General features: G+C 33.8%; 3 protein-coding genes, 1 long non-coding RNA gene and 1 pseudogene across 4 annotated transcripts; all 5 read left to right on the forward strand.

The window, feature by feature from the left end:
* Positions 1-24,313: 24,313 nt before the first annotated feature.
* Positions 24,314-24,461, forward strand: LOC132301812 (U2 spliceosomal RNA; annotated as a pseudogene).
* Positions 24,462-35,504: 11,043 nt separating this feature from the next.
* On the forward strand, positions 35,505-49,411 carry LOC132300134 (aspartate--tRNA ligase, chloroplastic/mitochondrial). Its single transcript, XM_059797100.1, has 16 exons — positions 35,505-36,496; positions 36,582-37,348; positions 38,065-38,208; positions 38,573-38,682; positions 39,525-39,636; positions 39,766-39,837; positions 40,601-40,692; positions 42,351-42,471; positions 43,247-43,369; positions 44,436-44,631; positions 44,728-44,915; positions 45,007-45,078; positions 45,866-45,964; positions 46,077-46,157; positions 47,155-47,212; positions 48,240-49,411. Exons 2-16 carry the CDS (start codon positions 36,977-36,979, stop codon positions 48,407-48,409), a joined length of 2,010 nt encoding a protein of 669 aa, XP_059653083.1. The 5' UTR covers positions 35,505-36,496; positions 36,582-36,976; the 3' UTR covers positions 48,410-49,411.
* On the forward strand, positions 35,744-36,629 carry LOC132301376 (uncharacterized). The gene is made up of 2 exons (XM_059798634.1): positions 35,744-36,496; positions 36,582-36,629. The coding sequence occupies exons 1-2, from the start codon at positions 35,744-35,746 to the stop codon at positions 36,627-36,629; spliced, it is 801 nt and encodes a 266-aa protein (XP_059654617.1).
* A 1,613-nt stretch (positions 49,412-51,024) lies between the features above and the next one.
* Positions 51,025-52,071, forward strand: LOC132298723 (agamous-like MADS-box protein AGL62). Its single transcript, XM_059795101.1, has one exon. The coding sequence runs from the start codon at positions 51,231-51,233 to the stop codon at positions 51,969-51,971; it is 741 nt and encodes a 246-aa protein (XP_059651084.1). The 5' UTR covers positions 51,025-51,230; the 3' UTR covers positions 51,972-52,071.
* A 4,753-nt stretch (positions 52,072-56,824) lies between these two features.
* On the forward strand, positions 56,825-59,322 carry LOC132300135 (uncharacterized). Its single transcript, XR_009480292.1, has 2 exons — positions 56,825-57,223; positions 58,375-59,322. It is a non-coding gene; the product is annotated as an uncharacterized LOC132300135 (long non-coding RNA).
* Positions 59,323-72,089: the final 12,767 nt, after the last annotated feature.

Genomic DNA, 72,089 nt, shown 5'->3' on the forward strand with positions numbered 1-72,089 from the left:
TCTCTACTTGTGATTCAGTTTTTGACGCCGTTTCTTTTTTTGTTCATATTTTATCATTTTAGTTCTTTTTCATTCACAGAGTTTTGTCATTTGAGCGCGTCTGCTCAAATTTCACTTTCTCGGACCTGGTGGAGCCCTTTCGGGGCACTTTTAGGGTTAAACTATAAATAGGGGGTTTGAAAATTAAAACATAATTTTCCTCTTCTTCTCCACACATTTTGGACCAGATTCCACAGCCCTTCCATGGCTGCCACCCCTCTTTTCCCAAATTAACCTCCTTCCCTTTGTTAAAAAGTCGTAGTGCCTTTGTGTTTTATGTTTGTCTTGACTACGCACATCTTTCCCCCTTATTAGAACCCGTTTTTGGCCAATTTTTGAGTTCGGGTTTGAGGTCAAGTTAGGATTTTGGTAGGTCCTCTTTGGAATTTAATGTTCACGGCGTTGTCCCCGACAAAACCCCGAAGCATTGTCGAATTCGGAGCGTTTTCGTTTCAGTGGAGATTTATGATTTCATCACAAAATGAGGTAGGAGATGTTTTAGGTTTAAATATGTGTTGTATTGATGGTTTTATAAGCATATACAACTTGTAAGCATGCCTTTGTATTAATTCTAGAATTTAATTTAATTATTTTCTATGTTTAAGATTTAATCCTCATGGTTGTATATAGTTTGGAATTAAACTGTACCATGCTATTAAATTAAGCCTTGATATGCTTGTTAGCATATATTAAATTGGGAGGATTTGAATAAGTATTACAACTTTTAATTAATCTTTCACTTGAATGAAAATTTAATTCACATGGTTGTAACTAGTATGAAATCAACTTGTAATGTGATATTAAATTAGGACTTAGTATGTTCTTTAACATATGTGAATTTGAGGACATTTGGAATTATTTTAAAATCTAAAGAAATTAATTAATTTTACTCTAAGTGTTCTAATCACTTAATTGGATTTTTGATTTGATATTATTGATGAGCTTGGTATGTTCTATCATATATATTAAATTGAGAATATTTGAATGAATTATTTTCATGACATTGATCTTAATTTACCTTGTTGTAACTAAGGTAGAATTGGTTTGTAACTTGAAATTAAATTAGGCCTTGCTATGACCTTTGACATATATTATATTTAGGATTCTTGGAGTTGCCTTGTATTCTTGAGAATTTAATTATTTAATTTAATTAAATTCCATTTATATGCTTTCATTAAGGTAATTAAGTATTGATGTTATATTCTTGCTTAATTTATAATTTGCAACTTGGTGTATGATTACAAGATGATATTTCATGAGTAGAAGTTATGATTTAACTTCTTGTATACACATTATACTTGTATGACATTTAATATGCCATTGTAGCTTAAAGGCCTAGAGCATATCTTGTGTGTATTCCTTGACTTGGTTGTGCATGGCAATTGACACTGTGCATTGTGTATATGTGATATACTTGTTGCACAACTTGATGTTTTGGAAAGCTTGTACGGACATTATAATATGTTAAGGCTAGAGTATATCTCTAGTACGGGGGATGAGAGTTCTCTCTACAACATATAGTGCGCACTAGGTAGTTCATTGCAGGCTAGTAACCCGAGATCACTTGTTTGGTCATTGAGACCATATATCCTTTGTCTTTGCGTCATTGGTTGATTTTGCATTCAATTCCTATTTGTAATTGTGGATTACTTTTAACTTGTGCTTGGATACACGGTACTTCATTTCTTGCTTAGTATACTTGGATTTGCAGGCTTGTACGCCTTATATATCAAAAATGCTTAGTATACTTGGATTTGTATACTTGTATGCCATGCATGTCAACATTGCTTAGTATACTTAGAAATGTATACTTGAATTTATATGTTGCATTTCCATTTCAATATTGCTTAGTGTACTTAGTGTGTACCCTTGTATATTGATGATTTACTTTCTAGATAACTTAGTATACTTCTATCTTCTAAACTTGTCTTAAGTACATTTCAATCTTGATTGTATACTTGCGTACGTGTACTTATATGTTGTATGACTTATTGCGTGTACCGCATGTTCCTATGTTATTTAAATTGCATGAATGATGTGGTTTATGCTAGGAATACTCTAGGTAGCTTAGGATGCTCCCTGAGTCTCACCTTCGACATAGACGCTAGGTGGCATGATTATTTGAGTTAAATTATAGTAACTTAATAGGTTTGTACAACGCTAGGTCCTTGCATACTCATCTCCAACGAGTAGTTTTATGTTACTCACCCACGTAGTGGGGACATTTTTCAGGTATAGGGACCTTCATTTGGGATGCACACTATGCCATGGAAGTTTTGTGGACTTGGAGTTCTCATTTCTTGTAAATGTTGGCTTGAAATGCCATTTATAGTTTTATATGTCAAAATGTGTATATTTGATTCCAATCATGCAATGTGTACATATTTACACTATTTACAATGCATTTAACATGTATGAGATGAGGCTATAGGCCAATGACATCTAATTTGTATCCCATATCACTTTTGACTTCATGAAATATTATGAAAATATTGAAAAATGACAAATCATTGGCTCACCATGTTTGCATCGGGTGTGGGAATTCTATTTTTATTCTTTCATAGGGTCTCATTAATCATGCATGAAGTGTGGGCAAGGGCCAAACGGTAATTTGAAACCAATTTATAATTTTAAGTTTCAAAATTCTCATTTCATGTGCATTTTCGCCTTTTTTGGCTGTCGGGGGGTTGGATTTTGCATCGGCCATTTTTTAGAGCCACGGACCATTTCCGCGCACTTAAAAACACTAAATACACTTGCGTGCATATTCGTTTCAACCTAGAAATGCATTTAGGGTCAAATGAACACTTGGTACAAAAGTTTCATTTTCCTCGTTTTTGGCCTAGACTGATTAGGGGCGTTCCGGACATTTCCCAGTGTATTTTTTTTTTTCATTTTGTTTCACATTTCCGGGTAGAAAACGTGATTTCAGGGGGGGTTTCTTCTTCGTGTTTTTCCAAAAAATGTCGTTAAGGGCTCCGTTTTTGCTCTCAGTTGTGGACTGATCCTGAAAAAATTTCATGTAGCAGCTTTTTGGGCCCTTTTGACCTTCGCTGATCTAGGGCATTTTAGGGATTTTACAGCGTGTTTTTTTTTTGTTTCTTCTGCGTAGCCAGGTAGAAAACGTGATTTTACGCGGGAAGGGGGGGGTTTCTTCTTCGTGTTTTTTCAGAAAATTCCATTTAAGTGTCGTGTTTTTAGCCTCAGTTCTAGAAAGAAAATCAAAAGATGTTTTCTGTCAAAACACTATTCCTGCCCAAATTTCTTACCCAGAAAAAAAATTGATTTTTATGAAAATTTGAGGCTTCATATCTTTTTCGTCCGGACTCCAATTCAAGTGATTTTTGTGTCTAAGTTTATTAATTTTTGCTTGTCTATCAAACGATATGCACGGTTGCATCCAATTCTATTTGAAAAGACCATTTTACCCCTTGCAAAGTAACCTTGCCGCACTGATTTTAAACCCAAAAGTTGATTTTTTTTGAAACTTCGACGTTTCATATCTTCTTAGTCTGGACTCCGAATCAAGTGATTTTTGAGTCTAGATTCATTAATTTTTCCTGGTCTATCTAATGATATGCTCAGTTGCATCTAGTTTTGTCTGAAAAGACCATTTTAACCCTTACAAAGTACCTATGTCGCACTGATTTCAAACCCAAAAGTTTGATTTTATGAAACTTTGGAGTTTCATATCTTCTTCATCCGAACTCCGAATCAAGTGATTCTTGGGTCTAATTTGATTATTTTTTTTACTGTAGTTCTAGTGGTGTGCTCGGTAGCACCCGATTTTATATTTTTAGAAATAACCATTTTGCCCTTGGGGTTAAATTTGTTCGGTTTTCTTTTAATTTATTTCCGCCACTTTCTTTGAGTCCTGTGACTTCATAGGAAGTCACGGATGTGTCTTAGGAATGATGTACATTCCCAAGGACATTGCTTCCATTTGAAAAGACTATTTTGCCCTTGGGGGCCTGTTCGGTCTTTTTCTGATCATTCGTTTCCGCATTGCTCTCGTTAAGATCCATGGTTTCATGGAAGGTTATTCTGGCTTCTTAGAGATGTATTGCATCTCCAGGGTCTTGTTTTCTGTTTTCGCTTCCGCATTTGGATCCGTTATCGGATCAATTTTCAGTTCATCACAGGACACAGCTTAAAAAACCAGGGTCGTCACTCGTATGTAAAACTATAATCTAGTTAAACCATTTCTTGTGGTGACCCAATCCTAATTTAGTTTTGATATTTTTTTTACCTACCATTACTCATTAAATATGACATTACATTTTTCAACAAAGCAGTTGTTGGTTATTGATATTAGATAAGGATAGTCTAATTGTTACCTTAAGTTGAATTTTAGACAGCTTGTGATGTTTCATGTCACTCAATAATTTAAAATATTTGAACCCGCATAATATGAATGAAAAACATAGATATTTTTTGGAAAAAGCCACATGTCAAATTTTTAACAATTCATTTTACAATAATATAGACAAATTCAACTTAGAGGATCTTCGTTCGTTGATGAAAATGGCAAAAATTGTCAATCCAATATTCTCACAAATTACGCCTAGAGCTTGTGGGATTTACCATAAGCTCACTGTTTATTTATTATTTTATTTTTTTCATGTTTAATGTTACTGTAACTTATAGTAAACTGTTTTTTTTTTTTTTAAATTATTTTTTATTAATCTTTTTAGAGTTATAAAATAAAATTGGTATTTATGCTTTCCATATTAATGGGTATTAACCCAGATGGTACGATATTTTCTCTCCACGAGCAAGTAAGGACCTGCATGAGGGCCATATCCTATCAGGCTTTATACATACACCTATAATTTACCAGCTAAGTATGGATAATATGGGTGTGCAAAAAGTCAATGGAATTAGTACAAACTGAACTGTCATCTCAGTGCGGTTCTTCTACGATATGGTTCTGATTCTAAAAACAACTAATCATTAATTTATGCTTTTGTGATAACTCGAATTTTTAAGATTCTAATTTAATTTATTTCATAATTTTTAGTTGTTAAGATTGAGTATTTAATTTTAATTAAAGAGTTACCCAATTGGAGATATTTATTTGGGTTGATAATTGTTGCATTGCATATATATATATCTTATGTGTGCTGTGTAATGGAACTAAAGAGAAAGAGAGATTTAAATAAATGTCAGCCGAAGAAAGAATGAAGTGGTGATTGATATGGTGATGATGTAACTCGCGGGTCCCCCTTGATGATATTTCATGGGTTAAATTGGAGTTGCTTAATTTGTATTATATATATATATATATATATATATATATATATTGCATCTGCCTTGAGATAAAAAGAATGAGTGCTGCCAGTTGAACATTTAGAGAAAAAGAAAGAAAAGAAAAAGGGAAAAAGAAGAAAGAAAGGAAAAAGTAATGATGTGGTGGGGCCCACAAAATTGATTTTGTGGCATAAGTTCTTTGAACTTAGTCCTTCACGTGGGGGTTGTCTGATAAGCTTAAAATGAGTGTATTGAAATTAAGGAATGTGGTGATAAGGTTTTGGCAGACCCACTTTTTGACTGCAGTTATTTTATGCACGTGGGTTTTGTTGGCTGATTTTTATACTGTTTGTGGAATGCATTTGCCTTTATGTTTGAGTATTGTGTGTCACTAAGTTAGTATACAAAGAAACAAAATTAGAGAATAGAGAGAGAGTTTGAGGGCAGAGAGAGACGAGAGTTTCAGAGAGGAGGCTGGGAGCTTGAGGCTTTGATGATCCAGTGAGGATAATTCTTTTTCAGTGTAGGGTTCTCTATACCTTAGATGGCTTGGAGTGGTTTTGCTTCAATGGTTTTTATTAAATGTTTTAATTAAATGCATATGTATTTTGTTTATATATTCATATGAATATTTATATTTTGTGAAGCTGTTTTGTTAAACCTTCATGAAATTCTTGTTATGGTTTTTCCTACTTGGACTTTCTGTCTTACCACCCTCCAATTTCTGGTACCGAAGAAGAACGCGGATTGCTAGATTCAGGCTTAGGTGGAAGAGTCGGCGTTGCAGGATTTATTTATTTATTTGGAGAATTTTTGTGTATATTTGAGGAAATCGATTTTGTATAAAAGAACACATTTTTTATGATCCTGAGTGTATTTTAATGTATTTGGATTTGAATAAATTGAAGATTTTATTAGAATTTTCGGAGCGTGACAAAATGGTATCAGAGCTTGTACCCAGTCGGAAGTGTGAGTGTAGTGACGATGTAGATGGGTGTGAGTAGGCGAGTGTGTAGTACTGGTTAGCTACCACTCGTAGCCGGATGTGTGTGGGCGGATGACGTTCACCGGCAGCTACTGGGATAGTTGGTTAGTGTGATTGGGCAGGTAACCTATGTTTGTTATTATTTTTTTAGTGGACGGGTGACGCATCGACTAACTACCACAACGGTTACGGAGTGCGTGGGCGCGTGACTAGCACTGACAGCTACCACAACGTCCTACATATCACGGTATCTCACATCACCTGGGGTAAGGATTTTTGGATTTTGTTTTGTGGTTATTGGTGTTTTCGAGTATACGAATACTGTTGGATCTAAATTTCGGGAACGAAATTCTTTTTAAGTGATGGAGATTGTGATAACCCGAATTTTTAAGATTCCAATTTAATTTATTCCATGATTTTTAGTTGTTAAGATTGAGTATTTAATTTTAATTAGAGAGTTATCCAAATGGAGATATTTATTTGGGTTGATAGTTGTTGCATTGCATATATATATATATATATATATATATATATATATATATATATATATATATATCTTGTGTGTGCTGTGTAATGGAACTAAAGAGAAAAAGAGATTTAAAGAAATGTCAGCTGAAGAGAGAATGAAGTGGTGATTAAAATGGTGATGATGTAACTCGCGGGTCCCACTTGATGATATTTCATGGGTTAAATTGGAGTTATTTCATTTGTATTATATATATATATACCTTGAGATAAGAAGAATGAGTGCTGCTAGCCAAACATTTAGAGAAAAAGAAAGAAAAGAAAAAGGGAAAAAGAAGAATGAAAGGAAAAAGTAATGATGTGGTGGGGCCACGAAATTGATTTTGTGGCCATAAGTTCTTTGAACTTAGTCTTTCACATGGGGGTTGTCTGATAGGCTTGAAATGAGTGTATTGAAATTAAGGAATGAGGTGATAAGGTTTTGGCAAACCCACTTTTTGACTTCGGCTTTTTTATGCACGTGGGTTTTGTTGGCTGATTTTTGTACTGTCAGTAGAATGCATTTGCCTATATATTTGAGTATTGTGTGTCACTAAGTTAGTATACAGAGAAACAAAATTAGAGAATAGAGAGAGAGTTTGAGGGCAGAGAGAGAGAAGAGTTTTAGAGATAAGGTCGGGAACTTGAGACTTTGATGATCCAGTGAGTATAATTCTTTTTCAGTGTAGGGTTCTCTATACCTTGAATGGCTTGGAGTGATTTTGCTTCAATAGTTTTTATTAAATATTTTAATTAAATACATATGTATTTTGTTTATATATTCATATGAATATGTATATTTTGTAAAGCTGTTTTGTTAAACCTTCATGAAATTCTTGTTATGGTTTTTCCTACTGGTACTTTTTGTCTCATCATCCTCCAATTTCAGGTACCGAAGAAGAATGTGGATTGTTAGATTCGGGCTTAGGTGGAAGAGTCGGCGTTGCAGGATTTATTTATTTATTTAGAGAATTTTTGTGTATATTTAAGAAAATCGATTTTGTATAAAAGAACGCATTATCCTAAGTGTATTTTAATGTATTTGGATTTGAATAAATTGAGGATTTTATTAGAATTTTTTGGGGTGTGACAGCTTTCGTTCCAATTCTAGGTCTATTAGGATCAAATCGAATGAAACTATAAACTAAATATATATAAATATTGTATATATACAAAATTATGAAAAATAAGTGTGAGCCTTTGGGAGACTTTTAATACTCTCATTATGAAAATTTGAACTAATTCAATGTTATATTCTTTAATAATTGGTGTTGTATTAAAATAAAGAATAAAGAATTATAGGTATAGAGAGGGCATACTCTCATAAATGGAAAGAAATAGACTTGAGCATTTTATAATGAGAAAGCCCATTTCCAATACATATAGAAACAAAAACTAAGAGACCTACAAATGAAGATCGGAGATAGTAACATGATGAACATCTAAGACATCGAATAACAATTACTAGTAACAACCCCAAGTGGTATGCAGTCAGCGCCATAGAGTTGAGCATTTCTTTCTTTCCATATACCCCATAAAATAGTAGCAAGCCAACTCCTTGTTAGAGTGTTTCTCAAGTTCATCATAGTGCTTTATTTGAGGTGGTTCAGTTGAGGTGGAGGTATGAAGAGATCCTTATTTGAGGTGGAGTTGTAGAGGAGCGTGTGAAAACCAATTTCGAGCCAATATGGAGATTGTTGGGTTCGTGGCTCAAAATCGTGTGCACAAATTAATTTCTTTTTCCGTTTTGGAATGTTGAAATTTGTAGATGAAATTGTGTCCCATTAAGTTTCTATTTTAGAGTTGAGATTGATATGGTAACTCCTTATATGCAAGTTGGGGAATACTTGTCCAACAAGGAATTGGGTTTTGAAGACTCTATAAATAAAGATGGGTGTGAGGGGTTTAGAGAGAGAAAAAAAAGAGAGAAAAGATGTATGGAGTTTAAGGGTGAGTGTTGTGAGGAGAGAAGTGAATATATGTAATTTCTGAGTGTATACATGTAGCCTCATAAGAGATGACGAATGAGTGAGTGGGTTTTAACATGTGGTTGTATATTCTCTTCCTTGACTCATAATAGTGAAATTTCTCTCTCCCGTAGACGCAACCCTAGAGTAACCATGTAAAATATTGTGTTGTGCGTGGATGTGTGTAATTGTTATCTCTATAAATGCTCGTGTTGATGTGAAGTGATGATACTTTCACTGTGTGTGATGAAGGGGGGATTTAACTCTCAACAACAGCCGACCATTGAATGGGTTGGAGGGAGTTAATTATCCCCAACAACTGGTATTAGAGCCGATGGTGGGTCAGAGCCAGTGATTGGTCCTGAAGATTAGTAGAAAAAAATTGTTACGAAGCTTGTCAGAGCAGAAGATGATGGTGAGGTGCTATGGAAATTTAATCAGAGTTGATGATGACACGAATATTTGAAGAAGGTGATAGTGTAAAGCCTATGAGGAACAAGTGTTGGGACAAGCCAGATGATGCTCGCTAACAAGATGGGGTAAAGGTGATAGAGTTGAAGTCCACGAGGAACAAGTTTTGGGAACAAGCTAAGAATGAGTGCTAGTTCTCAAGACGAGGTAAGGGGTGTGAAGAATGAAGGGGGCTCTAAGCCCGATAAAGAGCAAAAGGGAATATAAAGAGTGAAGATGATAGATTTATTGCTTTGAGCCAAAAAGCAATTGAGGAAAATGAGTAGAATATTGGTGGATTGTCATGCGTGAGTAATTGAACACTAATGGGGTGGATAGAAGAAAAATGAATAATAATGAATTTGAGAAAAATGGGGAGATTGTTAGAGTGTTTTTTAAGTTCATCATAGTGCTTTATTTGAGGTGGAGAAATCTTCAGTTGAGGTGGAGGTATGAAGAGATCCTTATTTGAGGTGGAGCTATGGAGGAGCATGTGAAGACCAATTTCGAGCTAGGGTAGAGATTGTTGGGTTTGTGGCTTAAAATTGTGTGTAGAAATTAATTTCCTTTTCCATTTTGGAATGCTGAAATTTGTAGAGGAAATTGTATCCCATTAAGTTTCTATTTTAGAGTTGAGATTGATATGGTAACTCTTTGTATGCAAATTGGGGAATACTTGTCCAATAAGGAATTGGATTTTGAAGACTCTATAAATAGAGATGGGTGTGAGGGGTTTAGAGAGAGAATAGAGAAAAGATGTAAGGGATTTAAGGATGAGTATTGTGAGGAAAAAATGAGTATATATAATTCCCAAGTGTATACATATAGCCTCATAAGAAATGATGAGTTAGTGAGTGGGATTTTGACATGTGGTTGTATATTCTCTTCCTTGATTCATAATAGTGAAATTCTCTCTCCCATGGACATAACCCTAGAGTTGGGTGAACCATGTAGAATATTGTGTTGTGCGTGGATGTGTGTGATTGTTAGCTCCATATATGCTTGTGCTGATATGATGTGATGATGCTTTCGTTTTTTGTGATGAAGGGGGGATTTAATTCTCAACAACAACCGACTGCTGAGTGGGTTAGAGGGAGTTAATTATCTCTAACACTCTTCAACACTTTGGAAGCTTAATGTATCTGCCAAAACCATGTGAACAAGTCTCCTAACTGATTAGGACCATAAGAGATGACAAATTCCATCCCGTCAAAACAACAACCCAACTCTAAACTACTTGAGCAAAAGGGCATGAAAATAAAACATGGTCTTTAGTGTCCATGTGTACTAAAATCCCATTATTTTAAAGGGCAAATTCTCCAAGCTGTTGACCACCGTAAGTGGCCTCAGGAGTAGAACCAACGCCAAGAAAAGAAAACTCTAGCTGGGTTTCAGTACCAGTTCAGATGCAAAAATCTTCTATTTTGAGAATCCCGCATCATGTTAACAATTAGAACACCTAGTTGCTAATTGAATTTTCCTTCTCCGTAGGTTCACCATTGATGGCAATCTGTCCAATATTACAAAGATGAAATGCATATACCATCTAGGCCTACTCTTGCCCCAACACAAACCAGACCAGTCCACCATTTCATAAGCAGTTCTACATGTTTGCCAAGCTTTTTTGAAAGATAACATACCATCCTCCCAAAGTTGTTTATCATGACCTGTGTAAACAGGGATAATAGTAACAAAATTCCTCAAAGGAACAAATATATCATCTGCCATGTTCTAATTTCCACCATCCAAAAGACATACAAGCTCAGAGTGTTTGGGCAAAGATAACCTTCAAGCCATCTCGTGTCCAAATTTCTTAGCAACGATTTGGCCATTACACTAAGGATCTAAGAACAAATTTATATGTTGCCCATTTCCAACTAGAAATGTAGTCTTCTACAGCACGCATTCTTTGACATTCAACATGGATTTCCAAATTATATAATTTGAGACAGGAATAACATACCAATAGGATGTTGAAGAAGCATACTTGTCCCTAAACCAAGTTATCCATAATCTATCCTTACTAAGAAGGAAGTCCCAAACCAAAGAACATTTTGTAACAACTTGAACATCTGCAATCTTCCCAACACTCAAACCTCCATCTGTTTTGGTTCTGATAATGAGATCTAAACTGAGTAGATGTATATTTCTGGTGTTATCCTTACTGCCCCACAAAAAGTATACACAAATTTTTGAATATGATTAATGACAGAAACTTGGAGGCTAAAAACACTGCACTAATACAAGATGAGTGGGCATATGATAAGCGTTGAATGTTGCATATGTTAATACCTTGGTGATGTTTATTTTATGTTACTTACATAATTTTCTTGGTTGGGTACTTTCAAGTGCGTATCCTTCAAAAGGCGGTCGATTCTACCTTTTTCGGGCCTTTGATGATGTTCCTGAGGATAAAGAAGCAAACTGGCTTGTCAGGAGCCAACATGAGCATAAACAAGGCATAAATGCAATGTTAAGCTTTGGGGGATCGATCCCCCACTTAATTAAAAAGTTGGCAGAAAGTTGTAAAAAAAACACCTTTGGAGGATCAATCCCCAACCCCTGGCAACACTCCTATCTTATATAGGAAATCTATATTTTTGTCTTTTCTAATCGTACTTGGTGCAGACTTCCTCCAAAAGTCAGAGCACGAGTTTAGGGTTTATTATTGACCAATATAGTGTTGGGTTTAAATAATAAATAACATGTAGAAATCAAAATTAATTATAAATTAAAGAGAGGTTTTGATATCATACCTGATTAGAAGATAAAGCTGTAGATACCTTTTGAGAATTTCTTAGTGCCCTTTGAGAGATTTGAAAAAAAAATAGAATGTTTTACCCCCTTCTGAGAGTTGTCGATACGATATGTTTGAATAAGGGTTTTAAAACCATTATATATAACAACAACAAGGGGGGACGGCTTCTCTATAAATAAGCATACCTAAGTCTCCTTTCCTATCATGGAAACTTAGATATCAATGGTTAGAAATAAATCACACCAAATAAGTTAGAAAACCACAATCCAACGGTATAAAACCATATTCCCAATTAGACCACCAAATTGGAAAGTACAACCCAATCCATCAAGTATCAATAATCACATTGCAATCCTACTTTAGAAAATGTAGTGCATAGGATCATAAAATAATTTTTATTATATATATATATATATATATATATTCCAACAATCTCCCACTTGGTCCATGCACTCTAAGTTTTATAAAATGACACTATGGATTACAACACACCTTTATAAAAGTCGGGTGGTCACTCATTTTTTATTTAGAAAACACAATTATCGAAATTGATAGATTGAAACTTTAAAACACTCTCCTCTATAAATTTCCTCAATAGTGGATCATGAATGCGTAAACATGTAATATATTAGTTTAAACAGTTCCATGGTCTCAAAACCGATTCCATCTAGGATTCAAGCAAATATAGTGGTTTTTACTGTATTTCATGAGATGTGCAAACTGCATGTGGTCTAAACGCACACTTCACTATCCGTCTTGCTTCATACCATTGCGGTATGTCACCTGAACATATTACAGCAAACCGCCAACCTTCTGTTTAGTGTGAGGGCTTACTGATATGGAGCCAATCTCATACCTAACCCAAGCTATCCTCGTACAGTGTGGAATACTCCCATAGCCAAACTTTAATATTTATGTTTGGATTTACCGATGTGGTGTCAATCTCACCTCTAGTCCAAATAATCTCATGAATGAAATACCACTCCCAGACAAATATTATTTGGATTTACCGATATGGTGTCAATCTCATATCCAGCCCAAATAACCGTATGAGTGAAATATCAATCCCAGACAACCGTTAATAATTATTTTGAATCTACTGATGTGGGACAAATCCACGTATAACCCAAACAACCTCATGAGTGAAATACCATTCCCAAGCAAACATAATAGCACGTGCATAAACCGTATATATCAAGATAATAATAATGTTGCATCATAACTTTATTTTGGATGCAAATAACTGTCACCATAAGGTGTAAACTGGAGGGAAAAAAACTATCACTACAAGGTATAAAGAAACTAACTGCAATGTAGCATATATAAAAGAAATACCGAACATCATAACATAATGACTCTCAAACACCTAACCGAATCACGTGCTTTATAAATACTTTATTATATTTGGCTGAAGATCTTTAGTGAGAGGATCTGCAACAATCTTTCTGTAACCATATGGGAAAATCTTAATGGCAGTTAAATCTTTACTTTCTCATGCTTGAAAATGTACTTTATGTTAATGGGCTTACTACGCTTGGTCACCCTTAAATTATTTCCATATACTTAATTAATATAAGCCTTTAGAGATAGTTCAAGTATTCCAATAGCGTGATCTCTATGGATCCTAATGCCAAGGACATACTTTGCATACCCATGTCCTTTATGTCAAAAACTTTATATAAAATTCTTAATATCATGTATCACATGAATGTCATTGCTACCTTGCAAAACATCATCAACATATAGGACAAGGAAAACAAAATGATTCCTATTGAACTTGAGGTATATGCATTTATGTATAACATTCTCTTTGAACCTACAATTAGTAACCACTGTATCAAAATTTTGGATACTACTACTGTAAAACTTGTTTAAGCCATAAATGAGTGATAATGAAATAATGACTCTTAAAGAGTCCTTTAATGAAACTGGAGAAAAATCTCAAAGAAATCAACACTTAACTTTTGCTTAAGCACTTGGCCATCAATTTTTGTCTTATATGCACCAGACACCTCAAAATTACCAACTACAGCATACTTCCAAGCTCTAGAAAATCTCCTAAGCTAAACTGGCTTAGGAGCTAGATTGGAAATTGAAAGAAAAGACTGCAAATGAAAAATAACTAAATGAGTGGGAATAGTTGAAAGAGTGAGAATAGAAACTATAAATAAAACCACTAAAGAAAGTGGAATGAAATTTGCAATAAATGGAATAGATATTGAAAGTTGCTCCTCTGTAAAATGAAACTATAATATTCTAAACTCCCACTGGATTCGCCACTCTCATCAAATTTGTATGATATATATCAACAATCTCCATAGGTCTCCTTGATATCTGCATTATATAACTTTGTGTCTATAAGACATCCTTATACTTTCTTTTTTTTGCAACTTTATTCTGTTCAGGAAAACTAGGAGTGGTGTACTGTGGCACAATGCATTGCTATTTTAGTATGTACTGAAAGTACTACGATTTACACCCTCTTTACCATTCTCCCATTAAAACTCACCACCTTAGCCCGATCTTAAAACCATAATCTTTATACCAACTACTTTCAACTTTTGTCTTGTAGATTTTACACACATCAAGTGCTTCGAACTTTTGGTGGATTAAGGTACACAATCATACCTTGAGAACCCATTAATAAAGACAATGAAATACCTTGGCTGCAAACGAGCTACAATAAGAAATGAACCACAAATGTCGGTATAAATATAGTCCAAACGTCCAAATGACCGACTAGCCTAAAAAATTGCGTTTCTTAGCATCTGTCCTTTGACACAACCAACGCATAAAATTTGTGGCCCAATAATCTCATCCTTGACCAAATGTTCAAGTTTCTTTTAAAAGCCATTCCCCAGTATCCTATGCATAGTATAGATGAATCCTCTCTAACCAAAGCACGATTTTATTCGAAAGGTATTAAGTCTATTGAAAACAAGAAGCAGGTAGTATCACATCCAGATCCATCTACCATGTATCTATAGTTTTACCAAGTTTGGCTCAAATATTAATATGGCAATTTTTTCTTTTTTTTTTTTTTTTACCACAATAACCTTTTTTTCTTTTTTCTTTTGATGTCATTTTATTTCTACAGAACTAACATTTATCATTCCATGATCAATGTCTTTTCATGTATTATTCTGCCTTTCTTTATTATTTTTAGCCTTATACACTTTCTTGCCGCCTAGTTTCTTCTTGAAACTATTCTTGATGTCACGGTAAGATGAGCTGACTCGGCTTTTAACACCTTTGGGTCGTTCTCATTCAATCACATAAAATGCTAACAGTCGGCTAATGTCACATTTAACTTCTTATTAATTATAATTTACCTTGAAAAGCTAAAAAACCTAAGTAGAGAATAGAATAGACCACCATGTGGACTAATAACTTATTATCAACAATGGTTCCCTACTATCTCAGATCATTAACCAACTTGCACATCTTATAGATGTACTCCCTCACTGAACCATTACCATCATATCTGACTAATATAAACCATGTCAGATAATAGTATTGTAGTTGCTTCTTAATGCCTATTAACTCTTTCTTGATCAAATCAAGAAGCTCATTGCCAGTATCAAAAACTAGAATACCACCTTGAATTGTATCACCAATAGAAGCATAAATTAACCTACTGGCATGGTAATACCTTTAGTCCACCTAAAAATGCAACAACTTTTCTACCTAAGAAGACTCTGCGGCATATGGGTTTCTTCCTCAAAAAACATAGACTCATGATCTAGAACCCAATTATAATATCAAAACATATCTTCTAGGCAATATAATTTTAACCATTAAATGGTTCAATTCCTATGAGTTATCTTTAAAATTGCGGAAGCGTCTGTAAACTGAATAAATGTTATATTGAATAATACCACATAAACAACATATAAAATAATATGTCATAGCTTTAGGGATGATTACTTTAATTCGTACTTAGGGTTTTAAGCCGAATTTCTCAGGGTGTTTTACTATGTGCAAAAACCATCCACCCTGCGGGAACAAATAAAATGCCATCTAAAAATCACCTTTTGGCAAAATTTTAGATTTTACTTTACCCCCAAACCTGTGATAAAATCGCATATAGACATATTTGATTATACTTGAATTATTACTAAACACTTCCACTACCTTTTGGCAAAAGGGTTATTTAGTTATAATTCAAACAATCTCAAATATTCCACTCACTTATCCCACACTAAAACATTGATCACCTTTTGGCATAACAAATGGCCTCATGTAGGTAAGTGCACTGTGAGGTCTCAATAAGACCAATGTCTTAAAATTTCAAAATTTTAAAATAAATAAATAAATAATAATAATAATAAACCCCGTGAGCGTGTCACCTTTTGGCAGGCATCACCCACTTTGGTTACCACATTTGAAACGATTATTTTACCGATCTTCCTAAACACCAAGGAAGAACCTAAACTGCAAAAGTTTCATTTATTTAATTTTAACAATTTCTTTATAATGCACATATACTAAACTCAAATATTATAGAATACTTTATTTAATTTCACTTTAGTATAAATAACTTTAACACAAATAAAATAAAGCATCCTCATACATCTCAAGAAATTACAGTGAACAATATAATAATAACATGCACATCAATCGAGATTTAAAAAAATCTCAATTCTTTATATACATTAATTAAAAATAAAATAACAAAAACTTTATGCATGTATATTATATATCGGATAAACAATTTAAAGTACTTCAATCTTTAAATCAATTAAGTTAATGTTGCCTGATTATCGCACGCAAGTCCCATGGATTTTTCAACGTAAAATTAACCAAGTCTCATGAATTACTTAACAAAACACTGGGTATAGTGCGTGACTAAACTGCTACGCAGTTTCACATTAAACTAATAAATCACTTCTATATGTATATATTACATGAAATAATTTATCCATGCTAGTTAAACAAATCATTCCATTATGGTTCTATTATGACGCAGATAAATTCTCAATTTCATTATAATTTGATCAGAAGAAAATTCTCAATGTCACTGTACTTTAGTTTCAAAATAAACAACCCTGTTATATATACATTATACCAGCATATCCAAGTATATATAATTCAAAATTAATAAAAACTTTTGAATTTTACAATTGAAATTAATATAATAAAATAAAAAATTTCAATAGTAAAACGCAATTGTAACATATACAATTGCACGCAAGAAGCATTAAATTAGCAAGTTATTAAATAATTTTATAGTGCTTGGTCTTTAAGAAAAGACAAAACCGTGACATGAAATTTACCTCTCAATAGTTTTGTTTTCATGCATGTAATAATAAAATATTATTTTAATATACCAAAAGCTTACTTGAATTGAATGTTTAATATTTAATTAAATATTCAATTACTTCATGAGATCACTTAATCAGGTCAAGCAACAAGATAAGTTTATATGAATCAAACTGTATATTCAAGTCAAGCACGGAATTCGAAAACATAAATCCACCCTTTTTGCCTGTATTTGTTCAAGAATAGCAACTCAAAAGTTGACTCAAAACTTTATGTAAATTGGCAAACGACTCCTATCTAAACTGTAAGAGGACAATCATCTATCCTTCATGATCACAACATATACTAGATACAAAATTAAGGGGCAACGACGACATGAACAGAGTGAATTAAATACATGAAATCGGAGAACAATAATTTCGATCCAAACAAGCAAGACCCACGTACACAATTTGCGATCAAATATATATATATATATATTTATTTATCATGCTTTTAATTGAAAACAATATATAATATGTGTTCAATTCATTGATCTTGTTCCTTGTTCGGCGTGCATAACATATACAACATATACAAATTTGCTTAAAACTTATTGCTTAAAACAAATCTCCTTCGGCGTGTACAATATATACAAATTCGCACTGCTACATTCTTTGTATTACATATTCATGCTTAAAACTTATTGCTTAAAACAAATCTCGTTCGACGTGTATAACATATACAAAAAACAAACTGATACATTCATGTATGACAAATTCATGCTTAAAATAAAGAAAAAAGGTTCTAATTCAACATGCATTAAATATTATATTATTTTCAAACAGAACCTTACTTATATATGAATCAATTACATATCAATATGCCAGTACAAACACACAATTTTTCAGATGATTAATCACCCACAAAAATCCAGGACACTAAGTTAATGATTTCAAATACACCGATTTAAGTATGCTACATCATAAATCAATCTTTACTATTTTGATTTCTACAAACCCTAACTTGGCTCTGGTACCAATTGTTAGGTTTAAATAATAAATAACATGTAGAAATCAAAATTAATCATAAATTAAAGAAATGATTTGATATCATACCTGATTAGAAGATTAAACTTTAGATACCTTATGAGAATTCCTTAGTGCCCTTTAAGAGATCTGAAAAAAAATTAAAACGCTTTACCCCCTTCTGAGAGTTGTCAATACGATAGGTCTGAATAAGGGTTTTAAAACCTTTATATATAACAACAATATAGGGGACGACTTCTCTATAAACAAGCATACCTAAGTCTCCATTCCTATCATGGAAATCAGATATCAATTGTTAGAAATAAATCACACCAAGTAAGTTGGAAAACTACAATCTAACGGTATAAAACCATACTCTCAATTAGACCACCAAATTGGAAAGTACAACCCAATTCTTCAAGTATCAATAATCACATTGCAATCCTACTTTAGAAAATATAGTGCATAGGACCATAAAATAATTTTTATTATATATATATATATATATATATATATATATATATATATATTCCAACATATAGGTCATAATTAATGTATATTGAAGGAAGAGAATACACGGAAGATTATATTGGCGGCTTGGAATATTTTTCTATTGTTGAAGCTTGAAAAAGGTGATCCCGGTCAAAGTCTTGGTTCATGGAGACGGCGTTCAACACATCATTGAAGACTTCTACCTTCTCCATGAGTAGCTAAATCACCTCTTAAGGAATTGACGTAACACTAGCCAAGTAATATGTCTTAATTATTTGTATTTTTGGGTTATATATATATGTGTGTGTGTGTGTGTGTGTGTGTGTGTGTTCATGTGTATTGATTGCATAATTGTGAGAATTACATTAGTTGTAGTAATGTTATTTGATTTTAAGTTTATAATCAATTTCAATGGAATTATTTTCTTGTTATATAATGTGTTTTAATTGAACCCAAATCGTTCTTATTTTCTGTGACTATTTGAATTATAATTATGCAATGGTTTTAATTGATTGCACAAACAAATATTTTGATAGTTCATGCTTAAAGAAGATGGGTTGTACTACACCATAGATTAGAGTAGTTATGTAGACAATTCGTGCTAACCGAAGATGAGCTATACTTAATAATTGATTGTGTGAATCCTCTTGGTGAGATTAATGTGCGCTTGTAGCCACTTGACTCTTAAAATACAAATGATGCCAATGTCTCCAATTTAATGATAATTGGTCATGATTATCAGGGTAACGGTGAAATCAATCCCTTAAGTCTATTTATGTTGGATAACTCTAACCATTTAATTTAGTTTTAATATTAGTTTTGATTTCATTGCAATTTAGAAATATTAAAATCACAAATCATCTTTTCATTGAATTGAATTAGGATTAATTTTATACTTAGTAATTCCAACACTGTACTTGAGGTTCGACACTCTTAACATAGTCTTATCCTACAAGGATTCGTTCTATTACAAGTGATTTTATTATTGAAGAAAACACACATCAATATCACATACTTCAGAAGTTCCACTTTCCCTACAACAAATATGAATTTGTTAGACTGGCTGAATATCTTCTGAGTGACCCTATCAATAAGAGCATTGCACTTAATAGGGGTGGGCAAATAATCGGTAAATCCGCGAATTCGAGCCGATCCGATCCAATATTGCTACATCCATGGATTGGTGGTGGATTCAAAAAAATTGAATATGTAGCTCATAGATCGGATCACGGATTAGACTGTCAAAATCCAATCTGTGATGGGAGTCCGATCCAATCCGCGAGATTTATACATATATATATTCAAATAATGTAATAGTTAATGATTATTTAATAGAATATAAGAATGTATTAACTAATGATCATTTAAATATATTAATTAATGTTAATAAATTAAAATTTTATCTAGTGGGCTATGGTTAAAAAATTAAGAATATTGAACAATTAAAAAAAAAAAAACCCAATTCGTGAATCCGATCTGTCGTTTCACGCATCCGATCCGTTAGGATCGATGGCGGATTAAGATTTATCTAATCCATTAAGAATAGATTAAATTAGGATTGATACTTAATCCGATCCGATCCGTGGCCACCCTAACACTTGACCTTTTAAGTCCATTAGAGGCGTCCCTAAGTACTTAAGAGACAATTGCTCTTTTTCTGCTAAAAGTTATGGAGAAAAGAACACAATTTTTCAGTCTACTTACTTACAGGACTATTATTGCTTCCAAATTATTAAAACCTCCAGTCAAAGTTCTGGCATTGAACACAACTTTTCAAAGTTATACTCCAATATCAGCATTGCTTATAGTATAATCTAATCGTTCACTTTTGTCATTTCTCATTTTACTTCTCCTTCATATTTCTTATCGTTTCCTCTCTGTGTAGAGGTTCTCGACATTGTTCGAGTTTTTCTCTTCTTCTTTCCTTTTTCCTTTTATTTCTTCTTTAACTTCTTCTGTTGATTTCCTTTTCCTTAAGTTTGCTCTCTGTTTCCTAAGCAATTTCTCTAGGTTTTCTTCTGTTCGTGTTTCTGTCCTCCCCTTTTGGTGGTCCGTCTTTCTCTTTCATCGTCTTTTGGTGGATCGGAGTCTTGCTTTACAGTTGGTTCTTGTACGTTTTCCTTACTCTTAGGTCTGTCTTATTTAGGATTTCCTTGCAGTAGTCGAGATTCTGTCTTGTTGTTTTCTGGTCTCCATTGTACGTTGTGAGATCGGATCCTTAGTTTCTAAGATCTGTTCGATTTTCTTTTCCTTTTCTGACATTTGGTTTCTTTTGTTCGATCTTTGGGTGTGCTCATTGGGTATTCCGCTCCAATCTCTTAGTTCTATCTTCCTTTGGGTGTTATTCCAAATTTAGGCTTGCTCTTGGTAAATTTTTAGTTATGTGGAAAATTTGGTGGTGTTCTATTTCACTATTTTGTGTTTTTTTGTTCGATTTGTTCTTTCTCGTGGCTGGTTCGACTGGTCATTTGATTTGGGGTTTATTGTTTTCCTGGCTGCCGGAGGTTGTTGTCTCTGTGCGATGGAGCGCCTTTTGCATAGGATGGGCTATCCACTGGATGATGATCTATTTGTGTCTGTTTTGTGCCATCTCTATTTTCACTTGGAATTGGATTTGGTTTGGCACTCCCGTTTTGGCGCTGTTGTATTGTTGCGCTTGTTGTTGTGACCATCGATAGTTTTACGTCTTTTCTTTGTGGTTTGGGTGTTGCCCCATGATCGACGGTGGGAGGTCTGGCTTGCTTGTCGCTATGTCAGCTTGTAGGGTGGTTTCATCTTTGGTGGGATGACTTTCCGCTGATGTCAGGGATGACGTTGGGCCAGGCTATTCTGGAAGCTTTGTTTGGCTTTCTGTGGGACCTGTTTCGTGACTTTAGTCTTTGGTGGTTTAAGGCGATGCGACCGATGATGTCATGTATGATGTTTGCCCCCGATTGTCGTGCTGATATGTTTAGATTGTTGTGGGGCCTCAATCTTGACTTCGCGCTAATGTTGTTTAAGGTGGTGCAGCAGATGTGTTCTATCGGTTATCAGCTAACATTGCTTGTGGGGGTTACTACTCCTACAGTTACTAACACCTTTTAATCCTTGTTATTGTCAAGACTATGATTTTGGCTTGGGTGTTAGTTTCTAGCTAGCTTTTGACTTTTGTTTTTGCTGTTGTGTGTGGTTCTTGTTTGGATGTTGATGACTATTAATGCTTGATCCTTGCATGTAGATGCTGTGTGGCGTTCTTTTCTTGCCAGGTTAAAAAAAAAAAATAATACAATCTAATCATTTTTATTAAATGTTATGTATTATGATATTTCTATTCTCCTTTTTTTTTTTTTTTATTTGCTTTGCATTAATGTTATATTCTAATAGTATTTTGTTACATTATTTTTTAGGAGTTTCTTTAAATTTCAGAATCATGATTTATTACCGAACTGAACTGGTCTTTTATTGTTCAATTTGGTTCTATGGTCCACGATTTTGGTTCCAATATTTTAAGAATTGTTTGAATTGATTCGATTTTGATTAAGCTTCAAATCGTACCAAATCGTACTTTATGCACTATTAATGAATAACACGTATGCACTATTAACATTACAACAACTACCCCACACGGTCACACCACACTAGGGCTGCAACTTGGGCGGGCTAACCCAGCCCAGCCCAACCCCAACCCATAAATTTTGAAATTTGGACATACAATTCATAAATTGGTTCATGTTCGGGTTGGGTTTTGTCAAAACCCAGACATATTCGGGTTGGGCTTGGGCTCAACCCGAACCCAACCCAAAACCCAAAATAAATAAATAAATTTCTCCTTTCTCTTTCCTCTCTCTTCTTTCTGTTTCTCTCTCTGCCATCGGCGTCGCTCTCCCTCAGCCGCTGCCGTCCTTCCGCCTCTGCTGCCAAATGGTGTATAAATATAAATTAATATATAAACTCACACACACAAACATATATACACACAAGGCAAACTAAAAATTGGGTTTTAAAATAAAAACATGGATTGCTAATCTGTACATGAAGATGTCTCTGTTATCACCAAGATGTTTCTTATAGAGAAAACAGGCTTCTAAGAAATGGGGTTGGTGGTGTTCTTCAAATCTGCCATTAAAGAACCTTCCAGATTTCGGAGAAAAGAAGGAGAGACTTCTCAGAATACTTTTTCTTTTTGAAGAAGCTGTGGTGTGATATATATTTTTAATAATAATATAATCAAATATATAAAATATAATATATATAAATTTTTGAAAAAAAAATTATATAAAAAAAATCAACTCGTCAACCCGTCCGAAAATATTCGGTCCGGATTATGACCACAACCTATGTTGGGTACAATTCGGGCTGACCCAACCTAATCTGATTCGGGTTGAGGTTGGGTTGGGGCTAGGCTGGGTCAACCCAACTTGCAACCCTACACTACACCACTCGACATTAAGCACATCCAGCCCGTTGAAACAAGTGCAGAAGGTTTAATGTTCAAACTTGTTGAGGACAATGCTTATGAACTTGTTTATTTGTTTGAACTTTTGAGAAAAAAAGAAAAGAAAAACTTGCTTTTCATTAATATTCTTTTATGATAAATAAAAACACATTTCTATATTTTTTCCCTCAAATTTAATTTTTTTACTAAGAGGTCTCTACTACCTTGTAAAGGTAAATATTTGTTATTTGTTTTTAGGGATAATTTCACTCACACCCCCTAAAGTTTGGCCAAATATCAGCCTACAACATCTTTCGAAAATAACTATCACTCACGTTACAGACGTTTGTTCCGTTTTTCACTCACATTTCAAAAGTTAATTTACAGGTGTGTCAGATCACTTTTTACATGTAAAAAAATATTTTTACCCTTTGACTTTGGTTTGACCTTGACTTTGGTCTACCCTTATTTTTTTAATTTATTTTTTTACAAAATATTAATATTAAAAGACAATATGGCCCCTTAAAAATTTGTTGATTTACAAATTATATTATATATATAGGCAGACATATATATACTCCTATATACACACACAGAGACATATATATCTATATTATTATTAAATGTACAACGTGTTTCAGTGTTTCAGTATTTCAGTATTTATTTATTAATTGATATAAATTCTATAAAACTCAAAATTACCTAATAAAATTAAAATTAATTCAAATTAACAAAATATAAAAATAGTTTAATTCAAATAATAAAGTCCCACATTGGTTTTAAATAAAAATAATTACATGAAAGCCTCTATAAAACTATAGAGCTAAAAAAATAATAATCACACCTTCTCGACCTTTTGGCTAAGATCAAGTGTAGTACTAAATTTTTTTGAGTCGGCCTTTTGGCTAACTTTTCTTGGTCTTTTGGCTAAGATCAAGTGTATTATTACTTTCTCGGCCTTTGTGCAAAGAGTTTCAGTATTTATTTATTAATTGATATAAATTCTATAAAACTCAAAATTACCTAATAAAATTCAAATTAATTCAAATTAACAAAATATAAAAGAGTTTAAGTCACAATAAAGAGAGCAGTTTAATTCAAATTACAAAGTACCACATTAGTTTTAAGTAAAAAGGATTACATGAAATCTTTTTATAAAACTATAGAACTAGAGAAATAAAAATCACACCTTCTCGGCCTTTTGGCTAAGATCAAGTGTAGTACTAAATTTTATTGGGTTGGCCTTTTGGCTAACCTTTCTTGATCTTTTGGCTAAGATCAAGTGTAGTACTACTTTCTCGGCTTTATTAAATGTGTAAAGTGTTTAAGTGTTTTAGTATTTCAGTACTTATTTATTAACTGATATAAATTCTATAAAACTCAAAATTACCTAATAAAATTCAAATTAATTCAAACTAACAAAATATAAAAAGAGTTTAATTTAAATTACAAAGTCCCACATTGGTTTTAAATAAAAATGATTACATGAAAGCCTCTTATAAAATTATAGAGTTAAAAAAATAATAATCACACCTTCTCGGCCTTTTGACTAAGATCAAGTGTAGTACTAAATTTTTTTGGGTCGGCCTTTTGGCTAACCTTTCTTGGTTTTTTGGCTAAGATCAGATGTATTACTACTTTCTCGGCCTTTGTGCAAAGAGTTTCAGTATTTATTTATTAATTAATATAAATTCTATAAAACTCAAAATTACCTAATAAAATTCAAATTAACAATATATAAAAGAGTTTAATTCACAATAAAGAGAGCAGTTTAATTCAAATTACAAAGTCCCACGTTGGTTTTAAGTAAAAAGGATTACATGAAAGCCTCTTATAAAACTATAGAGCTAAAGAAATAATAATCACACATTCTCGGCCTTTTGGCTAAGATCAAGTGTAATACTAAATTTTATTGGGTAGGCTTTTTGGCTAACCTTTATTGGTCTTTTGGCAAAGATCAAATGTAGTATTACTTTCTCGGCCTTTGTATAAAGAGTTTCAGTATTTATTTATTAATTGATATAAATTCTATAAAACTCAAAATTACCTAATAAAATTCAAATTAATTCAAATTAACAAAATATAAAAGAGTTTAATTCACAATAAAAAAACTCTCATTAATTATTATATCCCACGATATAAATTCTATAAAACTCAAAATTATCTAATAAAATTAAAATTAATTAAAATTAACAAAATTAGTATTTATTTATTAATTGATATAAATTCTATAAAACTCAAAATTACCTAATAAAATTAAAATTAATTCAAATTAACAAAATATAAAAAAACTTTAATTCAAATTACAAAGTCCCACATTGGTTTTAAGTAAAAAGGATTACATGAAAGGCTCTTATAAAAGTTTCAGTATTTATTTATTAAATGATATAAATTCTATAAAACTCAAAATTACCTAATAAAATTAAAATTAATTCAAATTAACAAAGTATAAAAAGAGTTTAATTCAAATTAAAAAGTCCCATATTGGTTTTAAGTAAAAAGGATTACATGAATGCCTCTTATAGAACTATAGAGCTAAAGAAAGAATAATTACACATTCTCGGCCTTTTGGCTAAGATCAAGTGTAGTATTAAATTTTTTTGGGTCGGCCCTTTGGCTAACCTTTCTTGGTCTTTTGGCTAAGATCAAGTGTAGTACTACTTTCTCGGCCTATGTGCAAAGAGTTTCAATATTTATTTATTAATTGATATAAATTCTATAAAACTTAAAATTAATATAAAAGAGTTTAATTCACAATAAAGAGTTCTCATTAGTTCTTATATCCCACAATAAAAATTCTATAAAACTCAAAATTACCTAATAAAATTAAAATTAATTCAAATTAACAAAATATAAAAAGAGTTTAATACAAATTACAAAGTCCCACATTGGTTTTAAGTAAAAAGGATTACATGAAAACCTCTTATAAAACTATAGAGCTAAGGAAATAGTAATCACACCTTCTCAGCCTTTTGGCTAAAATCAAGTGTAGTACTAAATTTTTTTGGGCTGGCCTTTTGGTTAATCTTTCTTGGTCTTTTGGTTAAGATCAAGTGTAGTACTACTTTCTCAGCCTTTGTGCAAAGAGTTTCAATATTTATTTGTTAATTGATATAAATTTTATAAAACTCAAAATTACCTAAAAAATTCAAATTAATTCAAATTAACAAAATATAAAAGAGTTTAATTCAGAAAAAAGAGCTCTCATTAATTATTATATCCCACGATATAAATTTTATAAAACTCAAAATTACTTAATAAAATTCAAATGAATTCAAATTAACAAAATAAGTATTTATTTGTTAATTGATATAAATTTTATAAAACTCAAAATTACCTAATAAAATTAAAATTAATTCAAATTAACAAAATATAAAAAGAGTTTAATTCAAATTACAAAGTCCCACATTGGTTTTAAGTAAAAAAGATTATATGAAAGCCTCTTATAAAACTATAGAGTTAAAGAAATAATAATCACACCTTGTCAGCCTTTTGGCTAAGATCAAGTGTAGTACTAAATTTTTTTGGGTCGGCCTTTTGGCTAACCTTTCTTGGTCTTTTGGCTAAGATCAAGTGTAGTACTACTTTTTCGACCTTTGTGCAAAGAGTTTTTATATTTATTTATTAATTAATATAAATTCTATAAAACTCATAATTAATAACCAACCAAGCAGGAAAAGCAAAATACAACATAACCTCTCCTAATTTGAGAACCCCCAAAGCTCTGAAACTTACCACATGCTTCCACGGTAATAAATTACTAAAGTATAATAACAGTAATTACTTAATAAAATTCTAATTAACAAAATATAAGTAGAGTTTAATTCACAATTCAAATTATACTATATTACTCTCATTAATAAAAACATATTCATAAAAAGAGTTTAATTCATAATAAAGAGTTTATTTATTATATATCTCACAATCAATAAAGAGTTTAATTAAAATTCAAATTATACTAAAATTTAAAACATATAATAATTAATTTTTCTAACATAATATTTATTAATTGATATGTAAAATAAAATAATTTTTCTAAAATTCTACCACAAATTAGCTTTTATTATGAGTTTCTTAATAAAATTAAATCTAATTACACAAGGTGTGACGACCCTGGTTTTTTAGGCCAGCGTGTTCTGTGATGAACCGAAGCTTAACCCAATAGCGGATCCAGATGAGGAAGCAAGAAACAAGTCAACGGTCTCCCAAGGCACAACACACCTCTAAGACACTTTGATGACCTTCCATGAGATCGTGAAACTCAATGAGAACTGACACGGAAGCAAAATATCAGAAAAATAACAATCAAGCCCCCAGGGGCAAAATAGTCATTTTACATGGAATGACGTCCCTAGAATGTATATCATTCCCAAAACACATCCGCAACTTCCCACGAAGTCACGGAACTCAAAAGAAAGTAGCGGAAGCGAATTACAAGAAAACCGGATAAAAATAGCCCCAAGGGCAAAATGGTCATTTCTGAAAATATAAAATCGGGTGCTACCGAGCACACCACTGGGAAGATAGTTAAAATTAATCAAGTTAGACTCAAGAATCACTTGATTCGGAGTCCGGATAGAAGAGAAAATGCAAAACAAAGTTTTGACGTCGCCGAGGCCGTGAATAGTAACCTGGGCAAAAATGCTGAAGTGCTATTTTGAGGTACTAAACGACGTTTTCTGGAAAAACACAAAGAAAAAACCCCCCTTAAAATGATTTTTCTAGGCTGACTATGTTAAAAGAAAATTTTATTTTTGACGTGAAATCCCCAAAATGCCCCTACAACAGACTTGTTCAAATAGTGCAAATGCGCACAGGAAATCAGATTTTGGCACGGGGTTTTCAGGTCCGAGATGACATTTTTCTGGAAAAATGTTGTGAAGAAACCTCCCATAAAATCATGTTTTCTATGTGAACATATCAAGACCGGAATTTATTTTTCAAAAGAAATTCCCGAAATGCCCCTAAATCAGAACTAGACAAGAGGGCAAAAGTTGCTACAGTGAATGTCCTGATCTGATAGCGGAAACGGGCTAGAAGATGAATTTTTCTGGAAAAATATGAAAAAGAAACCCCTCATGAAATCGAGTTTTCTACATGAATTGCGAGAGAATTAAAAAAAAACTCACTGTAAAATGCACAAAATGCCCCTCCATGAAATCTGGTCATTGAAGGCCAAAAAGCTGCTAAATGCAAAATTGAATGCTGAACTTTGCGATGGATTTCCGATGCCAAGACGACATTTTATGGAAAAACACAAAAAAGAAACCCCTTCTAAAATTGCATTTTCTGAACGAGCATGTTGAAAGAAGAAAATAAAACTGATATAAAAGGTCTAAAATGCTCCTAGATCAGATTATGCAACAAAAGTGCAAAATGAATCCCTAGGAGACTCAATTTGCCAAGGAAGAGGTTTTTTTTGAAAACGATCATGCACGCAAACGTAACTTACCTATTAGGACGTGTTACAATGGTTCATGACTTAAAAATACCACCGATGCAAAATTTGACCCCCCAACGGTCAAAAGGGTGAAAATGCACATGAAATGGAAAATTTGAAAACTAAAATTTTAAAATGCTTTCAAATGACCATTTGGCCCTTGGCCACACTTCATACAAGATTAATGAGACCTAGTAGAGGTGTCGGAACACACTTTACGCCACCTGATTTGAAAATAAACCCTTAAAGGCTCGGTTTCTACTATTTTAGCCCAAAAATGCAATATGTGAACTAAGATGCAAAAATGAAAACTAAATGGTGTTTGGCCCTTGGCCACACCTCACATATAAAAAATGAATGCTAAAGGATGAATTACATACACAATGCACACACCGGTGCGAAAATGACATATTAAAATTCAAGTTTTCATGTTTTTCTCATTAAAGACAAAATTCTACATTTTTCAATATACATGGATTACAAATGAAGTTTGGATTACAAAATTCTACATAGAATGAATACTAAAAAATGTGCTTAAGCACATATTACAAGTTTGGAATATAATATACACATTTGACAAAAGACTACGAATGGTATTTCGAGCCATCCTTTACAAGAATTGAAACCTTCTAGTCTACAATCATCCGAGCAATGATGAACATCACGAACCAAGTCTTCGTACCTGAACAAATCCCCCAGTAACTTCGGGGTAAGTAAACAAGTTTACTCATAGAGAATAAGCATGCATCGACTTGATTTCTTTAAAGATTTTTACATTAACTTGCAATAATTAAAAATGGTCATGCCACCTAATGTCTATGTCAAAGGTTAGACTCATGGAGCATCCTAAGCTACCTTAGATCATTTCTAGTATAAATCACATCGTCCATGCAATTCAACAACATAAAAGCATGTTATACAAGGCAACAAGATGTAGATTCTCAAGGCCATCAACTTAAAATCTAAAGCATAAAATTAACAGAAGTGGGTCATGCCACCTAACGTCTATGTTCAAACTATATCTATAGGAACATTCCTAAGCTATATTAGAACATCAAAACACAATTTACAATATCGACGCAATTTTTAACTAACATTAGAACTTATAATACAACGCATCAAAACATGATTTCTCAAAGTTAATATCTTGAAACTTAAAATGGGAAATCATATATGGCACAACAAGTTACAACATCATCTAATTATCAACTTGAAATGAAATGCGAAATCAAACAAAGTGGATACTTGGACGTCACGCCGGATTAGACTGACACCATAGTTACTTTAGGGTTACTACCCCACGGGTAACCTCCCTATGTGCGCACTAGACTATATAGAGGGACAATCCCCCGTACTAGAACCAAGTCCTAGCTATAGCCAAACAACGACATTCCTAAGTTTCCAAAATCAACAAGTTGTGTAACAACATATATATCAACATGTATATATAAGATATCAACTATCTACCATGCACAACCGAATTTAGAAACACATACAATATATGCTCTAAGTCCACAACTATTATGGCATGACAAATGTCGAATCTTCAGAGCGCGATTCATTACGTACTATAACAATATAATTCAATATTGAAAATATAAACTGAATAATCCAATACAAGTCCAAAATCATGATTTAAATATACAATCAATGTCAAACACATGATTAAATCATTAACGCAATCAAAACGGAAATTAATTACATCACCTAATTAATTCCTCTAAGTTTCAAATCTCAATTAAATGACTCATAATTAACATATGTTAAACAACATAGCATGGTCATCACCTATATCCATTCTAAAACTCAATTAGGTTGTTAAAACAACAAAGTAAAACTTTAATTAAATCATGCTAATTTAAATTTCAAGGTTCTAAAACAACTTCTAATGGTCCCAAATTAATATATACTAGTAAACAAGTCATGGTCATTACAAATATCAAGTTAAAAACTTAATTAAGCTAAGGGAACCATTAAATAGATTTTAATTAATCATTTTAATTAAAATCTTTAGATTTTTAGACTTATCCAAATGCTCTCAAGTTAACATATGTTAGGGAACATGCCAAGGCCTATTGTAATAACACATTATAAGTTTATTTCATTCAAGTTATAACCATGTGAATTAAACTTTCACAAAAGAAAAATATTAAAGAAACTTTGCAATTCTTATTCAAATGATGTCAATTTAATATATGTTAACAAGTATACAAAGGCCTAAATTACTAGCATACCACACTTAAATTCCAAGTTGTTTATCATCATGAGGATTAAATCTTAAATAAAGAAATTAATTAAATGAAAGGTTTCAAAACCTAATCAAATATTCTAGATTTAATATATGTGAGACTACATGGCATGTACATCAAGAATATCAAATCGAAATCCAATGAGATGAATAGTGCACTTGGAGCAAATTAATTAATCAATTTAATTAATTATCCATAGATTTTAAAACACCTCCGATTACTCTCAAATTCACCTATGTTACAGAGCATGCTAGGGCCTAATATAATATGCTAACACATAATGATTTCAAGCTAGTTAAGGCCACATGATTTAATATTTTTTTTAAGATAAATATTAAATAAAATCACCAATACTTGTCCAAATGAGGTAGATTTAATATATGTCAATTAACATGTCAAGGGATAATATTCTATCGTACCACATGTTTAAATAAAGCTATAATCAACCGGGAAAATCAAATCATTCACAAGAAAAATAAATAATTAAATCTCTAGATTTTGTGATTCAAGCATGTAATCAAGTTGTATAAGCATCACAAGCATGTAATATAGCAAGAAAGTAAATTATAACACCCCCTACCTCAATTTGAGATGAAAACCTTAAATCACCACCGAAAAAAAAGTGTTCTGAATCCGCCGAAACTCCTAGGTTTTGTCGGGGACAACACGATCTACATGAATACCTAAGAAGCCTCATGAAAATCACAACTTGACCTCAAGCCCAAACTCAAGAAATGGTCAGAAACGAATTCTAATAAGGAGGAATGGTAGAGCACGTCGAGGGGAACAATAAATGTAAAGGCCATATAAATTCTACTAAGGAAATCAAGTGGAGGAGAAGGAGAAAGGGTGGCAGCCAAGGAGCTCCCATGGCTGTCGGCCAAGAGAGTGGAGAAGATGAAGAAAATTTGAATTTTCTTCTTTAAGTCCCCTATTTATAATAAGTCTAAAAAAGTGCCCCGAAAGGGCCCCGCCGGGTTCGGAAAAGTGAATTTTGAGCAAACGTACTCAAACGGCAAAAATCCGTGAACAAAAAAGATTCAAAATGAGAAAATATGAATAACGGAAGAAACGGCGTTGAAAAGCGAGTCCCGAGCAAAGAGATATGCCCCGAACAAGTTCGACGGCAACCGGGGTCAAGAAACTCTGAAACTGGATAAAAACGAACAGAAAGAAATTCCAAGAGTCAATGACCCAACAAAATGTGAAAATGAATCCCGTACGAGAATCCAGGCTCCAGACGAGACATTTTGCAATAACTTTCGTTAATTGCACAATGTCTCATACAAAAAGGTTTAACTGCGAAACTGCCCCAGAATGAAAATATCTTCCAAAAGATATTTTCTTAGACACCCCTGAAATGAAATTTCAGAAAAAAAGGGAAAGGAAGAAAAATGACCGGGTCGTTACACAATGATATATTTAAAGAAAATAAAATAATTTTTATAAAACTCTATCACTAATTACCTATTTTATTTTTATTAAAACTCTATCATACTAGACAAAGATATATTTAAAGAGTTTCTATAAAACTCCAACACAAATTACTTCTTTATCTATTTATTGTGAGTTTTTTTAATAAAAGGAAATCTAATTAGACAAGTATTATTAATGTAAAAAATTATTTATTAATTGATAAAAAAAGAGGTTCAAAAAAGTTTCTATAAAACTCTAACGCAAATTACCTATTTATCTATTTATTATGAGTTTTTTTTTTAATAAAAGTAAATCTAATTAGAGAAGAATTATTAAAATAAAAAATATTTATTAATTGATAGAAAAATAATTTTTAAAAGAGTTTATATTAAACTCTAACACAAATGACTTATTTATTTATTTATTATAAGTTTTTTAATAAAAAAAAATCTAATTAGACAAGAATTATTAATATAAAAAATATTTTGAATTGATATATAAAATAAAATAATTTTCCTAAAACTCTATCACAAATTACCTTTTATTATTAGTTTTTTTTAATAAATGCTAATCTAATTTGACAAAATTATTAAAATATAAAAATATTTATTAATTCAAATAAAAAGAGTTTTAAAAATATTTTCTATAAAACTCTAACATGCATGACCTATTTATCTATTTATTATGAGTTTTTTTAATAAAAAATATAATTAAACAATTATATATTTAAAGGAAATAAAAATTTTCTATAAAATCTATCACAAATTATCTAACTCTAAAATTTACCTAATAAAATTCAAATTAATCTATTAATCTATTTATTATTATGAATTTTTTAATAAAAGAAAATACAATTAGATAATAATTATTTATATAATTTTTTTTATTAATTCATATATAAAATAAATTAATTTTTTTATAAACTCGATCACAAATTAGCTTTTATTATGATTTTCTTAATAAAATTAAATTAAATTAGACACGGATATATTTATTGAAAATAAAACAATTTCTATAGAACTCTATCACAAATTACTCATTTTTTATAAAAACTCTACCACAAATTAGCTTTTATTTTGAGTTTTTCATAAAATAAAATCTAATTAGACAAATATTATGAATATAGAAAATTATTTATCAATTAATATAAAAAGAGGTTTTCAAAGAGTTTTTATAAAACTCTAACACAAATTACCTATTTATCTATTTATTATGAGTTTTTTTAATAAAAAGAAATCTAATTAGACTAGAATTATTAAAATAAAAAATATTTATTAATTGATATAAAATGAGTTTTTAAAATAATTTATATTAAACGCTAACACAAATTACCTATTTATTTATTTATTTATTATAAAATATTTATTAATTGATATAAAGAGAGAAATTCAGAAGGGCAAAGACCCAGAATTGCAGAAGCTCCGCCAAAGAGTTTCTGTATTTATTTATTTATATATAAAATACAGAATATAAAAGCTCTGCAAAATAGTTTTAATATTTAGTTATTTATTTATATAAACAAATTTTATTAAAAGCGGAGGGAGTTTCAGTGTTTCAGTATTTATTTGTTTATATAAAAAATATTTATTAAAGGATATGGAAAGACTTTTTATTAAAAAAAAACTCTGGAAAACTCTAAAATCTACCTAATAAAATTAAAATTAACCTATTTATCTATTTATTATTATAAATTTTTTAATAAAAGAAAATCTAAAGTTTCAGTATTTATTTATTTATATAAAAAATATTTATTAAATGATATGAAAAGTGTTTTCATAAAAAAAAAAAAAATACTCTATAAAACTTTAAAATCTACCTAATAAAATTCAGATTAACCTATTTATCTATTTATTATTATGAATTTTTTTAAAAAAGAAAATCTAATTTTCAGAGTAAAATACAAAAGCTCTGCCAAAGTGTTTATTATTAAAAAATTCATAATAATAAAAGAAAATCTAAAGTGTTTCAGTATTTATTTATTTATATAAAAAAATATTTATTAATTGATATAAAAAGAGTTTTTATCAATACTATTATTAAATGTGCAAAGAGTTTCAGTATTTAAGTATCTATTTATATAAAAAAATATTTATTAATTGATATGAAAAGAGTTTTTATTAAAAAAAAAAAAAAACAAAAACTCTATCAGACTCTAAAATCTATCTAATAAAATTTAAATTAATCTATTTATCTATTTATTAATATGAATTTTTTAATAATAGAAAATCTAATTAGGCAATGATGATTAATATAAAAAATATTTATTAATTTATATATAAAATAAAATAATTTTTCTAAAACTCTACCAGAAATTAACTTTTATTATGAGTTTTTTAATAAAATTAAATTTAATTAGACAATGATATATTTAAAGAAAATAAAATAATTTCTATAAAACTTTATCATAAATTACATATTTTATTTTCAATAAAACTCTATCACAATAGACAAATATATAGTAGTTAAAGAGTTTCTATGAAATTCTAACACAAATTACCTATTTATTTATTTATTAACTGTTTTTAATAAAAGAAAATCTAATTAGACAAATATTATTAATATAAAAAATTATTTATTAATTGATCTAAAAAGAGGTTTTAAAAGAGTTTCCATAAAACTCTAACACAAATTACCTATTTACCTATTTATTATGAGTTTTTTAATAAAAAAAATCTAATTAGACAATAATTATTAATATAAAAATATTTATTAATTGATATAATAACCGTTTTTAAAAGAGTTCATATTAAACTATAATACAAATTACCATTTTATTTATTTATTATAAGTTTTTTAATAAAAAAAATCTAATTAGATTAGAAAAATTGTACCACAAATTACATATTTATCTATTTATTTTGAGTTTTTTTTAATAAAAGGAAATCTAATTAGGCAACTATTGTTAATGTAAAAAATTATTTATTAATTGATATAAAAAGTAGTTTTAAAAAAATTTCTATAAAATTTTAATACAAATTACCTATTTATTTATTTATTGAAATTTAATTAGAGAAGAATTATTAGTATAAAAAAAATATTTATTATTTGACATAAAAAAGTTTTTAAAATGATTTCTACAAAATTTTAGCAAGTATTATCTATTTATTATGAATTTTTTTAATAAAAAAAATAAAATAATTTTTATAAAATTTAGTACCAATAAATTTCTACCATATTATCTACAAATAAATTTATTACACGTGCGATCCTTTTTCTAATATATATATATATGCACGCACACAAGCACAACACCACCACCAATCGCCGTCGATTGCGGTAAAGAGGACCTCTGACACGCCGTGACTGCTCTCTTCAAGAAAATGTCGATCGGCGCGTGGCGCAATTCCAGTGACGGGGTGCTGAGCTTGTCTTTGCCATGGTTTGAGTCCGATTCCGGTTCGGATTCGTCTCCGGCGGGGTTTGTTGGGTCTTGCGGGTCTCGGTGGCAGCCATCGTTGCCGAGTTTGGGTTTGATTTACACCACCACCGACACCGGCGAGGATGGGCCGGATGGCGGCACTAGACCAGTTTTTGTCGAATTGCTCTGAAGCTACAGGATGGATACAAGATGATATATCTGATGAGGGGAATTCCGAGTGTAGTATCAAGAATTCGGAAGAGGAGAGAGAGATTGTCATGGATGAAATTAGCAATCATCGAATGGTTGGAAGATCACAGGAAGAAGCTGAGGCCGGTGACACGGTGGATATGAAGAAGAAAGTGAAGAGGGGCTGGCTTAAGAAATTAAATGTCCTATCACGTATTACCAATAGGCAAGGGGAAGAAAATTTGAAGCCGAGTGATTTCAACTTGGAGTTGGGGACTAGAGTTCGAAGAGTTCTGGTTCATCTACATGGGAAGAGGTCAAAAGAATTGTCCTCCCTTTATGCAGGACGAGAATTTTCAGCACACAAGGGCTCAATCTTGACAATGAAATTCAGTCCCGATGGCCAGTACCTGGCAAGTGCCGGTGAAGACAGTGTCGTTCGTGTCTGGAAGGTGATGGAGTATGAGAGACCAAATCAATTTGACATTCAAGATACTGATCCTTCATGTTTGTACTTCTCAATGGATCATTTATCCAAATTTGCCCATCTTGACGTGGATAAAAACAAAATTGGTAGGATGAAGAGGTTGAGGAAATCAACGGAGTCAGCTTGTGTAATTTTCCCACCAAAAGTCTTTCGGATTTTGGAGAAACCTTTACATGAATTCCATGGACACAGTGGTGAGGTCTTGGCTCTCTCATGGTCCAGGAAAGGGGTTAGTAATATCACAAATTTTATATTTTTGGTTTGCTTCTGTTATCCTTTGTTAAAAAGCCATTATTGTTTTTCTTTAATTACAGAGAAACCTCCAAGCCCTCGTCGTCGCCGCCGGCACCAAAGGTGACTGATGTCCTCATTTGGATGACTTCTTCGTCGGAGAGATGATGAAATTACGGATTTTATTTGTGGTATAATTGTAAGGGTATAATTATCTTTTAACTAATTTAATATTTTAAAATAAATATTATTTAAAAAATAAGGACAAATTTGTCTTCTCCCATACTTTTAAGGGAGCCTATGTTTTAGACTCATATTTAGGACGGAGGGCACTCTAAATTACCTACCAATCTATTTTCTAACACTTGAAAAAAAAAAAAAAATACACCTTCCCAATTCCTTCGGGTACCAAACCTTGCCATCCTCTTTCTCACAGATAAGCCTCCCGATATCAACCCCCCTCTGTCTCGAAATCGCCATGTCCATGCTACTCCGAGCCCTACCCATTGTAGCCCTCCGTTCCAAACCCCTCTCTCTCACACCCATCCCTCTGTTATACCTCAACTTCCACAAACTCCACAAACCCAACTTTTTTCTGAAAAGAAGCACTTCATCCATTTCTGCTTCTTCTATTCAATCTTCTTCCACAGAAGTTCTAATACCCAGTTCTGAACAACCACCAATCCCATTCAAAGACACCCTTGAATGGGTCAGTCGAACTGGGCTTTGTGGCGAATTGTCCGAAAATGATGTGGGTAAACGGGTGAGGCTTTGCGGGTGGGTCGCGCTTCACCGGATTCATGGGGGCCTAACTTTCCTCAATCTCAGAGATAATACTGGAATTGTACAGGTTTGAAATGAAAAAAAAAAAAAAAAAAAAAAAAAAAAAAAAAAAACTTAATTTTATTCTTTTTCTTCTTTTTGTTCATGTGAATACAATTTTGCATTAAGGGTGCTTGTAAATTTAACAAAGCCATGTGTAACTGATAGAGTGAGGTGGTCATTTTGGTTTAAATTAAACTGGAGAGATATATGCTGGCTAAAGATTTTTTTTTTATTTTGTGGGTATGACATTTCTCTTACTATTTTAGTTGAATTGTTAATAGTTATTGAACTTTGAGTTGTTTTGAACGGAATATTTTTTTAATTTTGAATTATTGGAAATGAATGTGTATATATGTATTGATTCTGGACTATGTACATACATATTTTCAAGAAGTTTGTTAACAAATTGATGTGACAAGGACAGTATTTGAATTGAAGGGAATGCTATATATATATATTTTGGGGTAGTTAATGGAACAATTATGGTATTTTAATACTTCAATGGAAGAAATAATGATGGCAGTGTCATCCTATATGTATTATTAGTATGCATAGTTTGTTTATATAGTATTCTTCTGATATTTCGTAGTCTATTGGGTTCCAGATTATTTTATGCCAAACAACTTTTGATCAAACTTTTCTGTTATGTGTATATGCAATTGTATTGGTTTTGATATTAATATTGCCAAGTTACTACTGTTGATTTTATTCTTAGTTGCTGTTGGCATTATTAATTTTAAGGTCACAACACTTCCTGACGAGTTTCCAGATGCTCATACTGTTGTGAATGACTCAAGACTTGAGTATGTTATTGCGGTGGAAGGCGTTGTTCGATCACGACCAAGTGACTCGGTCAACAAGAAAATGAAGACTGGCACGATAGAGGTGTGTTATGTCTTGCTTCATGTAATTACTTGCTAGTATGGTTTTTTGGGTCAGGTTTGCTGTTTGTTGTTCATTTTCTATGGTTCTAGCTTCATTTTATACTGAACAGTGGTACCTTCTAAGAGACATCCAAGAGTATTTTGTTTCTTTGCCTTTGAGCTTTTCAAAAAATGCACCATGGAATTTAAGTTTGGACGATCTTGGAAGGGTTTTGTTTCCTGTAAAATTTAATGGGGATGATGGTTATATGTGAGTTCTGATTAATTGTTGTTTTTTCTGAGTTTGGCATGTGGTTATTGTCCTGTTCCGATCCCTTGGTGTTAATCTTTTCTTCATTAATCTTGATTCTGATTATGCAAGCCAGGTTTCTGCAGAGCAGGTTCAAGTATTGAACTCGGTGAGATCTAAGTTACCATTCTTGGTTACCACTGCAGATGATGCAAACGATTCTACAAAAGAGGAAATCCGCTTGAGGTATCAGCCTAAAGTTGATCTCATATACATTAGATAACCATTTTTTATGTTTGACATTTTGTCATCTGAATTCTATACTATTATACTTTTGAGTCAAGCACTTGAAAAAAGCTCTCATTATATAATGAAAATAGATTTTCTGATATGCTTAGCTTATTTTTAGTTCGGCCTATTACATTGTCCATCTGTTCAGGTAATTCCATCATTTATTCATTTGTCATATTCATTCGAGGGGTTCTGTTCAACTGATTCTTCATTACCATCTGTTCAGTAAAAAGTTGTACTCGGAAATTACTTCTGGTGTGCTGCTTGGTTACGTTGTAATCGAGAAAATGCTCTCTGAATTAAGTAAGAACACATAACTGAACTACTTGACTCCTCACCCAGCCGATAGCCTCTTCTTGTTGACTGGTCCAAATATACAATTGTTTCTCACTTTTTGTTTTTTAAACCAGTTAGAATGTGACATTGACTCATCTGAGATGTTAATGTTTTTCTTTTTCCAGACTCCAAGCCTCTTAATGCATTAACTCTTCGTATTATGTTATACAGCCTTTTAATACGTACCTGTACTTACCTTCCGAATATATATATATAATCATGTTTCACAATCCTGCTCTTTCTAAAAGGTCATAGTCTCAGTTAACCACATCTTAATTTAAGTTACATGCTTTCATCTCTTGTAACTATCTTACTATATGTTAGTTTTGGTCATTCCCTTCGTGTAGGATAAGAAAAAGAAACCAAATCACTTTTTCCTCTTTACTTTACACGATAAATTATTTTGATTGATGTACATATTTGCTAGCGTATTACTAATGGTCTCAGATACACATTGTTAGGTATCGATGCCTTGATTTACGGCGACCACAAATGAATTTCAACATAATGTTGCGACATAGAGTGGTGAAACTTATTCGGAGGTACCTAGAGGATATACATGGATTTGTGGAGGTACTAAGAGATTTTAACTATTTTTATATTTCTCCTTTTAAAACAGTACTCTTAATTCGCTTTTACCTTTTATTCATACTTTTTTATTTTTTATTTTTTTATCCTGACCTTTCCATGGTTGTAAGGTAGATTGAGACTCCAATACTTTCCAGATCTACTCCAGAAGGTGCCCGGGATTATTTGGTGCCCTCAAGGGTTCAGGTACTCGACCATAAATAGTCAATTATTCACTTCTAGTTTTACTTTAGGCCATGCGTCTAGTGAATTGTTTGGGGAAATCATTTACACGTTATCTATCCTCCAACACTATTTTTTTTTCCCCTTTCTTTTTTAAGGTCTCATTCAGTGAGATATAAGTGTGAATAATGAACATTTTTGCCTATATAATGTATTGCCAGGCGCATATCAGCTTGAAAATGCTCCGCGTAGATCAAATCTTTCAATTGATGCAAAAACAACCTCCCACCCCCCAAAATCCGAATAAATCAAAAAAGAAAAAAAAAAAAAAAAAGAAGAAGAAAAGAAATGAACTCTATGCATTTTTTTTCCTTTTCCTTTTCCTTCCTTCTTCTTATTATAAATGTCTTCAGATAGGCACCCATTTGCTTGCTGCCTTAAGAGGGTGTTATATGCATAATATAGTTTAGTTGGGTATCTAGATACATTCCATTAAATCTAGGCTGACAATGAACTTTAAAATGTTATGTTCCATGCTTGAAGAAGATATAGTTGTTCCCTGCTGAGGTATTAAAATAAGCAGAAGAGACTAAGATTTTTGCATATCTCTACCTCTCACTACTATTGATGCCTATTATTTATGTCAAGAGTGGGATGATTAGCTATAATGGAATTGAATGCACAAAATGTTATGCATTGAGATAAATTTATTTTGAAAGCTATGTGTTCCTTGGAATACTTTCTTTATGGTTTACATGTCTAATTCACCCTAATTTGCACTTTGAAGCCAGGAACATTCTATGCTTTGCCCCAAAGTCCTCAGCTTTTTAAGCAAATGCTAATGGTCTCTGGATTTGATAAATATTATCAAATAGCAAGGTAGTAATTCTTTTGGTTTCTGGCTGTTTTTTTGTTGTTACTTATTTCTACTGTACATTAGAAATTTTGTTTTCTACTATAAAATATAAACTCATCACCTGTGTCAAATGCACTTTTCTTTGTCATTACTTAATGTTTATAAAGTGAGCTTTATGTCACGGGCCTAGAGATTTGGCGCAGCGGCACGGCTCGTGCGGCACCAAGGCGTTGCTTCAGTTCGTGTAAGCGCCCTGGTCAGCCACCACGACCTGCCCTCCCAAGGATATATGCTGACTGGTTTCGACCTGCCTTGGTCTCATCAGGGGAACGGTTCCAGCTCCCGACCAGTTTGTGCAGGGATGGCCAACTCCCTTCTTCATAGTCAAGTCCACGACCAGCGACAAGTACCTCGAATTGAACCGAGTCGACCTACTTGAACTCTGAAGAAGTACCATCCTGTGCTCCTGCATGCCCCTTCCCTGGAACCATTCCCAGTCAAACTCTGTTCTTTGCCAATCAGTATGCGTGTCTTCCATCCTCCAAGCGTCTTAGGAATCACTTCGTGACACTCTCCCCCACCCAAATACTGCGACGCCCTCGTCGCAGTGCGGCGCTTCACCACTGCGTCCACTCCCTTCCAAAGTCTGCCTCCAAGCGGTATGCTCGCCTTCCCACCATCGCTTCCTTGTGCAGCTCCCTGCACTGCACTCGCCCAATGATAGGCCTCGGACCAAGAGGACGTCCACTCCTCAAGGACGTGACTCTTCTCCGTCATGCTGCCTTCGCGACATCCCGAGCAAGCAAGGGCCTCCTGCCGACTTGATGCTCGCCCTTCACCATGGTTTGCATCACCCAAGGACTAAGCACGAACTTTGATGCGCGCGGCCCTTTGGCCCTCCAGTGCAAAACTTCAACGGATGTCTCTTCCTAGGGAGATGGAGGCTCTCCCCCCAACTGCATTGATTCCTCCTCATCGACGCAACTTCAGTGCACTGTCTTCATTCTCTGACCCCTCCCGGACCGACAAAGGGGCACCCCACCGTGCTTTACCCCAAGTCCTACTCTGATATCATTTGTCACGGGCCTAGAGATTTGGCGCAGCGGTACGGCCTATGCGGCACCAAGGCGTTGCTTCAGCTCGCGCAAGCGCCCTGGTCAGCCACCACGACCTTCCCTCCCAAAGATACATGCTGATTGGTTTTGACCTGCCTTGGTCTCATCAGGGGAACGGCTCCAGCTCCCGACCAGTTTGTGCAGGGATGGCCAACTCCTTTCTTTATAGTCAAGTCCACGACCAACGACAAGCACCTCGAACTGAACCGAGTCGACCTGCTTGAACTTTGAAGAGGTACCATCCTGTGCTCTTGCACGCCCCTTCCTTGGAACCATTCCCAGTCAAACTTTGCTCTTTGCCAACCAGCATGCGTGTCTTCCATCCTCTAAGCGTCTTAGGAATCACTTCATGACATTTAGGTAGCTTTGCGTTACAAATAATAAATACCGAAATAAATCTTATACAAAAAATGTGTCTTTTTTTTGCAAAGGGAGCCTTTGATTTTCATTTAAAGCTGTTCATTTTCTTATCAAAACAATAAAATAAAATAAAAATTAAAGCTGTTCAATAATAGATTACAAATCAGTATCATGGTAAAATTTCATGCTCTGTCCTTTCTTTGCAGATGTTTCCGTGATGAGGATCTAAGGGCTGACAGACAACCTGAATTTACCCAATTGGATATGGAACTGGCTTTCACTCCTTTGGAGGACATGCTGAGGCTCAATGAAGATTTGATTAGACAGGTAGCAAAGTCCGTTGTAGAGTGGTTAAAAAATTCAACCCAACTGAATGTTCTTAATTCGAACATAGAGTGTTTTGACTGGATGTTAAAAGAACACTGATGAAAAGATTAAATGATAAAATAAAGAACATATAAAAGAAGGAATAGAATAAGATGGGGATTTTGGTGCATCAACAAGTGAATTTTTTCCCAACACTGCTCACATTATCCTTTGAACAACTTCATTTCAACAAATCAAATTAGATAAATTTTAGAAATTAGATCCTTTTTGTGGTCATTGTCTACTTTTCTAGTAAAATTGCCACCCAATCAAAATTTGAAATTACTCACCCTCAAATACCTGTAAAAGATGATAATTTAATAATACTTTAGATATGAGATTGTAATGATCTTGTGGAAACAAGGGCTGCTATTGACCTGACGTGATCCAAGCCAAGCCAAGCCAGGTCAGTTTTTGCATTCCTGGGTTCAGGCTTGTGATATGAACTTTTCCGTAGGCTGATTATAATTTTTAAGAATCTGGTGCCAACCCCGCTTTAGAGTTACTCGTAGTTTGAGATTGTTTCATCTTAGTTAAAGTCAGTGTATGGGAGTTTTGTCAGGAGGAACAGGTTATTCAATATATTGTTTTTTTTCACAGTTATCTTTTTATATATTCATAATTCATAAAGTATTATTTTTTTTTTTAAATTTAACTTTACATTTGCGGAAACTTGATGTGATCAATGTCTATCTACTTTTTGCACACTATGACATGATTGAATATGTTATTGCAGGTTTTTCTAGAGATTAAAGGTGTCGAGTTACCAGACCCTTTCCCAAGGCTTACATATGCTGAGGCGATGAGTCGATATGGTTCAGACAAGCCAGATATTCGTTTTGATCTTGAGTTGAAAGATGTAACCATTTTTGTTGACTTTTTTCTTTGAGATTGGGCTTTGGCAGGATCTTCTAGTGTGCAATAAATGGTTACTTCATGGCCTTGTTTTTTTTCTTGTTTCATCAATAGATAACTGCAGTCTGTTCAACCTCAAGCATCTAATATAACAGACTGGTTAAATTGCAATTCCATTTTGTTGTACGATTATTATTATTTTCTTTTATCCTGATGTTACATTCTGAAATATTCATTGATGGGTCAGCTTTGTTGGATTAGTTAATACTTTTTTTCGCATTTACAGATTTATCAGCATACCAGTCTGTGTAGGGTTTTTGTGTGTGCGCGTGGATATCCCTACATGTCTCTCTTGTTTGAGTTTATTATTATACTGAAGGGGTTCATAGAATAATATTGGTCATTATGCTCATGTTTTTATTCATGAAGCAATTCCATTATCATGCTTGCTATTTTATTTTGTCTAAATTAAGTAATTTTGTTATCACTAATTTTAGTAATCACTCTGTTCACCATCTATGGAGTTGCATATATTTTATTTTATCTATCAACCTGATATGATAGATGCATTATGCTATTAATTTAATGTATTAGTTGTACCCTGTGTTCTTACCAACACACTTCTGTGGTATGTCTATAAGTAACCCTCATTGTAGATTGTTATGAGTCAGCCGGTTGAATTCCACTATTACCGCCCATTTAGGTCTACTCTTTTGAATTTTGAATCAATATTCAGTTTCATTTCTCTTTGATACTCACTTGTTTTTGTTCATATATATGGCTCAAACTCTTGAATGTTGAACTGCTGTTAAATTTGTTAACAATGTATCTGGTAGAAGGAATTTGGTCTTCTTGTTTAAATAGTTGATGTACTATCTCTCTATTGTGAGGTTGTGCTTTTAAATCCAATTTTTTTGGGTTGGGGGATAAGAAGTATTGTGTTATTGTATTGTTATTGCCAAATGAATGGAGAATTGATAGTTTGTGATCGACTTTATATCACGATCAGTTTCCTTCCTATTTTAAAAAGAATTTTACTAATTATTTGTTAATTTCTGTTGGAACTGCAGGTATCGGATGTTTTCTTGGAGTCCCCCTTCAAGGTTTTTGCAGATACCCTGGAAAGTGGGGGAATTATCAAGGCATTATGTGTGCCTTCAGGAGCAAACTCTTATTCAAACACTGCTCTTAAAAAAGGTGATATTTACAATCAAGCAATCAAATCTGGAGCAAAGGGTTTGCCTTTCCTGAAGGTCTCGAATGATGGTAACAACTATGAAATATGATCTTCTAAATTATCAATATACATTTTCATGATGAGATGTAATGTTCATCATTGATGGTTCAAAATTTAACTTTTAGGTGGTGTTGAAGGGATTCCTGCATTAGCATCGAGTCTGCAACCATCGAAAAAAGACCTGTTACTAAAACGATGCTCTGCTGGGTCGGGTGATCTTATCTTGTTTGCAGTGGGTCACCATGCATCAGTTAATAAAACCTTAGACCGGCTGAGGATATATGTAGCACATGAGTTGGGCCTGGTTGATCATGTAAGTTTATGGTAGACCTTCTATTTGGATTAATATATATTAAACCACACTCCCTCTCTGACCTTGTTCGCTTTATTTGATGGATATTTAGTCCAGGCATTCAATACTATGGGTAACTGATTTCCCGATGTTTGAGTGGAACAGTTCAGAACAGAGGCTTGAGGTATTTTTCATGTCCATTCAATATCTCGTGGTTCTAATACAATAAGTTCTATTTATATCTACTCAAGGAAGTAGTTATAGTCATGCTATTTTTCAACTGGACGTTATCACTACAAATCTTTTGTGCTTCTTTTAGGGAATTGGCCCGTATTAGATTACTTGGTGAAAGCACTTTTGAATTCCACTAAATTAGATTATTGCCATCATTACAATTTTAATAATTTTCTGTTTCTTTTCTCTCTGGAACATTGCTCAAAGCTTGTCACATGCCTATTACTTGCAACTTTGATGGTGATATACATCTCTATTTGTGGGAACCTTGATATTTATTAAATAAAGCAATGCTATTGATCTCTTATTCACCTTTGTCCAAGTTCAACTGCATTTTGCATTCATATAGAATATATATATATATATATATATATATATATATATATATATATATATATATATATAGTACTATTACAATGTTGGAAACTTTAGGTTTTGTTTTGACTTAGTTACCAAGTTGCATTAAATTTTTTTATTGCCATATGAAATATTAGTAACAAGGTTTTATCAATCTGCGGTTACCTAATATCAGTTGTCAGCTGCTGATGATGCATTGCTGCGAAATCTTTTCGCTTTTATAAAGATGGGACTCAAGTTATGACACGCTTTATTCTTTGTAAATGAATCAACGTGCTTATATGTTTTGGTGTTACTCCATTATTGCAAGTCATTTTCTTTAGTGTTTTTCTTTCTTTATTTATTTTGAGTTCATGAAATCAAAGATTTTTTTTTTCTAGGCCTTGCATCATCCTTTCACTGCTCCAAACCCTGAAGACATGGAGGATCTTTCCTCTGCCCGTGCTTTAGCTTATGACATGGTTTACAACGGAGTTGAGGTATATATATTGATATAATTTATCTGGTAACTTAATTTTGAGCTTCTGTCAATACTCGTATAAAAGAGAATACTCAAACTTTGCCACGGTATATCTCCTTTGGTGCTGCAAGATTGGTGGAGGAAGTTTGAGAATTTATAAGCGTGCAGTCCAAGAAAAGGTTCTGGAAATTGTTGGAATTTCCCGTGAACAGGTGGGGAAATCCTCATCCTATTTCTCATTCTGATTGGGGCTGCTTTGTAATGGTTATTATTTAGGTGCTACATGATTCCTGATGCTGTAACTTATTTGTATCTCACTGTCTACAGCATTAAGGCTTCTTTATAATGGCTATTATGTGGGTGCTATGTGTTTTTCATATTGCAAATTATTTATACTTTACTTTCTACAGCATATACCAGGGGAAGGTCGAACCATATTTTCGAGTATAGTCATCTTTGGATCATTTCTTATGTTATCTCGTTTTTTTATTCTACAATAGGCTAAAAATACTCATGATACTAACATCTTTAGATATATACCATGAATCAGTTCTTTCAAAACATGGATACTTATGGTGTAAGGAAAAGGGGGTGTGATTTCTTTACATTGGGAAGTGGTTGTTGACATGTTGAAGGTAGGATTAGTTGGATTATCTAATTGGAATCTAGAAAGCTAGTTTACATAGTTAAAATTGGTTTAACCGATGAACAAAGATTTGTAGACATCATTGTTCTCTTCTTGTTCTAGGTAATCATATGAATATGCTAATGCTTTAATTTAGAAAGTAATGTTATAGGATATAAAAAAAGAAAGTTATGCCCTATTTAACAGCTTAAGCTTTTGGAGCAGATGGTGATTAACATGGTATTAGGCAAAGTCCTGAGTTTAAAACTCATTGTCACCTAGATAATTACAATTGATACACGTGTTGGTCGAAATCTAGCCCCACATGAGGGGCATTTAAAAAGATGTAAATGGTTAATGTTACACCCTCTCTAATAGGAGAAGATAGTGGTTTACAAGTAGAGGAAGTATGAGAAACAAAAACTTCTGAATTTTTCAAGTAAAAAGTTATTATATTTGGATTAAATGAATAACTTCAGACTTGCAATTTATGTTGAACTAAGATAATCAAGTGTGATGATCTCAATCTAAACATATTTGGATGATCTCTTATTGATGTGGGTCACGTCTTGTTTTGGCTGCAGGCTGAAGCAAAGTTCGGCTATCTCTTGGAGGCTTTGGATATGGGTGCTCCGCCACATGGTTCAGAATGCTTTACCCTATCCTCATCCATTATTATCTATAAGATTGTAGTAGGATTTTACATGATATTATATTTTATGCACATCTGTTGTTGTATATATCTTCTAGCAACACATATGCTTCCTGCATTTACAAAGAGATTATTTTTCATGAAGCACTATTAAGGCCATCGGATAAGAGAAAATTGAAGTCACTAAAATGCAACGCATGTGTGGAAGTAGTTGCTATGTTAACTATAAATTGATGTTTCGTGGAGAGAAATTAATCATCCTGTATATGCCTATTAAATCATTAGATCCCCTTCACGCATTGATTCGGTCTAGCTGTTAGGCAACATTGAACCTAGTACCCATGGGTACTTATAAAAAATAAAATAAAAAAATTCATCCTGTATCATTGATAAGTGGAAATCTCTAATTGCTCGGCTATCTGCTTTCCTATGTTCTCTTGATAAACAGTCCAGGTATGACATCCAATGTCTGCCACGAGAATTGTGTAGTCTGGAATGCTAATATCATATATTAGATAGTAAAGCTGTGATAGGATACATTTGTTGGTCTTGAAATAAATCCATATGGATATTCAAACTTCATATTTTTGTATTGGAGTCAGAAAAACTCCAATTCATAGCTTGGGCATGCCTTTCAAGAGATTGGATTTGAGAAACAAAAATTGGCAACAGTTTTCTTTTTTCAGTATATCAGATTTTTTATGATCTGATGAATTTGACAAGTCTGGTATATTAAGTGCAATTGGGATATGATCCCCTACATCTGAAGGTTCCTTACTGTTATGGCATGTGTTTAGGCCAGAAATGATAGCTCAAAAGTTGCATTTCAATTTGATTCTCTATTTCTTGGGGTTCATGCATAGGTGTCTGTGCACAGGACTTTTTATGAAGTTTAGTGGCTCTAGATGGATTCAATTGGGAGCCATGGTTCATGGCAACTGCTCTCTTTTATTAAGTAATTGATCATTGTTTTAGATTTTAGGGTTTAATTAATTATTGCTGTTTTTTCTCTTGTAGGGGGAATTGCTTTTGGGTTGGATAGATTGGTGATGCTGTTGGCTGGGGCTAATTCCATCAGGGATGTTATAGCTTTCCCGAAGACGACGACCGCTCAGTGTGCTCTCACTCGTGCACCCTCTGAGGTGGATTCGCAACAGCTAAAAGATCTTTCATACCAGAACCAGTAGTGTTCCCCATGAATTTGCACATCTCCTCCCAATTTGGATGCCCAATTGTCATTCTCTTCACAAGTAAATGATTGTTTTGGCATTAGCTTCTGTATGTTCCATCCACTATCGTTTTGGTTCGTGAAAAATGTTCTGCATTCATTTTTCTTTTTGTTTTCCTCACTAGGGCGATGGCTTTGAATCCTAGTCATTGAACAAGACTTACATGAGAGCTTATATTCCTTAGTTCATAACTCCATCTTCTGCTAATTTTGGGTCTCGTATCTTTCTGCATTATTTTTTCTACCTCCTCTGAGATTCCTCTTTTTGAGTTTGTGCCTTCGATACAAGTTTGCCTTTATATCAGCTCTACCAATGGGCAATTCTCGGAAGCAATGGACTTCAAGGATAGTGGGAAAAGACATCTGTAGTCTAAAACCCTTGTTTGAATCCTCCGTGTTTGCTTCTTATTTTGATCATCCTTTTGTTTCCAAGAGATGGCATTTCATGGTTGAAATTCAACAGGAATTTGGTTGTAGAGTTCAACATATTCGCTAGATTTGGAAAATCTTTGGTTGTACAAAAACAGTTATACGTAGGTAAATGATCACACACACCACTGGATTTTGTCTTTTGTGTCTGCCTGTTACAATTGCATGCAGATTTAGCGTCTCTCTTATTGGGATTGATATAATGTGGTTTCGGAGGAAATATGGATTCCCGATGTCTCGAACCCTGAAGAGCAAGAACCTCTTAATATAGAGGTATTAGTATTGCCCCATCTTTCTTGGTACAGAGGTTTGGCAACCAAACTCAGAAATTGAAGAAAGCAGATGAATCAGTATTTATCTTTCTGATTGATGTTATATTTATTTGTCAAACTAACCAGAATGTTGTAATTTACAAGAACAGAAATTGATGCAGAATTATTCTTGGGAGAACAAATTTGTGGAAGACCCTTAATCTTTGTATATATTGATATAATGACTAATCCAAGTCCAATGTTTCTCTTCTTAGGCTCAATATATGTGAAAGGGATGAAACAATTTTTTGGTGTTTGCATTGAATTTGGGCTTCAGATCTTGAATTTTGTTGTTTAGTTTCCTAGGATGAGTAAAATATTATTTGTATGATAAAATTTATATACATATGAATGCTTAATGTACGGATAGATGCATTTACAAATATATATATATATATATACCCATCTACGTATGTTATACACATGCATATGAATATTTATATACATGTGCATTTACACATCTTATATATGCATACATCTAAATAATTTCATTTGTGCATATATTTAAGCATGTCAAGTTGTCAACACATACATACATACAATACGTACAATACGTGATGCATATGCATATAGATGTGAATCATTATGCGCGCGCGTAGGCTGATGAGAAATGAGAACCTTGGAGGACATTGATCTATAGAAAAGCTTGCTTCTTTTTTCTTTCTTCTTTTTCTTCGTTGAATATTAAGCCTTATCTTATTATCTTATTTAAGCTCGTGAAGTTCTATCCATTAACGTTGTCAGTCATTAGATAAAATTCTCAGGTATGGTAATAAATTTTAGGTTGTGTTGGGTATAATATATGAGCCGAAAGAAAAGAAAGGAAGAGAGAAGAAAAAGAGAGGACAATGTTCGATGGACGTAAGTCGCTTGGGTCTGGTGACTTGTGTTTGATGGTGTATTAGGTTTAGGTTTAAGATTCGATTATTTTCGAGTACAAATAATTTCTTAAGAGCCACACTTGTAGGTGAAAGATTGAGCTTTCACTTGGCCCTGTACATTTGAGACACTTAACCATGACATCTACAAAGAGGGCAATGTGCTTTCACACTAAATAGATGCTGACCAGACCAGGAATTGTTTGATGCACCAAACTTAAAATTTTCTCACGTAGCTTCTTTGTAGTTCCCAAATGCATCCATGAGCCAGATATGTGGAAATACCTAGTTTTGCATTGATGTATAAACATATATATGTGTATATATATATATATATATATATATATATATATATATATATATGTATATATATATACATATATAAACTAATGCGGTAAACAACTTAAAACGGTAATGTAAATTAAACACCATAAATTCATTCTCATTTTCTTCTTTCCTTTTGCTTCTTTTAATCATCGATTCTTCCAATTTTTCATATTATTAAGTACAAGTTTTATGATAAAATTTAAGTCTTGGAATTAAATTCAAGTCTCGGAATGATAACCGAAAAGAAAAAACCAAAAGGATATGTATCCAAATGCACCTTGTTTAACCACTTACCTATTTTGTGCTGAGTAAAAAGTCTGTCACAATGGTGCTTAATTTCGTTGTGATAACATTCCTAGCTGTTTATTCTCGAACTTAGCTCAGATACTATCTATTAGGATTTAGCGCATGGTATGTAAATATCTTTGTTTACGGTTTTCAAAACGTGTACATCGGACCTATCTCACGGGATGTAGATATCTTCGTGTTTACGATTTTCAAAACGTATCTATCAGTCAACAACCAACTTCTTCCGAGACAACGTGAGACACGTCACCATCCATTCTTTAGTCATCTTCCATATTGATTATGTTCCCTTTTGGCCAATATTCTACCATCACCTCATTTATGTTCCTTCCAGAGTTATATCCCACTGTGTCACAAATCACATGCTTAGCTGGTCCTAATTATCTCCTAGCAAACTAGATAAGTAAATTATCACATACAAGGATGGTCATAAAGAATCAAGCCACAAAAGGAGGCAAATATATTCATCACAGCTTTGACAATTATAATAAATTCATGCCAGAAAAAACCACCTCTTTAAATCTCCCTCATGTTTCACTCCATTCATCACAAACCACCATTTGCTCAACCCTCTCTCTCTCTCTCTCTCTCGGATTTAACCATGGCAAGAAGGAGCAAAGGTCGCCAGAAGGTTGAGATGACAAGAATGTCCAAAGAGAGCAACCTACTTGTCACCTTCTCAAAGCGACGCTCCGGCCTCTTCAAGAAGGCGAGCGAGCTCTGCATCCTCTGCGGTGCAGAAGTGGCCATCGTCGTCTTCTCACCGGGCAAGAAGGTGTTCTCCTTCGGCCACCCTGGCGTCGAGTCCATCATGGATCGCTTCCTCACTCGAAACCCTCCATCAAGCAGTAGTAGTACTACTTCAACCACACTCCAACTGGTGGAGGCTCACCGCGATGCCAGTATCCGCGAACTCAACAAGCAACTGACCGAAGTACTTAACCGGTTGGAAGCTGAGAAGAAGCACGGCGAAGAGCTTAGCAGTGTGAGGAAGGCTAGCAGGAGCAAGGGGTGGTGGGAAGGCCCCATCGAAGGGCTTGGACCGGTGGAGCTCGAGCAGTTGAAGGTGGCGATGGAGGAGCTCAAGAAGGATGTTGCTAAGCAGGAGAAGATTAAAAAGGAGGGTTTGAGTGGTTTGCCATTTTTGGGGGGTTCTAGCTCAAATGGAGGGCTTCTTGGTGGTGGTGCTCTTGATGCTAAAGTTTGTGGCCTTGGTCTGTCCATGACACCACATGGTTATACCCTAGGATATGGACATGGGTTTTTCTGATAATTTTATATATGAATGTTTTTTTTGAGTGAAGCTTATTTCTTAAGTGTTTGTTTTTTTTTTTTTTTTGCAATTCCAATAAATAGTGCCTTTTAACCTATACTTTTGGATTAGAATAGAGTCTCATATTTCTTTAACACGTTTATCTCACTGATTGCAAAACAGTTAATAACAAAAATAGATCGAAACTTTTATCATTTTTCTGAGTAAAACCACTGTCGACTTTTTATTGTAAGTTGAGGACTTTTTGATTCTTATGGTTCACTATTAGTAATTAAGATGTGTGTCCCTAAAAAAAAAATGCACATTTTTCTTGTTATATGTTTCTGGGTTGTTGCTGCACTTATAACAAATTTTATCTGTCATCAGAATTTTTATATATATAAAGAGGATATTTATATATATAACATGTATTTATAAATTGTAAAAAAAAAAGAAAAGGTTTTGAGGCTGTAGTAAGCTAATTCTAATCAAATCCTTTTGGAGAGAATTTAATTTTTAAACAACTAAAGACAAGATTTAGTTGAATCAAAAAATTTTCTTTTGCCAAATATCTCCACAAGGATTCTAATTGGAGACTTCTGAGTAAAGGTACTCATACTTGCTGTAACAAATACAAACATCAAAAAGAAGATGGTTGTTTGTGAAAACAAGAAGAAAAGAAGATAGTTGACTTTGAGATGTAAGGTCAAATAGCTTCTTATAGTGCCAACTAGTCAATAGCATATTAAATAGTAATGATCCATGCATTGAGAGGATAAGATTTTTTAACTCCCAAATCAAGATTAATTATTATACATAAAAAGAAAATGAGAACTACAATCTCTTAATGAAAACCAATTATTTTGTTTGAGTTATTTTGTTTGAGTTGTAGAGAATTTCTTGATCGCGTGTTTTTAATTGGTTATGCATGTAAATATAAGGCAGGAAGACTCCTCACTTTTACATTTACCTGTGAAGGTATTTGTATTTAAGAGGAGTCGAATTTTAGACCTCATACTTCATGAGGCACCATACCAGTGGCGGAACCAAAATTGCAAAACGTACCAGGCTAAGAGAAAGAGTAGCATTGCAAATGGACCGGGCTAAAAGGAAGAGTAGTATTGCATATGTATACTAATTTTTATTTTATTATTATTATTTTTTTTTGACCTGGACTATAATCAAAATAGCCCTTCAGTACGTAGCTCCGCCATTCCAACCCAAGTGACTTACCACTTAAGATAACCCTTGCTGGAGTAGTTTCTCTCCCGCGGAAGAAGTTTTCTCCTTTGGCCACCCTAACTTCCGCGGAGTGCATTGTCCATCAGTTCCTCATTCGAAACCTTCCACCAAACAAAACTCAACTACACACCCCATCATTGAGGTTCACCAAAATGCTGGTGTTGACGATGAGCTCAACTCACAACTCACTCAAGTCCTCAATGAATTACAAGTTGAGAGAAAACAGGGCGAAACATTTGACATAACGAGGAAAGATAGCTAGCAAGGCTGTCCTGGGCGAGAAGTTTCAATCAATGTTCATGATTTGCATGAACTTAAATTGTTGAGGGACTCAATGGAGGAATTAAAAGAACAATGTAACTAAACCAATCAATTAGAAAACACATACTTTTGTTAAGTTATTGGATACATGTCGGATGCGGTTAGAAGTATCCTAAACAATAAAATTTTTATTTTTTTGGTCGGACACAATGCAATACAGGAATATGTTTTGTACAATTCCAGAATAACACTGGTAATTTTATAATTATTTTAAAAAATAAATTTAATATAATCTAAAATATATTATAGGTTAATTAGAACAATAATTTAAATTTTTAAAAAACAAAAATAATAAACATCTATTATATTATATATATTTTTTGACGAGCTAGTATCGGGAAACTTTTCTAAAATTTCAACGAGTTACAAGGTAGCTAGTAGCTCACTCATTGCCTGGAGAAACACTAATAAGAATAGTGGTGAATGTTTACTAATACTTAGCTTTTCAGTTTACACCACCATCTCAAAATTAATTAACTATAAAAATAATTGCATAATAATTCAATTCTATCTCATAATTTTTTAAGTATTTGTTCTCAATATTACTGCAACAATATACTACTACATCATTTCCGCTAAAACATATTTTATGAGATAGATTCATACCATATTGCTGACACAAAAGCTAAGCATGCACAAATAGTGTGAGTAGTAGTTAGTTTGTTCATGAATATTTTGACAATTTAACCTGCGATTATGTATGACAAGGCTAGTTGGTTGGTTCCGGATTAGAAACTCCACCAATAGCATGAAGTGGATGTTAGTGACTTGTTTGCATTAGATGTCAACCTACTATTATTATTATTATTATTATTATTATTTGGTGTGTCTCTTTCTCAGGGTCGTTTTAAACATCCAAAGTTCTAATAAAAGTGTGGTTACGTTTAAATTTATAAAGTGCCACTATTATCTCTAACTACTAATATAGTTAGGGTGAGTAGATATTGTCCCAAGGGATTAGGGGCTATATTAATATGAAAACAAGGTCGGATTAGTGGGTCGAGTGATCAAAAAAGTGTTTATTTGGTTAATTAAACTACAATGTAAATGAATTCAATACTAAGCAATTGAAATAAATAAAGGGTAGAGAATAAGAGAGAGAGGTCTTAGGATCTAGAGATCATCACTAAACATCACCATTCTAGACATTCAATGTGTAATGAATGAGGGGAAACATGTGTTGCAATACAAAGAGGTGTGATTGATTGACTCAATAAGCATGGATTGATTAATTAAGTATACATTGTTTAGACAACCTAGTGAATAGCACAGTATATCAAACTAAGCCACTAATCTTTCCTTTAAGCTCATAATCAACACACCAACAAGTTAGAGAATTATACTACTTGCCTTCATAAGTATGGAACATCAAACAACAAGTATGAATTGTCCTCACATCTAAATTAAACTAATTAAACTAGGATCCCTTAAATGATTGCACCATGAGCCATCTTTTAATGAACTGGACTCTGTTTAATTTCGGACTTGAGGAGGTTCGATCGATTGAATTCAGATGAGATCGATCGAACTGTGGCCAGATCCAATAAAGTTAGGCCAGATCGATCAATCCTTGGCGGCGCCTTTTTGGAATAAGATAAATCTGAGATATTTTGGGAAAAAGACAAAAGTAGTAAGTGGGGATAAGATCAAGGAAGTTCGATCGATCTGAAGAAAATTGGATTGATCGAAGATGGAATTTCTTTGAAGATAAGGACAAGGGGTCTGATCCAACTCGGTGAGGTGAGATCGATCAATGTGAGATCAATTGAAAATATTCCTAATCGATCGAAGATTGCTGATTTCCATCACTTTGCTTCCACTTTGCTCCATTCTTCCATTCAGTTGGAGATTGCTTCTTTTATACTCTAATTTAGCTGAATTGACTTATTTTGGGGATAAGCACCTAAAAACGACAATAACATGAAATTAGTCTAAAACGGTAAAGTAAAATAGATAAAAGTCTTTGAATATTCTAACTTAAGGGGTTTAAATGCGCACTTTTCAGCGCTCATTATTATTATTATTATTTAATTTTTTTTTATTTTTTATGATTCTGTAAATTTGTATTACTTTTTGAAATTTATGATATGAATGTCCAGTGTCTTATTATCCTATATTTTTATGTAAATTGACTTTTGAAGAAGAAGCACTCCTTCAAGATTTGTTAAGACGTATGATTCCATACAGTCTGGGGATGTCAATGGGGGAGGATCAGAATGGTATACCCTTTTTTAAATTCGTTAAATATTTTTTCAAACTCGATTCGTGACATCTCACATTAGGGTTCGTCCGCCTCCATATACATATTTTTTTTACGAAAAATAATTCAAATTGAATAAATTTAAGATAAATTTTGTAATTTTTTTTTTTTTTTTTTTGTAGTTTAGTAAAATATTTAATAATTATAATAACAAATATGTTGTTAAAATTAAAAATTATCATATGAAAAAAAAAAAAAAATTATAGTTAATAATATAATATTTATTTATATATTCATTATTAATCGGGACGGTTAAATTAACTGTCCCAAAAGGCATCCGGTGAGGCGCTTGTTGACACCGAATTAAGGATTGAGTCTGGTTCAGATAGTTGTAACAAGTTCGATCCAAAAACTTAAATTATTTGACAAAATTAACACCCAACTCATTTATACTTATTACATTATCCATCTGAATCCTATTAGACAAGACTCCCCTGTAACACCTACCAATCTATACCATATAGAAAGGGTTTGTAAGAAATTGTCTTATTGGACCTAAGGTAAAGGCAGGACCACGTACCATGCGCAGACTAGAGAACATAAAAAACATATGGTAAATGGGCTAATAAGTTGAAATGTTGGGCTGCCATTTTTTTTCCTACCCAATAAAACATCCAATCATTTTGTCCACACTTGAACCTTTATGAAATTATGAATTTAAATGAAATTATTAATAAATTCTAAATTTTATATTAATTCATAATATATATATATATATATCAATGCTTGTTTGTTTTAAAAAAATAAAATTTGTACTTTTCTTTAAAATTATATTATGATGATATGGTAGGAAAAGTTTCGTTTTAATGTTCAAAACTTGTAAAAAAATTATTTTGAAGTACTGGAGAAATATTGAATATGTGGTCAGTATCTGAGAAGTATTATATATGTGTTTAAAATAAAAAATTATATTTTAAAATTATAAATATATTTAAAAAGTATGAGACACGTATTCGTAAGTTTTCCATTAGTATTTGTCACGTCCCAATTTTATAGGGACAATAATTGAGGTTTAAATAATGGAACAACAATCCTCAACTACAAAAAAACAGTTTTCTGTTTTCATAGTGACCAAAAACTCAAAACTGCAAATAAAGGCTGCTTGGTACTGTATTTTGAAAATAGTTTTTCAAAAACTGAGTTAACATAGTTATAGTTTTTGGAGAACAATAAAAAGGTGTTCTGGGAGTTTTGGGAAACAAGAAGACGCACACTTTGAAAACACGGAGAAATCTTTTCACTTTAAAAGAACGGGAGTAAGATATCTCGTTTATAACATTACCCACATCTCCTCAGTTGCACCAAGTGTTCTCTCTCTTCAAGGCTTGAAGCTCTCTCACTCTGACAAAGTCTCTCTTCAAGCTATCTCTCTCTCAGTTTCTTGCACTTCTCTTAGGCAGAAAAGGTCGATCTGCGTTTCTCTTCCTACAATCATCTCTGTGTGCGGGTAAAATTCTCTGTCTTTCTATTTTTCTCTCTCTTAGATTTATGGGTTTTCGATTTATGATTGTTTACACTCTGATTTGGGTTGAGAATTGATTATTTGTATTGATTGGATGGATTTGGTTAGTTTTATTTGATTTGTTTGGGTGAATTTGGTTCTATGGATGGATTTGGTTGGTTGGTTGGTTTGAAATTGTTTGATTTGTGGGTTTTATATGGTTTTTAACACTTTAGATCTGGGTTTGATTTAGTTGGTTGTATTTTTTCTTTCCGTATTTCAGTTGTGTTTGATTTTTTTTTTCTTTTCATTTTAAAAATTAAAAATTTACAATTGAGAAAAATTAGGGAGTTAGGGCTCCCATTTTTCTTTATATGTCATTCCATTTCCATCTATTGGAGTTAAGGTTGCTGTTCTTTTTACTTCTCAATAGGTGGAAATGTTATCGAGTCCTTTGACTCATTTTGGTTAAAATGACATGAAATTTTATGAATTGAACTCACTTTCATTCCTGTGGTGTTCTCCTTTACCTGGCTATAACTGTATTTGTAATGTCAATTATAAGTCTATAACATATCTGTCAAAGAATTTGATGAGTTGGTCTGTTACTCTTGATGTTGGAATGTAATTCTATATTATGTGTCTTCACTATTTGAGGCCAATGACTTCTAAATGATACAAGCAATTGAAATGTTGAAATGTCGTGGAACTGTGCTTTGATCTATGATAGTTGGATCGTCTCTTCTAAAGCTTTTATAGTATATTCAGATGGACAATACATATTCCTAATTTGTTGACCTATCCCATTTGTATTCTTGATATATTCAAGTTTTGCTAATTCTTTCTAAATATTCAATAACATGTATTTACTATTCTCTTTTATGATGATTGGCATTATATAGTCTTATAAATCATATAGATTTATGCATGTTCTATTGAGTTCTAATTCCGGGAAGGAAACAATCTTTTCATATTCCAGTTTGCTAATAAAATTAGGTTTTTATTTATTTATTTATTTATTTGTAAGATCTATAATGTGAGAATATGCTAGGAAATTGCTTAGTGTTGAAATTCTAATAACAATTGCCATTTTTTTCTACTGGACAGTTCATTCCTATTAAATTTATAATTCCTTGATTTACTCTTTCTTATATCAGATACTGAAAATATTGAGGGAGAAATGTGTGGATGAATGATAATTCCACATTTTTTAGGAACATGGAGCAAAGCAGCAGACCTTCCCTAGAGGATTACTTGAAAGGAAGGAGTAGTTCATAAAGCTTACATTAGCTTCTCTTGTATTCTATTTAAACACCTTTTATTTGTTTACAAGTAATTTTTGCTACAAGCCAAGGCTAACAGAGTGTGTAGTTCATCCTTGTACAGTCAGGGAAAGGAAAAAAAAAATTTGCACCCCCTGATGAGGTAGTTTATGTTTGTAGGCACTGAATTCATGTAAAGTTATTAATGGAAGAAGCCCAAGATAGAAAGGGTTCAAAGTTTGCAACACAAAATATGTGTCCTGATTAAAGGTTTTTTTTTTTTTTAAGTAACGAAATAGTCACATAAGATTTAAATATATAAGCATACAAATTAGTGCAGGATTCATTGGTATTAAATGTACTAAAGGCTTGTTTTCCCATTTTAAAGCTTATGCCTTGTTATAAGTTGGTTAGACAACTACTCGTAATAACTGTTTGTTGCATGATTTACAATTTCATTCGTCAAAATATATTAGATGATTTTTTTTTTATGGAGTATCGGGAAGAAGATGTTAATGTCGCTGATGGGGGGAATGGTAGCAGTAGCAATGTTGGTGTACTGAATGCACTTAATTTATTTGATGATGGTGCAGCACAAATGGGAGTCCTTAGAACTCATCTGAAGAATGAAATGTGGGCATCATTCAGAGGCAGTGCTAGATGAAGTTACTTTTATAATTCTCCAATGTTTTGCTTTGATTAGTTATTTGTGTAATTCTCCAATGTTTTGCTTTGGTTATGTATGACTAAAATTAATGTTTGTATAACTAAAAGTGCATATGACACTTGAATAATTCCTGTAACTCTTTTATTGTATATAAATTTAGTGAAATTTTAATTAAACTTGATATATTGTATTTGTGCAACTTTTATTAAGTTAAGAATACTAGCTACAATAAATTAACTTCCAACACTTATATATATATATATACACACACACACATTAATAGTTAATATCATAAATTAATGAAATAAAAGAGTGAGGTACAATAATATTTTTATTTATTTTCTTAATTTAGCAAACTATTTTCAAAAAGTCATACAACCAAGTAGTTTTATGAGTTTTTGTTTTTCGGAAATTGTTTTGTAAATTTTCTTGACTAAGCAGGTTTGAAATCTAAAAAAATTGAAAACTGTTCTCTGTTCTGATTCTCTAAAAACTGTTCTTGAGAACAGTTTTCAGAAATGCAATCCAAGCAAGGTCTTCATTTTAATGTTCAAAACTTATAAAAAAATTATTTTGAATTACTGGAGAAGTATTGAATATGAGGTCAGTATTGAGAAGTATTATATATGTGTTTAAAATAAAAAAATTATATTTTAAAATTATAGATATATTTAAGAAATATCGGACACATATCTGCAAATTTTCGATTAATATTTGTTACATCCCAATTTTATAGGGCACGATAATTGAGGTTTAAATAATAGAAGAACAATCCTCAACTACAAGGAAATCTTCGCAGCTTACAATAAAAAAATTCATTTAATTTTTTTAAAAAAATTATACTCAAAGAGTAACGTGACCAATCCACTCTAGCAGCAGAAGCTTTGCCAGTGAAATAAGTTTTTTTAGATAAAAAATCTGACCATACTGGTTGAGCTGAAAATTGACAGTATGGCAAACTTTGGTCTTAAAATTTTATAGGGAACTGAGAAAATTCCAACACTTGGGTTTTTAGAAAGTAGACTCATGGGAGTCTAATTTTCGTAATTTTCCAAGGTCAAGAAGTTAATGAGACAAAATTATAAAAAATCAGTTTACTAGTGGTGATGCAAAGTAGTTAAGAAATTTTCTAAAAAACCCAAAATTCACAAAATTTAACAAAGATATATCATACGCATAGTTTGGTAATATTTGGACCTCTACAATCCCTTGGAGAAATTATATATTTCCAACAAAATAAAAATAATATCAGGACCTGACCAATCCTGAACAATTCCACCGTTTTTTTTTTTTTTTTTTTTTGGTCAAACAGTTTGTCTAGCATCTTCAAAAAAGATAAAATAATAAATAAATAAATAGAAAATAGGAATAAGCATCACCTTAGGCACCAGCCAACATTTAACTAGTCACTTGACATGTATGTACTCACATTATACAAAATAAACCAATCCGATAATAATTTTGACTCCATAAACTCCCAAACTTGTCAAGAACTGCTCATATAATATCCAAGGGGAGAACTTACGTACCGATCTCGAATTGGATTACATCTACGTGGACTCCAAGAATTAAGGCTTTGTTCGAATAGATAGGAGAGAAAAGAAAAAAGAAAAAAAAAATAATATTAGTTATGAAAAAAAAAAAAGAAATGATAGTAATAATCTCTATTTATATTTGGATAGATAGAAGAGAAGACAAAAGAAAAGAAATGATAGTATTTTTGTTTGGATTTAATAAAGGAGAGAAAAGAAGATAAATGATAACAACTAAATTACAATCATATTCTTTTAAATAGAAGAGATATGCTTTTAATTGTTGAGGATACTTTTGGGATTATGAAAGTATTACTTAAACACTATCATTTTTCTCCCTATCTTCTCTCATTCTCTCTCTCTTTCCATATTATTTTTTTTCTCTTATTTTAAACCACCCAAACACACTTAAACCCTATCATTTCTTTTCTTTTCTTTCCCTATTCCTCCAAATCATCCCATCCAAACGCACTCTAAATCTTATCAACCTTATGTTTACAAGATATGCTTCAATAGGTGTATCTATCACTTGTGGAGAGAGCGTAATCGGTGGCACTTCTTTAATAAGCATGCTTCTCCTATTGTTGTTAGGAAACTTGTCTATAATTATATTCAAAGTAGATTGATGTTGTGTAAATTTTGAGACTGTAAGGAAACAAGACTCATTGTTGTCTGTTAGGGAAATGGATATTTTCAAAAATTAGAAGAGGATTTTTCATCAAATGATCTTGATCTAATATGTCAGTGATTTAGCGGTATCAGACCCCTACTTCTCAAAGGGAGGTTAGGGGTTGAGCCTCAGTGGAGGCATGTGTGTGTGAGTACCAGCTGAGAAAAAAAAAAGAAAAAGATTTTCATCTATCTCTAGGAGCTACTTTAATGCATGAAGAATATGATGATACATTCGATAGATTTAGTAAACTTACTTAGAGGCTTGAGTAAGCCTCCAAACCATCCATTAAGGTAATGTTCTCTCTTATGAAGATTACTTTAGCTCATTTCTTCCTTGTTTTGTCACCACCTTCATCATGGTGTGTTTCGCGATCCGACTAAAAAACTTAAACTATTAGGTGTGGCTAACACTTAACTCGTATATACCCCATTCACTTTTCCATCCTGATTCGTTGTGAGACAAGCTCCCCCTTGTTACATTCTCCCACACCCAAACTCACAACGCCCTCGTTGCGACTCGGGTTACCTTGCCTACCGGGTGTACAGACCAAGGGCTGGGCCTTTAGCGTGACACTGGATAAAGGATTGTGTCTGACTCTGACACCAACTGTAATGGGTGGGTGCTTTGCGATCCGACCCAAAAGCTTAAGCTATTAGGTAGGGCTAACATCCAATCCATATATACCCATTCATTTTTCCATCTGGATCCGATGTAGGACACGTTCCCCTTGTTATTGTTGTCCAAAATATGGTCTAACTATATCATATACTGTAGTATTATTTATTTAAATATTATATAAGAATATAATGTTTATATATATTTATCAAAAAATAATAATCTATATATATATATATATATTTTCTTATAATATATAGTTTAATATAATAAAATAAAAAATTATAAAATAAATGAACCTGATTAAAAGTCGAGGCTATAATTTGATTCTATGTCCTTAAGACAGATTCGCCCCACTATGGTGCTAACGGACTCAGTGGCGTTTATCTCCCAGGATATAATGACTTGTCTTCCTTCGATAGTAGCACTGCAAACCAAAGGAATAGGTGAACCGGCTCGATGTAGTACTCTTTGACTCGAATTCGAACTCGAACTCACTGACTAAGGCTCAAACCTATAGACTAGAGCTCGAACCAAGAGACTAGAAGAAGAGAGAAGAAGGAATTAGAGAAGATGATTCTGAATTGGTGTGATTTGCAAATGATCCAAAGGGGGGTATTTATAGGCAGCAAGATGCCTTTTTGGGTGGGTGCAACCATGGGTTATGATGGTTCGGAAAAAGGTGCAACCCTTTGGAAAAAACTAAAAAGTTATTTTTTAATTTAAATTCAAAAAATCAACCACTCAAAAAACCAATCACCCATTTAAATAAGCCCAGCCCAAACACAGGCCCAATTCAAAATTCCGTTTAGTAAAAAGAATAACTGGACTTTACAATTAGGCCTAAGCTTGACTTATTTAAACTTCAATTGGTTTCAACATTTTTTCCATGTGGGACAAGTACTTCCCACATTTTGCTAACCTATTTAAGCTTATCAAACACCTCACTTTAGAGCTAATTTCTCATTCACCCGGAAACGTGTAACGACCCGAACCCGAGGGTCCGAATCGCTAACCGGGTCCTTACCCGAACCCGAGGTCAACTAAGGACACTACCATCCTGTCCTATGTCAATACATAATATACGTGTCATCCCAGGGTTTATATATAAATAATAATAATAATAATAAATAAATAAATAAATAATAAAATGAGATCATAACTATAAAGTATGTTAAAACGGTTTACTAACCCATCGAACCATGTGGAGGAGCGTCGTCCGCCACTTCTTGTCCGTGTCCTGAAAAATGTTAAGTATAAGGGGTGAGCAAATTGCTCAGTAGAAGGTGCCTAAAACACACCTCTTATGACCCTGTGAATCCACATAGAGAATAGAAATCATGAAAACGGGATCATACTATACAGGGGATGTAAACCATAACCATAACATCCAATATAAACACAAATGTCATCTAAGTCCCAAATACACCATGTATGCCAATGAAGTGCAATGCCATGCTCATGTCGCTCCCCATTTCTGAAACATTGCCGTTTTAACTTCCAAACCGTTAGTGTAATCCGACCCAAGGTACCTCCAAGGCGTCTCGAGGGAGGGGTTGGCTAGTCTTCCCTGACCTCATGGCACCTCTATGGCGTAATCTGGGTAGCTCAACCACACTAGAGTCTATCTAGCCCCCTCTAGATCACACTAACACCACAGACCACTAGGTGCCTCCTAGGCGTCCGAGTTTTCGCAAACACTTTTCAAACAATTTCCCCAAAATAGTTTCATTTGCTTTCAAAACATTTTTTCCTTTTTCATGCCCAATGTCATGCATGAACGTCACATACTTTTCCAATGTAATGACAATAAAAGATTTTATATTACACAATTCAATATACTTACACATAGCAATTTCTAGTAAATTAATAAGTATCAAAGGTATGGAATTTAACACATTAGACATGCTTTTCATACAAATCAATTAATACACATATTTAGAGATTTCATATTACACAATTCAACATACTTTCACATAGCAATTTCTAGCAAATTAATAAGCACCAAAGGCATGGAATTTAACACTTTAGGCCTGCTTTTCTCACACAACAACAACAATACACATAATTATAATTTTCATATACAACAATTAAATCATAGTAAAGAAACTTCATCACAGTTATAGCATGCTAGACAACAACACATGGAGAATAATTCACTAAAATCCAAGAAGTTATGGATTAAACACCCCTACCTCACTTAGATGCAAAACCCCCCAAATGGATTCCAAAATTCAAAATCCCTAGAGTGCACCAAACAAAGAATTGCTTGTATCAATGTGTAGATCTCGCTGTAGGTGCAAAATTTCTCTCTATTTAAAAGAAATAAAAAGAAAAATACAACTCACTCAGAACAAGCAATTATAATACTCAGAGACAAGTGAGAATTGCTCGATGATTTTATTAGAGGTCTATGCCTCTATTTATACACAAAAAGGTGGTAGAATTATGGTAGGACTCGCATTGTTTTTCCTCTAATTCTTCCCATACACAACATTATTTACAAATAGAGTTCTTTCCTTTTTACAATTCCTTCTATGCCAGACTTTTTTTGCATAGAACTTGCCTTCTTTGTTGAATCATTTGCTTAGTAAGACTGGTCTTGTTTTTTAAATGAAGTTGGGTTGAACGTAATAAACTTGGGCCGAATGTATATTGGTCCAAATGTCAATATTAATGGGTCAGAAACTCAATCTTAGCGACTTTGGGCTGCGGGTACCTTTATCTAGGCTCGAACAGGATTGGGCTCTTGCAACCCGTAAAGGAAGTAAAAATAAAGCTTCAACTATAGCCACGTGGATGACTTTTATTGGAGAGGGATTTTTCCCTCCACACTTTGCCCCCAATTCCCTCTTTAATTGGGCTACGGCTCCTAATTAAAAGGGAATTGAAGTTGCACGGTCGATATTTTTGCAAGAGGAGCTTCAAGGTATATCTATTGCCATTCTGACTCAAGAGCTTCCTCAAGATTTATTTTTGCCTTCACTGTGCTCATTTCGTTCACTGCGCTCTTCACTTCGTCGCATCACTAGGTTAGTTCTTCAACTTCTTTTCGATCTTGCATCATGAGCACTTTAATTACTCATGACCATGTAGAGACTGTAGATTCTGAATCCATGCTTTCGTCTTCCCCTATTCTCATTAGGGTTCCTCCACTTAGGTTTCTAAACCTCTTGAACTCGTAAACGATTCGACCATTCAGTTTGATGATTCCCTAATTCAGGCTGAGACATCCACTTCTAGGTCAAATAACATCTTCACTAAAGAAGAGAGAGAAACAATTTTGTCTATTCGACGTATCAAGTTTTCCATTGACTCGATAATGGAAGAATTTGATATCCCTGAGGGGGTAGAAATTACTGAATATCCGAACACGGCTGATTTTAGTTCAAGGGAAGGTGTCAGGGAGAATGAGTTGCTCCTCTCTGTTGGGCATCTTAACGCTCTTCGGTTCCCTCTTCACCCCTTTTACCATCTGGTCTTTAATAAGTTAGGTCTTGCCCCCTTCAAGTGAACCATAACTTTCTTCGAATAGTCTCGGCTCTCTTGGTTCGCCGAAGGCTCGAGAGTCTTGATTTGACTTTTGCTGACTTGCTGATCACTTATACCATCTCCAAGCACGGGACCGAGCCTGGTCGTTTTTATTTTCTCTCTTTTCTGTAGCAGAGGATATGTACGGACATTCCTTCTTTCGAGAAGAAGTGGAAGGAGAGGATAATAATTGTTAGGGGGAACTGGTTTGTATCCCAGTCAAGTAAACTCCCTATTCCTCGCAAATTCGGGAAGCTAGGTATAGAGTATTCTTTTTCTCTTCACAAGAAGTGCTCTGGTTGTCTTCCATGTCAAGTTTTAACTTTTCATTATACTTATGTGTTTATTGGCATTGTTTCAGTGACCTTCCCCTCCTCTGTTGCTAAGAACAGTCTCTCTTTTCTAGAAGGACAAGTTTGAAGCGACCCTCCCTCTGTTGAGGAATTGCTTACTTCATCCAACCTCCAAGAAATTGTTTTTAGTGCCGTAGCTGCAGACCTTATGGATTTGGCACTTCCATCATTCGACAGCTTCCCATTGACTGAAGAAGAGAAACAGAGAGTTGAAGCTCTGAAGAAGAGAGTTACTTAGGCGCAGCCTTTGGTAGTCATCAGATCCACTGAGCACAAATAGGAGGTTGATGAACTTTCTCTAAAAAAGACAAGGTTGAATCCTCCTTCTACCAGCAAGGGAAAAAGTGTCCCCAAGGGCAAGGGGAAGAAGTTTGGGGAGACTGACCCAGAAGAATAGGTTTGAGCTTATGTCCAAGCTGAATCTGGAGAACCTTGGAGGCCTGTCTTCTCAAGGGCTGACAAGTCAATTCTCTATTTTGGGGATTCAATAGTCTCTGATCCCTCTACTGCTTTGGCGGTTGCTTGGGGGATGTGGTTTCCCAAGGACGAAGAGATTATCGGGAATATGGGGTTGGACTAGCTACTACCGTCTGCCCCAGTTGATGCTGTAAAGGTTTATTCTTTTCCCTTCACTGTTAATCCTTCAGATTTCTTTTCATTCCATATTCACTGATATTGTCATTGTTGACTATGTAGAGTTTGTACCAAAATGGCGCTGTGCGCCATTGCTGAGGCTCAATATTTTTCTATCAAGAAACTAGAAAGAGACCTTAGCAATGCTTAAAAAAAGGCCTTGAGTTTTGCTTTGAATGCAAAGATTGCCTCTGAAACGAGGGATGTCTACAAGAATCGACTGGCCGCTTCTGAAGCTAAAGTGGAGACATTGGAGGCTAAGGTCCAACGTTTGACAGACACGATCAGCACCTGTGTCATCGCTGGAAAATAGATGCAAGGACGTTACACCACTTTGGTGCGCTTATCCAATGCGAAAGCCTTCAGGTTCGGCTTCAATCAAGGCTCTGGTGACAAAGCAAATGATCCTGACGCCTTTGATGCTGACATGGAAGTGTCTTTTCCTTATGCCGAGGGTCCACCAGCCCAAGAAGCCGAGGTGCTACTTGCCGAGATGGTGAAATCTCATCAGTACCTTTCAGCTCCAAGTTCTTCTTATCTGCCAGCTCCAAAGCCTTTACTCCCTTCAGAAACTACTTCCAACCCGAATGTGGTTAATGCCTTCGACTCTACTCCTTTTGATCCAAAAAGGAAGTAGGGTCGTGTAATTTCTAATTTTGAACTATTGACTGTTTAAAACAATATATTTGCTCTTGGTACTGTAATGATAAAATTTATTTTTGAGTTGATTAGCATGTTTGTGAATGTTTTTGAGTCTCGCATTATCACTAAGTAGTAATGTTTTCTTATCTTTGAGGAAGATTTATTGCTTGAGCACTTTGTACCCCTTGTGGTCCAAAGCAAAAACAGGGAAGATGATAAGAAGGGTATCCCTTTGACAGTTTAATTACTATCCGAGGATGGTTTTTTTCCAACTAACGATCTAACCGTCAAGGGAACCCTTCTTACCATTAATTTGCATGGAATAGATATATAAATACTTGTTCTCCTTGTATTATTTCAATGTGGGACAAGTTATTCACTTGCCTTGGTAATTGTCTTAACCAGACTTGTTAATCTTGGGGATAACATGCCAACGAATACAGCACCCTCTACTTAGATTTTTGCTGATTCATTTGGGTTTTTTCCCAATTCTTTGTATTCAAATTCTTTGTGTCTAAGACACGGAGTCTCTTGTATTGGAAGAATGTGCTGAGGGTTTCAACCTTTCAATGCAATATTCGTATTATTATGATCTGAAGATTTTGAAAAGGATTGGCTTAAGAAAGAGAGTCCCTTGATATGTTGATTTTCTTATTTTCGTTTAAAGATCTATTTATCAAGGGGCACCTTTCTTGGTGAACTATAAGTATGGGATTATACTATATATTGTACTCATGTTTTCCATTTGCTTTTGATATGGGATAACATTTTCCAAGGGCAATTTGTTACTAGGACAAGTATAAGGGCCTATAGGTGTGGCAGCCACATAGAATTTTTGCCTCCTCCTAGACTCAAACCCTATTGATGTAACCTCAGACTTGATTCGTCCGAGGCGATACACTTTTTGGCTACGAGTTTGAGAGAGTATTGGACTCTTGAGGTCCGAAGCAATGCGTTCCTCGGCTATGTGGCTGAGAGGAATTATATTGTGCCGGACTCTTGAGGTCCGAGGCGATGTGTTCCTCAGCTATGAGCCCAAAAGGAACTATATTGTGCCGGACTTTTGAGGTCTGAGACGATGTGTTCCTCGGCTATGAGCCCTAGAGGAACTGTATTGTCTCGGATTCTTGAGGTCCGAGGTAATGTGTTCCTCGGCTATGAGCCCAAGAGGAACTGTATTGTGCCGGACTTTTGAGATCTGAGGTGATGTGTTCCTCGGTTGTGAACCCGAGAGGAACTGTATTGTACCGGACTCTTGAGGTCCGAGGTGATGTGTTCCTCGGCTTTGAGCCTGAGAGGAACTGTATTGTGCCGGGCTCTTGAGGTTCGAGGCCTGATCTGGAAAACTTACCAAGTATGCAAGGCTGACCGAAGATTCAAAAATGACATGAAACCAAGAAAGAGAGTAACTGTAACTGAGAAGTCCCCTATACATTTGTTTGGGAGACTTTCTTCCACAGAGACTCTCTTCGTGGCAAGCAAATGTGGTGTGCTAACTCTATATTAACTATACACCTTTTGTACTCCTATTTGATATGGGACAAAGAATAGAATTTAATATGGGCCAAAAACTTGGTTTATTTGAAAAAAGAATTATTGCAAAGAATACCCTTTGGTACCAAGGCTTTGAACATAATTTGGTCTGGGCCGTTATTGTGACCAACTGGCCCTCTTTGCAATGCACCAAAATACTTTAATATTTCCCTATATAAAGGAATGTATAGAAATAGTTTTTTTCCGATGTGGGACCATAATACGATATGTGTTTTGAGCTATATACATTTGCGGTTTGTGTCCCAAAAATGAGAAAAAAATATTGCAAAGAGCCTTTGGGTCTGTGATTTAAGTAGAGCCTGAATGTCTAATGGGCATTCATTGCAATACACATGCATTCTAAAGTACGTTTTCATGAAAAAGGACTTGTAAGGACAACCAAAAAGCAAAAAATTATATAGCTTTGTTTTGTTTGTGGTAATGTTTGTGATAATATATTTCTTTTGTCGTAATATCAACAGTAGGGTCTATGTATTGCCCCCTATGATGAAAAAGAAAGTAGCAACAAGTAATATCCCATATTACTAAAGTAAAAAGAGTAAAGATGTGTATTTCTCAAGAAACTTTTATTATGTAGGCCTAGAAACAGCCATATTTAGAGAGAAAATAGATGTATACTATTTGTAAAAGAAAAGTAAATAATAGTACCTTTTTAGGTGTATTGCATTCCATGGACGTGCAATTGGATGCCCATCAACTTCAGCTAACCAATAAGTTCATTTCCCAACCACTTCTGTGACTCTGTATGGTCCAGTTCAAAACTTTTGAACCTGACTCGCTTATTATAACTATAACGCAACTGTTGTTGGTATGAAGCGAGTCTAATTGCCACAACATCCCTCTTTTCTTCCAAGAGATCGAGGCTATGTTTAAGCTGCTGATCATTGTTCCCTTTGAGCACCAAATGGGTCCGTAGAGTAGGAATTGATGACTTCGTGGGGATGATAGCTTTAGACCCATAGGCCATGGCAAAGGGGTTTTCGCTCGTCAGCCTTCGCGGGATGGTTCGATATGCCCACAGTACTAGAGGTAGATTCTCGTACCACTTTGACTTGAGCTTCTCCAATTTTTTCTTTAGGCAGCTGAAAATGGTTCGGTTAGTTATTTTAGCCTGTCCGTTCCCCTGCTGATGGCTAACTACGGTCAACTTTTACCTGATCCCATGCTCGGCAAAGAATTTTCTTGTGCTTCTGTTATCCAAGTTCGGACCATTATCCATTATGATAACCTTTGGCACTTCAAATCGGCAGATTATGTTGTTCCATAGAAAACTCTCTACTTGCTTGTGGGTCATACTTGAATAAGCCTCTGCCTCCACCCATTTTGTGAAATAATCCGTGGTTAGCAACACGTATTCTTTCTGCTCCACAGTTTTGGGTAATGGTTCAACCATATCAATCCCCCATTGTGCAAATGGCCATGGATTCGCCATTGCGTTCAAGTCTTCTATAGGTTGGTGTTTCATTGGACCATGTCGTTGGCATTTATTGCATCTTCGAGCGTACTCTTCGGTATTTCGAGCCAAGTACGGCCAGAAATAACCTTGAGTAAGGACCTTATGTGCTAAGGATCTGCCCCCGGAATGGTTGCCACAGTCCCCATCATGGATTTGCTTTAGAATCATGAGGGCCTCAGTGGGATTTAAACACTTGAGGTAAGGACCTGAGAATAACTTCCGCTATAATTGATTATTGATGATAGAGTATTTGACTGCGGTGAGCCTGAGTTTTTGCGCCTCAACTTTCTGGTTCGGGAGTGTTCCATGCTTGAGGAAAGCTTCTAGCAGATCCATCCAACATGGTTCTTGTGGAATTTCTGGGATCACCATTATTTCCTGCCGAGGGCTTATGTTAGGTTCATCCAAGACATCAATTGGTACTATCCGGACCAAATCTTCGTCTAAAGAAGATGCTACGGCAGCCAATTGATCTGCTTCAGAGTTCTCACCACGAGGCACTTGATGAAATTTAATTTGATCAAATCCTCGTGTAGCACCCTCCACAGCCTCCTTGTATGCTTTCATTCTTTCTTTTTTGGGTTGATATTTGCCTGTCACCTGATTCACAACAAGTTGGGAATCACTAAAAACCTTTAGATACCTTACCTGGAGTTGGTTTGCTAACCGAAGCCCAACGAGCAAGGCCTCATACTTGGCTTCGTTGTTAGTAGCGGGAAAAGTCAGACGGATTTATTGCTGCAGTTTAGTGCCTTCAGGGGTTGTGATAACGACTCCGGCTCCGGTGTTAACTAGGTTTGAGGAACCATCTACCCGAAGCTCCCATTGTGGTTCAGGAGGGTTTGGCTCGGCCAATGCCTGTCCCTTATGTGACATTTTTGACTCATAAGATATATCGAAGGAACTGAGTTTGATTACCCATTTAGTTATTCTTCTGGACAAGTCTGGCTTGGAAAAAATAACTTGCATAGGGTAGTTGGTTAAAACGATGATGCTATGTGACTCAAAATAGTGTCAAAACTTCCTCTTTGCATACATTAGTGCTAGTATGATATTCTCAGCTTTGCTGAATCTGGTTTCAGCATCTGTTATTGTTTTACTTGTGTAGAAGACTGGATACTGATTCTTCCCTTCTTCTCTGATCAGTACTGCACTTGTGGCTATGTAGGAGATTGCTAAATACATAATGAGAGTCTCGTCAGGCTTCGGATTTGACAGAATTGGAGGTTCAGTCATGTAACATTTCAATTGGTTAAGAGCAGCTTGCTGTTGAGGTCCCCATATATCTTTGTTCTTAGATCTTATTGCATCAAAGAACGGTTTGTATTTGTCTGATAAACGAGAGATGAAGCGACTAAGAGCCGTGATTCGACCAGTCAGAACCTGTACTTCCCTGCGAGTTTTTGGTTCCTAATTTTGTATTAGGGTCTGAGCCCGAGGCAGACTTACCTCGATTCCCCTCTTATTGACAATATGGCCGAGGAACTACCCTGAATAACTACAAAAGAGCACTTCGAAGGGTTCAGCTTCATGTTATACTTTCTCAAAATGTCAAAGACTTGTTGAAGGTGCTTGGGATGTTCCTCATTCTTCACACTTTTAATCACCATGTCATCAATGTAGGCCTCAACCGTCTTTCCCAACATCTCATTGAAGATCTTATTAACAAGGCGTTGGTAAGTTGCCCCAGCATTCTTGAGTCCGAAAGGCATGACTCTGTAACAGTAGGTGCCTTTTTATGTTATGAAGGCAGTTTTCTCTTCATCTTCTGGATTCATAGGGATTTGGTTATAGCCAGAATACGCATCAAGGAACATGAGTATCTCAAAACCAGTGGTAGTATCAACCATTTGGTCTATTTTGGGTAGTGGAAAGCTATCTTTGGGGCAAGCTTTGTTGAGATTGGTAAAATCTATGCACACCCTCCACTTTTCATTCTTCTTCTGAACCACTA

The sequence above is a fragment of the Cornus florida genome, unplaced genomic scaffold (genome assembly GCF_030987335.1).
Source record: "Cornus florida cultivar Cherokee Brave unplaced genomic scaffold, ASM3098733v1 CherokeeBrave_3.0.0_Hap2_Chr03, whole genome shotgun sequence".
NCBI lineage: Eukaryota > Viridiplantae > Streptophyta > Magnoliopsida > Cornales > Cornaceae > Cornus > Cornus florida.

Excerpts from the sequence above, each read along its gene's own strand:
- LOC132301376 (XM_059798634.1), top strand. The coding sequence starts at position 35,744 with ATGGCGGCACTAGACCAGTTTTTGTCGAATTGCTCTGAAGCTACAGGA. Across the intron at positions 36,497-36,581 it reads TCTCATGGTCCAGGAAAGGG|AGAAACCTCCAAGCCCTCGT; the intron begins GTTAGTAATATC and ends CTTTAATTACAG.
- LOC132300134 (XM_059797100.1), top strand. The coding sequence starts at position 36,977 with ATGTCCATGCTACTCCGAGCCCTACCCATTGTAGCCCTCCGTTCCAAA. Across the intron at positions 39,838-40,600 it reads TGGTGCCCTCAAGGGTTCAG|CCAGGAACATTCTATGCTTT; the intron begins GTACTCGACCAT and ends TGCACTTTGAAG. Across the intron at positions 40,693-42,350 it reads AAATATTATCAAATAGCAAG|ATGTTTCCGTGATGAGGATC; the intron begins GTAGTAATTCTT and ends CTTTCTTTGCAG.
- LOC132298723 (XM_059795101.1), top strand. The coding sequence starts at position 51,231 with ATGTTTCACTCCATTCATCACAAACCACCATTTGCTCAACCCTCTCTC.